This window comes from Anastrepha obliqua, chromosome 5 (genome assembly GCF_027943255.1).
Source record: "Anastrepha obliqua isolate idAnaObli1 chromosome 5, idAnaObli1_1.0, whole genome shotgun sequence".
NCBI lineage: Eukaryota > Metazoa > Arthropoda > Insecta > Diptera > Tephritidae > Anastrepha > Anastrepha obliqua.
The window spans coordinates 43,086,278-43,158,366 of NC_072896.1; the positions used below are offsets into that span (position 1 = coordinate 43,086,278).

At 37.0% G+C, this 72,089-nt stretch overlaps 4 protein-coding genes and 1 pseudogene across 7 annotated transcripts in view; 4 read left to right on the forward strand and 1 right to left on the reverse strand.

Annotated features, from left to right (window-relative positions):
* Positions 1–2,310: 2,310 nt before the first annotated feature.
* LOC129247218 (Krueppel homolog 2) lies at positions 2,311–16,758 on the reverse strand. Of its 3 annotated transcripts, none has more exons than XM_054886248.1 (5): positions 16,632–16,758; positions 5,296–5,505; positions 4,988–5,237; positions 4,793–4,926; positions 2,311–3,199 (listed from the first exon to the last, which is right to left on the reverse strand). In XM_054886248.1, the coding sequence occupies exons 2-5, from the start codon at positions 5,493–5,495 to the stop codon at positions 2,968–2,970; spliced, it is 816 nt and encodes a 271-aa protein (XP_054742223.1). In that variant the 5' UTR covers positions 5,496–5,505; positions 16,632–16,758; the 3' UTR covers positions 2,311–2,967. The 3 variants fall into 3 exon arrangements, with proteins under 3 accessions (XP_054742223.1, XP_054742224.1, XP_054742222.1); XM_054886249.1 differs by having other exon boundaries at positions 16,649–16,749; XM_054886247.1 differs by having other exon boundaries at positions 16,585–16,749.
* A 2,432-nt stretch (positions 16,759–19,190) lies between these two features.
* On the forward strand, positions 19,191–21,209 carry LOC129247220 (RNA-splicing ligase RtcB homolog). The gene is made up of 5 exons (XM_054886250.1): positions 19,191–19,568; positions 19,626–19,677; positions 19,739–20,533; positions 20,598–20,762; positions 20,822–21,209. The coding sequence occupies exons 1-5, from the start codon at positions 19,288–19,290 to the stop codon at positions 21,047–21,049; spliced, it is 1,521 nt and encodes a 506-aa protein (XP_054742225.1). The 5' UTR covers positions 19,191–19,287; the 3' UTR covers positions 21,050–21,209.
* Positions 21,210–24,416: 3,207 nt separating this feature from the next.
* On the forward strand, positions 24,417–38,338 carry LOC129247369 (uncharacterized). 2 transcript variants are annotated; one of them, XM_054886483.1, is made up of 7 exons: positions 24,417–24,647; positions 24,704–25,154; positions 28,666–30,253; positions 32,506–34,145; positions 36,631–36,829; positions 36,926–37,122; positions 37,193–38,338. In XM_054886483.1, the coding sequence occupies exons 1-7, from the start codon at positions 24,594–24,596 to the stop codon at positions 37,741–37,743; spliced, it is 4,680 nt and encodes a 1,559-aa protein (XP_054742458.1). In that variant the 5' UTR covers positions 24,417–24,593; the 3' UTR covers positions 37,744–38,338. The 2 variants fall into 2 exon arrangements, with proteins under 2 accessions (XP_054742458.1, XP_054742459.1); XM_054886484.1 differs by having other exon boundaries at positions 24,707–25,154.
* A 4,831-nt stretch (positions 38,339–43,169) lies between these two features.
* LOC129248710 (histone H1-like) lies at positions 43,170–43,732 on the forward strand (annotated as a pseudogene).
* A 9,119-nt stretch (positions 43,733–52,851) lies between these two features.
* LOC129249292 (neurotrimin) overlaps positions 52,852–72,089 on the forward strand; it is a 34,068-nt gene continuing 14,830 nt past the window's right edge. Inside the window, exon 1 of the mRNA XM_054889012.1 lies at positions 52,852–53,049. Coding sequence (XP_054744987.1) covers positions 52,971–53,049 — 79 coding nt within the window. The 5' untranslated portion in view covers positions 52,852–52,970. The remainder of the gene's footprint in view (positions 53,050–72,089) is intronic.

Consider the following 72,089-nt stretch of genomic DNA (forward strand, 5'->3'; position numbering starts at 1 on the left):
ATGCGTTTTCATAGTTCCCTACACATTTTCAATGGAGTCGGCGTCTGGGGACTGAGAAGGCCAGTCCAATTCTGTGACGCCATTTTCTTGTTTTGCTGTTTCTCAATGTGTTTTTCTGAGAACAGTGGTTTTGACGGTAGGATATGTTCGTCTCCTTCAGTCGTCGTTCGATGGAGTTGATATTGACATCTATTCCCTTTTTAGCAAGAACTGATCGTGCGTGGCGTAGTCACAATGAAGAGTCCCGCTTAAAGAGTTGGACGATCACTTTATCCTCCTTTTTTGTCGTCACTCGCTTCAAGCTGCACTCGGAAAAGTCTTCAACATTTTTGTACACCTTATACCGCTGATTCCACATGACAACAAACTTTTTTGATTTTTTAATTACTTTTGCAGCCGCGGCGTATTATAATTTCGGCCCTTTCGAATGCATGCCTAAAAATACCGCCTCAAAACGCTTCGCGAACTTCTCACTCATTTTTGTTTAGTTGCGTTTACCGGAAAGTTTCGAACGACACTAACCTGAGTTAGCACTGACGTCGCAGCCCTTGAGTGGGCCTATTATGCAGCAAAAAGCGAAAACGAAATATATCTTAAAGTTACAAGAAAAATCCGTTTATTTCCTTCTGACACAGACTGTACATTGAATGAGTTCATTTGGCTATTTGGCGTGTAATTGCAAGAGCTTTCGTGTCACATACCAGCCATACTGCCTTTGTTTCTAGACTCCACCGTCGGCAACACACCATAAATCCAAAGCTCTCCATCTGGATAGGCCTGTATTGTGCTGAGTTCCGGACATCAAGGGCCTTATTCTTGGGATCATTTTCTTCATAGTACTGGAAATTGTCATAATTCCCAACTTTTCTACAATTTGGACCAAATTTTCTTTCATAATTGTTGGGTATTGCTTGTGGCCGATGTAGCTGGCCTGCATTGCTCTGGTGCATGGTTATCGATCCTCTGCTCACCACCTTAAACGACTCGAGAGTCTACGCACAAGCATATGCGGACGACGTTGCCTGTTTGGTTACAAGCCCTTCGCTTATGAACATCTACAGGAAAGTGCAGAAAACTCTGGATATGATTAACACTTGGGGCTGTGCGAATGGGCATTCGGCAAATCCTACCAAGACTGGCATTGTCCTCTTCACGAGAAGGAGGATGCTTGATGGACTCGTTCTGCCTAAGCTAAAAGGAGTCACAATCCAGCTATCCAAGGAAATTAAATATCTTGGAGTAATCCTCGATAGTAAACTCCTCTGGAAATCACACTTTGAAACAAAGACATCCAAAGCACTGATAGCCTTCTGGCAGTACAATGGAGTTTTTGAAAAAACATGGGGTCTTTCTCCTTGCAAGGTCCTATGGATCTACACGGCTATGACAAGACCTGTTATCACCTATACATCAGTGGTCTGGATGAGGGAGTCTACTCGTGGGGTCTGCGTGAAATCAAGCAGGAAAAAACTGCACTTTGCGGTGAACTTTGTTGTGGAAAACAGATGGAGAGGCAGATCTATATGTGTCTGCAGCGACAGCCAAGCTGCGCTCATGGCCTCAGACAGCCCCCCAAGCACTTCAAGGGTAGTCGACTGAACTATGTCGGTAGATATAATAGTCTGATGCTAAAATGAGTCCCGGGACACGTAGGTATCGTGGGTAATGAGATCTCTGACTCTTTCGCTAGAATAGGCTCTGAAGCCAACTTCCTTGGCCCGGAGACCGTTCTGCCACTCCCTTCGGCAGCCATCAAAGTCACGGTTAGCAAACGGGTTACTCTGACCCACGAGCGAGCTTGGCAGGCTGAGAGAGGCTGCAGATGGACAAAACTGATGTTACCTGTCATGTCCGACCGACTGTCACAGTTCCTCCTATCACTAAGCAGAGGGGCTGTAGGAGGCTGGTTGGACTGATGACGGGCCACTTTCTATGGGCAAAGCACTCGGCCCAGCATGTGGAGAGGAGGATGAGACGGCGGACCACTTTCGTCTGCCTCGCATTCGCTCGAAACAGGCTTGAGGTCTTTGGCACTGATATGTTACAAAGCGACCACCTTGGCTCCTTGGGACCACAAGATCTACTCAGATTTCTTCGGAGGTCGAGTAGATTTAAAGAAAATTAAAAAGGGAATCCGAGTGCAGTACAATGGAATTGATTGTGTCTGAGTGCTGTACTTGCTAGTCTGTCCCGACAAAAAATAAAGGCTGGCAAATGCATTTACGATTTTCGAATTAGTAAAGAATGCAATGCTAACACTTTTTTATAAAACACAACTTCTCTTGACGGTTTACTAAATAAATAAATAAGTTTTATTGTTCCCACGACACAAAATTGTTTAATAATTTATTCAAATTAATTTCTGTAAATAGCTGCCACATAATTGCACATTAACACCAGTGCTTACACAAAAAAATTCAAAATAAGAGTTTCAAGAAAAAAAAAACTTGAACTTCAAATACCTGTTACGTAATACCTTACAATATGATACAATGTCATACAATTGAAAACTGAAGGTCATATTTAAATTTTCATTCTAAGTTTTCATATTATCAAGGCACATTGAGCTAAGTAGTATCAGTTGAGCAGCTGATTTAATTTTTCTATTTATTTGCTTTCTAAACTGCTAATCTTTGTTTATAAATTTTGGTCATTTTAGGGACCAGAAAACAAAACAAAACACATTGTTGACTTTGTGTTTGTTGTCTTCTGCTGCTACCTGTTCAATGAGCCTTGCATTTTATAGAATTCTTGTTTGTTGTTATTCATATAACCCTTAAAGGCAAAAATATTGACGTCGTAATTTTCAGACGCTTTTACTTCTTAAAGTACTTAACGTAGAATCGATTATTTTTTTTTTAAGATTAAAATATTACCGTCTTTTTTATATTGAAATAGGCAACAAAATATTGAAGTATCATTAAAAAGAAAACTATTTGGAAACAAGACCTTGACAAATCATAAGGCTTATTGGGCTGCTGCTGGCTGTTCCGGTTGCTGCTGCGGCGCTAAACGGTTCACAAAAGCTATTATACTGTGTATGACTTTTCCTACAATGGCAGGTGATGCAGCTGCCAATGCATCCGCCTTTACACGCAGCTCTGTGAAAGCGTTTCGGGTGTAGGGGTTGCGCCTGGAGCTATAACGCATGACCAAGAAATGGTAGTAAACAATTGGAGTCATAAGACCGGCTTTTCCTCTGAAAGTATGACACAAAAAATGCAAATATGTATATAATCAGCGAAATTTGGAGTAAAAATATGTAGGAAATAAATTTGTTTTTTCAAAGTTGCATAATACAAAGTTCTTCTATGTCGGCATATAACCCCCCAGGAGCCATGACAAAAACTAAACAAGAACTTCAACTGTTTCTTTGATGCTGTTATTGTTGTTGTAGCAGCATAAACATTCCCCATACATATATGGGGAATGCTGCTGAAGTGACAGTCATTTGCCGGATATAATTCCAGGTCATTCCGGTAACGTAGAACCGACTGTCGTGGTAACGTTTTTGTCTTGCCCAGTGCTGGTGGTTAGCGATTTGAGAAATTTTTTTCTGATTCTGTTCTTCGGTTACGATTGTGGTTTTTTGCGATGAGAAAGATAGCAGACTGTCAAAAGTAAATATGTATATAATTGGCATTTCACTCTTTTAATGAGTGTTTGGCTGAGCTCTTTCTTCTATTTGTGGTGTGCATCTTGATATTAGTCCACAATTGAGGGGGCCTATTTGTCTTATGCCGCCTCCGAATAGGCAGACCTTTTTTATTAGAGTTTCTCATGTCAGAAATGCACTCGGAGGTTTTTCATTGCCTTAGAAAAAATTTGTTTGATGTGTCATGACCACAATGGGTTTCGAACTCTGGCAATAGAGAAACTCTGGCAGTAGAAATATACTTTGAAGCACAAGCCATCAGTGTCATTGCCATTTATCAGAACAGCCATCGAGATCAAAAGATCCATCTGATAGTTGAAAGATGGAAGCTAAGAAATAGTGGCTAGAGGACATCGTTCTGCAGCCTCTCTGGTTTTCAAGTTTGGTCTCTAAATGATAAGTTTCCTATTTGTCTAGGCTTAGCAAAAGCGATTTATCAGAGTGCTTATGGCGTTAAGCGCTGCGTGCGGTGAAAGGCGGGAGTAACAAGACCAAGCAGCGCTATAGCACGGAGGAACTTGAGACATCTTGGCCAACTACAGCCAGAAGAATTGAATAAGGGAACTGGGTCTGTATGAGATACTGTGATGAGTAGAGGCCTTCGGTCGAAGTGCAAACATCATAAAGTATAGACCTCAAATGTCTTCACGACGGGAGTAATAAGAAATATTAAGTTGTTGTTGTTGTTGTAGCAGTAAAAGAAGCCCCGTCAGTGTAGAGTATATCGTCGGTCGTCTTCGTCGGGCTCATCTAAAGGTAGGCCCAGGAAACATGCTGTTTCGACAGGTTGGGTCCAGAGGGAGAGGGGTGTTACATGAGTGGATTTTAAAGGGCATGTGAGGAGGTGGTTAGTGTCGTGCGGAGTGCCTTCACATGCCGGACATAAGTTTGGTATGTCAGGGTCAATTCTGGATAAGTAGGAGTTTAACCTGCTACAGTATCCAGAACGTAATTGTGCCAGTGTTACGCGGGTCTCACGGGGAAGCTGAAGATCTTCATCTGCAATGGGTGGTGGTTGGACTCCGATAACGACATTTGGCGTCTGGAGTTTAGGAATGTCGTTAATGTCCGGCCAAACACTGGCGGTCACGCTTCTATTAAACGGACTGTATATGTTAGAGACCATATTTTACTTACCTGAAAGTGAAAACTACAGCCAAAGGCATTATGAAAATCTCCGCGAAGGCCGCTGCTTTCAAAATATTACTCGCTTGAAACTCAACCAGCGAAATCAAAAACCTTGCTCCCCACCAGGAATTTTGGCCAATGATCTATTAAAAGAAATATTAACCAAGTTACCTCATCCGAAAATATAAATTCCTTTTTACTCACGTCCAGTAATTTCAATGAATAACTAGATGCATGCAACACAGCGAATAAAACAATTGGAATGAGAATTAGAAGTGTAGGTTGGACATTGAAGAATATTAGCGAAAACATAAGGTAGTGGCAAGAATCTTCAATAAAAAGACGTGCCAAAAATTCTCTCGTAAATGCGAACGAAGGCAAACGTTGATGTAGACGTAGAGCCGACGTTGCTGCATTTGAAAGCAATACTTTATTGAATGAGCTTTGTTGATTACTGCAAATAGAATTAATTATAATAAATACTACTCGGACAATGAATTATTATTTTTTACCTTATTATCGGTACCACGTAGCTTATTGTGAAAAGAACTGTAAGCATGCGAGTAGCCCACATAGCTACGTCGACTTTATTAGTTCGAACATGTTGTTGCATCTTCTCCAGTATATTGCCATTGCTATCCTGTTGCGGAGGTGGTGTAGATGTGGAGGTTGAACCGTTACTTTGTTGATTATCACTTGCGTCGTCACTCATTTTATTTGATCTGCAAAATAGTCAACTAAATGTAAAAAGTACATCCACATGCATACATATACAGCAGTTATATTATATATATATAATTGGCATGTACACTCTCTTTTGGGTGTTTGGCCCAGCTCCTATTTGTGGTGTGCGTGTTGATGTTGTTCCACAAATGGAGGGGCCTACAGTTTCAAGCCGACTCCGTACGGCAGATATTTTTTATGAGGAATATTTTCATGGTAGAAAAACACTCGGAGGTTTGTCATTGCCTGCCGAGCGGCGACCGCTATTAGAAAAATGTTTTTCTTCGTTTTGGTGTTTTACCGAGATTCGAACCTACGTTCTCTCTGAATTCCGAATGGTAGTCACCCACTAACCCATTCGGCTACGGCGGCTGTCAGACAGACAACAGATTCCACATACAAAATGTACCTTCTGCTAATTATACATTTTACTAAAAAATGGGGAATCGCGAATTACTGCCTGTCAGTCAACCATTATTGTACGAAGTAAAATAAAATCAATAGTTTGTAAAAAACATTATGTTCAGTTTATCAAGTAAACAAAGGAAAAAATTAAATATTTCAAGCTTCTGTTGAAATGCAATCCTGTGTGCAACGTACATACAAGGTGAAGTCCAAAATAAACAAGACTGGCGTATAAAAATGTTTTTGATGGCGACATCTTTTTAATGAATTGGTGCGTTGGAAGTTACATCCCTAGCTGACTTCCAGTGAAAGCTTGGTGACATTCGGTTCAGGGGAAGCGAAGTTATTGCGTCTAAAGCGTCAGTGTGTTTGTGTCATCGGTACAAAAATGAGTGTCGAACAAGAAGCTAATATCAAATTTTGTTTTAAAATCGGTAAATCACCGAAAACTTCATCGAAATCATTCGTAAATTTATCAAAAATGAACCAAATCATCGGTGAAATTCATGGAATCAGAGTTGAATATCTCCAAAACATCGATTTATCGCATTTTAACTGATCATTTGGGCTTACAAAAGGTCTGTGCACGTTTTATTCCGCACAAGTTAAATGAGGACCGAAAATTGCACAGAATTCAACACTCCAAAGGCCTCATTAAAGAGGCGAGAACAGACTAGAACTTCCTTTACAACATTTAACTGGTCATGAAACGTGGTGTTTCCAACATGAACCTGTAACTAAGCGTCAAAGTACCGAATAGAAAGTCTCAGACAAGCCACCACCCAAAAAATCGCGTTCGGAGAACTCAAAAATTAAGTCGATGCTCATTTGATTTTACGATTCCAAGGGAATTGTCCACAAGAAGTTCGTACCAATGGGCCAAAACGTCAATGCAAATTTCTATCTTGGCGTTTTGAAGTGTTTGTTGCATCACATTCGTCGAATTCGCCCTGAATACCGCGGACGAGGAAGCTGGCGCTTATTGCATGATAATGCACCATCTCATCGATCCACTCTTGTGACTGATTTTTTGACTAGAAATCGCATTTAAACCATCAATCCCGTATTCGCCTGATATGGCTCCCTGTGACTTCTACCTATTCGGAAAATTGCATTTGGCCATGAAAGGAAAACATTTTACGTCCGTAGAGGCCATCCAAAAGGCTTGTACCCACATCCTGAAGGACATTCCGGATCAGAAGGACCAGACACACCCCTTTGAAAAGCTTTTAGATCACGCAAAACAGTGTATCAAGGGTAGAGGGCACTATTTGAATAAATTAACTCAAAGTTATCAGAACAAAGCTCCTGTCGTTTCTATTTTAGCTCAGTCTTGTTTATTTTTGACTTCACCTTGTATTTACGCAACTCTGTTCTTTCGCTATGCTGCTTTAGCTAGCCCCTTAAGGTGTTCCTCACTTTTCTTACTTTTAAACTGAGCTTTTATTAGCCATCAATATACGAGTAAAATACATTCTGTCAAAACAATATCGGGAATTGTTCATTTAAAAAGCGCGCGTTACACATATATCTACATTTTTTTTGCTGGAATGTGGGTACAACTGTCCTCTATAATGTCAGTTTGAGGGTGAGCTGTCAATTAGCTTGTTTTTGGCATTTAATTATATCAGTCAACCGCAGGTGTGCTCTGCGATTTTCACTATGGATAAAAATATCGAACAAAAAATGTCTTAAATTCTGTGTTTTGAACGGGATTTCGTGTGCCAAATCGTTGAAAATGTTGCAGGAAGCCTATGGCGAGTGTGAAATATCAAAACACGGGTCTACGAGTGATATAAGGATTTTGCAGATGGCCGAGAAGTCGTGGAAGATTTACCCCAATCTGGTCGCACATCAACGGATGAAAACGGTGACTTAGTCAAGGAAATGGGATGGAAAACCATCAAACCATCATTTACGTTTGACGGAGGTAGCTCGTGACCTTAGCGTGTCTCACGAATCAATTCGCAACATTTTACACCATCAATTAGGCATGAGACGCATGGCTGCTCGATTCGTTCCAAGAGAGTTGAACTTCTTTCAAACCTTCATCGGAATAAGGTGACTGAATACATTCTTGAGCAAGTGAATTCGGACCCAACGTTTATCCAGCGCATCATAACAGATAATGAGACGTGGGTAACTGAGTTTGACATTCAAACCAGCCAACAGACGGCTGATGTGGCTGAATGGCATTGCCAACATGAGCCGAAACCCAAAAAACCAAAGTCGGTCAAAAATTAAAGTCATGCTACTCGTTTTCTTTGATTGTCATGGTGTTCTACACTCGGAAAACGTTCCAAATGGTTCTGCGGTAAATAAAGAATATTTTTTGGAAGTTATGCGACGTTTGAGAGAGAATGTGCGTAGGAAACGGCCCAATTTGTGGAAAGAAAACTCATAGATCTTGCACCATGATAACGCACCGTCTCACAGGGCTCATATTGTGAATACTTTTTTGACCAAAAACTCGACAAATACCATCGAACAACCACCGGGTTCACCGGATTTAGTCCCCTGTGACTTTTTCCTTTCCCCAAAACTTAAATTGCCACTCCGCGGACACCGCTTTAAGTCGATAGAGGGCTTAAGGAGAATTCGCTAAAAGAGCTGAAGAAGATCTCTTCAAACGCGTTTAAAAGGTGCTTGATGACTGGACTAATGGTTGGCATATGTTTATTGCTTCAAATCGAAGACTATTTTGAAGGCGACAAAAAAATGTTGATGATTAAACAATTATTTTGCGTTTTATTGAACAATTACCGGTACTTTTTGGACAGAATGTAAGTAGATCGAATTAATCGTTTTGGAGGTACCCACTTTTGAGGGGCAAAATGCTTTGAAAATTGGTCCAAGGGAATGAAGGGGAAAATATTTTAAAGACCAATAAAGTCATTTTCATTACTATTTTACTGTGTAAGTAAATAAACACTTGCCTTTACTTTTGTAGTAATATCCACTTAAAGTTGTTTTGTTATTTTTATGCATATTTTCTTTACACTGATTCTAAAAAATTAGACTTTTTTAGTTTGCTTTAAGAAGGAACTGTCAACTTTTTGTTACAATAATTTAAACCAAATAAAAATAATTTAAACCAAAACATAAAGAAAAATTTACTCTTCAATCGAAAATTGTACATTTTTGTTAAAATTTTTAAGTGGCAAGCATAAACGTAAACGTAATTGCTACCATAGCTACTGTCATACTTGCAATTGAGAGAGTATAGGATATTTAATTTTGAGGGGAAGGTGATAGCTTCCAGCACTGATTTGACGTCACTTATCGAAAACCGCTGCGATATGGACCAGCGAACTTCAAAAATGGTCAAATTTCGAAATCTTATCGGATCGACTCGGCTAATTGAGAACCTGAAGTCATATTTTATAATTTCAAAATAGCGAACCCAATATGGTAGACAATATTTTGAAAATCCTTCAAGTTGTCGTAGAACTCGTTACTAGGATGTTTTCGAGATCGCTGGTTAAGAATTTGAAACCACATTTCAAAAATTCAAAATGGGAGACCCAATATGGAGGACAATATTTTAAAAAAATTTCAAATTGGCATAAAACTTGGTTGTTGTTGTTGTAGCAGTACCTGAAACTTGGTGTTGAAGGTTGTTTTTAATACGTATTCGCAATTTTAAATTTAATTTTTTGACAGAAATCTGTCCATTTTTCTGCTTGCAGTATTAAATTTATTTTTCGCCTTTTGCTTTGCTATATCAATTTCATTTATGATTTTATGTAACTTTTCTAATATATTAAAGAGCAACGACTTTAATAGTAAGTCAATAATCTCTTTTAAATTTCATTCCCGAAACACAAAGACAAAATTAAATAAGCAATTCAATTTTTCTAATCTTTCTAATTATTCTCAAAACGATAGAGTTAAGCTTTCCACATGCAACACTAAATGATTCGTAATAAATAAGTATACAGGCGCCCCTCGAATAACACGGTTAATTCGTACCGTGCTATATCGAAACCATGTTATACGAAACAAAGTATACCGTGTAGTATAGAGACCTTGTCTTGTGTTATATCGAAACCGTGTTATACGTAGCCTTGAAATAATATAAATGAAGGCAATGTGTACCGTGTTATGTCGAAACCAAATCTTAAGGTGTAAAATTTTGTGATAGCTGAAATTTCGTTCCAAATACTAGGGGAGAATGGGGTTTTGTGAGACGGGTTTTGTTTTTGGACCCGTATTACTCAAAATCTTAATATTCTGCATATGTCAACGATGGAATCTTTAGTCAATGAATACTGAAAGCTATTGGTATGGCCTATTTAACAAAACTACAATTTTCCTTAAAATTAAAATTGTATATAATAATATAAAATATAATACAAAATACAAAAATGTGGGGAGTTGTGAGACACCATGGTTTAAATCAATAAAAATGACTTATTTTAATAGTTGTTAGTTCTTTATTAAGATGAAAAATAAAAAAGAAAAGACAATTGTTATAAAAAAGTGTAAAAAAAATGAAATGCCATCAATCTGATGATTCGCAGTGAGAACATGTATAATAACCAGTTCGTAAATTGGCACACTTTAGGTGCACAGCTCGATCGCATACATTGCAATGAATGGAGTTGTTTCTGCTTAACTTTTTCGGCATTGCACCTTTGCTGATGATGCAAAAATCTTCTTCTTCTTCAAATTCTGATGAACTTGAATGAACAATGCATGAATATTGCGAGGTACTTATGAAATATGCATTAAAACGTCGAAAAAACGGTGTCTCACAACTCCCCACATTTGTTGTCTTACAACTCCCAAATCGTTTTTTTATAAATAGCCGCTTAGTCATAAACACATCGAACGTTCATGCCCAAGTGAATGTGTAAATTCAAAGCTAATAGGACAATTAATAATTTGTATATATTAACATTTGCAATTTGCTTCAACAACTGATCGAATGTATCGCAAAACAAATGATGAAAAAAACTTACCGAGAAATTCCAAAACACAGTAACTGGAGAGACGCGTCGAATGCATGTAAATATGACCAATGCTAGCTGAAAAGTGAGATCGCATCGAGAACACTTGTTGACACTTAAAATCGAATGTAAACAAATGAATAATGCCGAAAGGTAACAATGTCTCACAACTCCCCATTTTCCCCTACATAAATGAAAAAGGAAGTTACCTTGAAGTTTTTATTAAGAAAAATAAATTAAATTTTATGATGAAAACAAAAACACTAAAAAATACAAAAAAAAATATATTCAAAGACTAATAATAATAATTACATAGGGGGTATTCCCCTTATTGAACGGAAAAAAAGTTCAAATTTAAAATGCATATTTTTCAAAATCGTGTTATATTAATATCAATTCTTGTACCGTGTTTTGCAAGTACCGTTTTATACGAGGGACGCCTGTATAAGTATAAATAACTGTATTTCGTAAAACAAAGGTTGGGCCTTGTATCGGTGAGCGCTGATAGTTATCCGCGCTCTCTCTCTGAAAGAGTTAATCGTACCAAACAATTTTTAAACAAAATTAGTAGAAAATTTAATGCTTTAGATTTTTTATACGGGAGTAAAATATCAAATAAAAAATAGTTTAAAAAAACTAAAAAACACGCTTTTATTGCCAATCGAACTAAAAAGTATAAAATAAATTTTAATGACAAAGATACCTATAATGAAGTAATAGCAAATCGAACGATCAGTCATAGTCAACTACCTCAGAACAGAATTATAACAAAAATTAAGATACAAATAGAATAATTCAAATTAGAGTTAAAAGCGTGGGATGCTTGATATAGTAAATATTACAATCATTCTATTGGCAACTACCTATGTACAGAAGGTTATGAAAGTGAAGCAAAATGCAGTTTTTTAGTTTTTTTTTTAACTATTTTTTATTATGAATGAAAATTGTTGTTATCATTGCAGTCAGTGAATTAATGATTCGATATATTCGTGTTATATTTAATTTCTTTCTTATCGACTGTGAGTCTAAAGCTATGCAGTTATCGGCCGTGATAAAGAAGAAGATGAAGATCTTATTTCGTAGAGGGAGACTGAGAAACGGCTACCCCACTCCATTGGCCAGTTTTTTTCGATTTTCGTGGTGTAGTGCACTATGAATTCCTTCCACCTGGCCAAACTGTTAATAAGGGATATTATTTGAGCGTTATGTGTCGTTTACGTGAAGCAATTCATCTAAAAAAACCAGAATTATGGGCCAACAACTCTTGGTTTTTGCATCACGATAATGCACCGTCTCACACTGCACTCGTTCTTCGTGACCATTTCGCCAAAAATTCCACGCATATCGTTCCGCAACCACCGTATTCGCCTGATTTGGCTCCGTGTGACTTCTGGCTATTTCCAAAACTCAAGAGACCACTCCGGGGAACGCGTTTCGAGTCGATTGAGGAGATAATAGCTGAATCGAAGAATGTGCTGATGGCTATACCGGAAATGGACTATTTGGCATGTTTCGGGGATTGGAAAAATCGTTGGCATAAGTGTATTTCATCGAGAGGGGATTGTTTTGAAGGGGATGAAACTGATTTACAAGAATAAATAAAGATTTTTCATTTTACAACCAAATTCACCTTACTTTTTGCCCACAGGTAAAAAAAGAAAATATTAATCCTGGCAATCCTAATAAGGATACTGGAAAACTTTTATCAAATTATTGCATTGTCATCGGTCCTTGATAGGTGTGCAAAATTTCAAGTCGATCAGATTTTTAGAAGCCAGTGAAAATTAAGCTCAAAGATTCCGTTACATACATACATACATACATACAACTCGACCTAATAAAAGTGTGTTAAAAAGCCATAGTAAGCAAGATATTTGCAGAGAACTGGTTTTCATGACCTTTAACTTTTAATTGGCGCGAACAAAAGAAAGGTTTATGCAAAATTAGAAGGTCAAAATAAAGGCGACATGTCAACTTTTCATATATTATATTTCATTCCGAGGCAATACCATTTATATGGTATAATAGTAGACATTGTTTTCGAACACAAAAACAATTTATTTTGGGTTAAAATTAAAATGTGCAAAAAAGCGCATATTGAATTACAGACTTAAATTACAAACTTCAAGGAGTAATTTGATTTACTATTTTTTTATAGGGGAAGGTTGGAGAAGGTTTAATTTGAACATAATCATCTTTGAAATTATATCTATACTCTTATACTATCTTTATTAGGTGTAACGTTGAACGTTATAGAAACTAAGGCTTTATTTAACACAAGAAAAAATTATCATAAATTCAAAGACGGATTTCACTTCTACTTGACGAAGTAATGCCGTCATCTTCCGTCTTATCAGATTAAAAGTAATATTCGTCAGAACTGTCACTATCTAACGTATCATCTCTACATCGCTTAGCCATCGTGCGTGAGATAAAATATAAAATATTTAAAAATCCTGCTGGTTCCTCTGGCAGTGAAATTCGTTCTGACTCTACCGTCGTCTCACATCAGAAGCTTACATTATAAGGAAGATCACCGCTAATGGCCCCTAATGTCTTTGAATGAAAACGTGACCATTTTACTATACCTACATATGTGTATCTTATCGCTCAGAACGAGACGTCGCTATGCTATCATAAAAAAAAAATTTGGATAACAAAGGAACGGTAGAAAATTCGAAATTATATATAACATTAGAGAAGTCCCAGAATTGCTCTCAATGAATATTATACAGAACTATTCCAGTAATTTGTGTACAAAAGCTTATAGAATCATAAAACATAAACCTCATTAAACGAAAAACCAATGTTTAAAAGCGCTTTTGTCCAAAATCTTAAGATTCTGGGCCATTGTGCGATGGGTAAAATTGTATTTATGACTGGAAAAAGTAAATATAAAGAGTTTAGATATGAAAGAAGTAAATCTACTGGCGGCCACCTAAGGCGGATGTTTTGGTGAGTGACTACCAGTCGTGAGCCCCCGGGATCAAATTTCCAATCGTAAAACAGCTAATGAAAGAAAACCTTTTTTTTTCAAATAGTGGTCATCCCTCTTCAGGCAATGGCAAACCTCCGAGTATATTTCTGCCATGAAAAAGCACCTCATAAAAAATCATCCGCCGCTCGGAGGTGGCATAAATCTGCCAATACCTCCATTTCTGGAAAAGTATCAAAACGCACACCACAAATAGGAGGAGGAGCTCGGCCAAACACCAAATAATGGGTGTAAGCGCCAATTATATATAGAACACACTACATCCATCTTTTTTGAATTTTATATTGGAGTGAAATAGCTGTTGCAGTGGGTTTCCTGCAAGGCGATAAAGGATAGATTATATTACAATTTTAACAGGCATGAGCGTTTTTAAATTTTTTTTCGTGTATTTTTTTTTATTTGGTTTTTTAAATGAAGAACCTTTCAAGAATATTCTGTGAAAATTTTAGATGAATCGGAGCAAAACTTACAAAGATACAGCCATGTAAGTGTTGCTACCTACCTGGCTCAACCGCGCGCCATTTGTACTTTAAAGCGTTGTTCCCAAAACTTACGTTTTCAAAGTCGGTGCCCCTCATAACTTTCAAACTACTGCACCAATCCTTTTGAAATTTTGAACACTTTTTCTGTAGATGTTTTACAAGGTAACGCCGAAGAGTTTTTTTCGAATTTGTTGATACTTTTGTTTTTACGTTAACTATATTAATTCACCGATTTTTTACGCGAAAATCGTGTTTTTGACTTTAACGTGTTCCCAAAAATCGAAAAATTTTTAATTTCAAAAAACCCTCTCGGCGTTACCCGGAGAAAACGATTATCTAACGAAATAACTTTGGTTTTTTGATTTCAGATGATTTAACACCGAGTTATGAGGGCCACCGCAAAACTACTTTTTTTTGAGATGCGTCCGAATAATTTCTGCCATTGCCGTGTTTTTAAATATTTTTGGATGAAAATTTCACAAAATATACTTCAAATGCTATAGTTTTATGTAGTAAAACATTTGACGAATAAATTTTAACTGTGTCATCAAAAAAAAATCATAAAAATGTGCCTTTTTTTCCATGAATTAACGTTACCCCCCCCTTAAGTGATAGTGGGCGACTTTAAATAAATCTAATTAGGATAACAATGCTCCGATCGCGCGAACTCTGAGAAAATTTAATGAATTCAAAAGCATCATGCCCATTGTTGACATGAAAGCCCAATGATAGAAAAGGTTTAGCTGTCGCCCCTCGGCATACAATGGCAAACCTACGAGTGAATTTCTGTAATGAAAAAGCTCCTCATAAAAAACCATCTGATGTTAAGTGGTGGCATAAAGCTTTATGTGCTACCATTTGTGGAACATCAAGATGCACATCTCGAATGGGAGGAGGTGCTTGTACACCTCTGAAACTGGAGTATTTCTGCAAAGTCATTTCAAAAACAAGTTTTTTTTGCCGAACTTGTATATATTATATATATTTAGCATTATACCCTCGCGAGATCCTCCTACTATTTGTGATGGTATTTTGTGGTTGTTCCGCAAATGGATTTGCAGAGCATTTGCAGAACTTAGAGATCAATTTTTAACTTTTTCGTTTCAATCGTCATTTATAGCTAATCTAAAAGTATTATAATATATCGATGTTTGTGTCAATTTTTCTGTTTTTTCTGTTCGACAATTTTTTGGCCTTAAACACCCTGCAGCACTCCCTGCTTTTACTAACGAGTGCCGACCACACAGGTAATTTGCGAACCACCTCTTCTGTACTGGGAAGGGAGTGGTTCAACTAGTAGCTTTCAATCTTCCTCTCCCCTACTAGTTGTTTGGGTAAAAGACCGTCATAAGGCATACTTTTGGATACAGAAAAAAAAGTGAACTAATAATATTAAGTGAAATTAAGCAAGTTATTTTGCAAATGTTTTATGTAAATTACTATTAAGCACTTGAATACTCGGCGGTCGACGTAGTCGAAAAGCTGTGTTCGTAACTACTATTCGGTTAGCGCGGGACCCACTGTATAAGACTCCAAATGAAATAGTTATTTCTAATAGCGGCCAACCCTCGGCAGACGATGGCAAATCTCCGAGCATATTTCTACAATGAAAAGGCTCTTGATAAAAAAACCATTACCATTTGGAGACGGCACAAAATTGTAGTCTCTCCTTTTGTGGAACCAAAAGACGCACACCGTAAATTGCAGGAGTTCGGTCAAACACCTAATATAATATGTAAATTAATTATCTTAATTATATTCACACTTCAAAAAACATCTATGGGACTGTCTTCGACATTAATAAGTTTTGAGTAACTTTCCATAAACTACATATGTATATATACCACTGTCTTTTATACGATTTTTCGAAAGCGAGTTCAACAAAATGTTGTGGAAATCTTTGTCTCAAAAACCAAAATAACTTTAACCAACGTAAAATAAAGAATTCATTTTACTGAATTCATATGAAACGTTTTAATTAAGCTTGACAAATTTTTCCCTTCCCTACTTTAGTTGCTGTCAAGGCTCCACATTTTACACCACTCAATTAATTTAAAATAGGTTTTTATGGATGTATATGCATTTAATAAATTTATTACCCCTGTTAGGCAGACTATTGGAATGCAACAATAAATAAATTTTAAAAATTATGGAATTAAATGCAGTACCTGCTCCATCTGCAATTTCAGCATTTATAAATTTCAAATAAGTGAAGCATTGACAGCATATCCTCTTGGAACTTACCCAATATCGTCATACCAAAAACACCAAATATCCAATTAAGTTAATACCTTTGAACTTTACTCACACCTTTCGACAATCTTTCCTTAATACTTTCTTTTCAGTAATTTATTTAACCTGATTACTTTTGTAATAAAATAATTTGTGTCCTATCGTCGTCTCTTTCTTCATGTATATGGCAGTTCACTCGCTTACACTTCCAAATTTCGCCGGCTCACTTAAAAAGGTGACGTTGGTCAGTGCTAACAACTTGCTAAACGAAAATCTTCTTGTTGAGTGCTGCCGGGTGTCTGAACAATGAATGATAATTGAATAGGAATGGCATAATTTAAAAATAATGGAACGTAGTCATAGAAAAGTTAAAAGATTTTTTAAGCTTTAAAACCTGTTTATGATTTATAATAAATACAAATTTTACTCTGTCAGAGTCAATTTACGATGCATTTTTTCCCAAAAATAGGGTTTTAACTTTAAAATGAGGAGAACGTGATTTTAAAATGGTAAAATAAGGTTCTAAGTTGATGTTTTGATGTCAAAGTTGTAAAAAAATTAAAGTAATTGACACGATCGCATTAAATTGAAATACAAGTGATTTAATTTTTAATGAGACAATATTATATCACAAGGTTTAATGATTTTGAATTACATTACTGACTAAATGAGTGAAATCATACAAGAAGCGCTGCATACATATGTACTTGCTGCACTGCATGCATATATCCACAAATATGTAGCTCACACAAGGTGAACTAATTAAAGTATTTCTTTATATTACCGATTAAATTTCCCCTTCTCATATGGATGGCGCTGTAGTTTTAGCTAACTCCATAGTTTTAGCTAGAAACTAGTTATATCGCATATCTATGATTGACAAAATTAAAAAATAAAAAAAAAATTATTTAAGTAAGAATTTGGTTATGATTAAAATGTGTTTACCTGGCATAAGTGCAGAATAGCGGCTCCTCTCTCCGGAAGGAACAAAATGGAATAGAGAACGTGGTTCACCTTTCTGTCTGATATAAGGATGTATAAAATTGCTTATGCAAATAAAGCTGCTGTGGGGGTAGGAAAGTTAAAAATTTTAAAACTAGTATTTTTCATAAAATATATAAATAATTAGTGTTTACATCCATTTTGGGTGTTTTGCCAAGCTCCTCCTCCTATTCGTAGTGTGCGCCTTGATGTTGTTCCATAAATGGGTGGACCTACAGTTCAAAGCAAACTCCGAACGGCAGATATTTTTCCTAACTAACTTTTTCATGGCAAAAATACACTCGGAGGCTTGCCATTACCTACCGAGGGGTGACCGCTATTAGAAAAAACTTTTTCTATCATTTTGGTGTTTCATGCAAGGTAGTCTGCAGTACCTGATTCCAACATAAACAAATACGCCCAGCTACGTGGCTGCCTCTTATTCGAAAAACGCGAAACCAGATCGATCATATTAGGATAGATGGAAGACACGCTTCTAGAGTTTTAATGTACGTACGATCCGAAGACCCAACATCGATTCTAATCATTACCTCAGAGTACTGTCCAAGAATCCGACACGAACAAGCAATGGAGCAACATTTCTCGTTCTTTACGTACCGCTGCCGAAGAAGAAATCGGATTTCGGTGAAGCCGAAAATTGATGCGACGACGAATGTCATGCTACCGTGAAAATAAAGGATGCTGCCTATAGAGCCACGCGAGGATCGGGCGCAACGCGAGCTATGTGGGATCGTTACCACATGCTAAAAAAAAAAGAGAGACGTATTATCAGAATGAAGAAACGAGAGGTCGAAATACGTGCGTGCAAGGAGCTTGAGGGGCGTTTTCCTGTAAGAACAAAGACGGTGATCTGATGACTGACGTCCAGAGGTGCTTAAATTATAGAGTTAACTTTTCTCGAACTTGACCATGACGAGATGAGAATAGCGATAACATGGCTAAAGAACAACAAAGCCGCGAGAGCCCAACAGCTGGTCCACTGATATCACGTTTAAAACATATGGCTTGGATGGTTTTTCAGATTTGTTTAAATTTTTATACAGAATTGCATTCTATATTCCATTAATAGTTTCTTAAAATTCAAATTTATATGAATATTTTGGCAGCACACTATTAGCTTCTCCATGTACATTCGCATATAGAAAATACGAGAGAAATCAGCGAAAAATTTAATTTTCAACAATTTTGAGCAAGAAGAATTATCAAAAATAAACCAGTACACCTAACATAAATTTTTGCTCTGAAAAATAAAGCTTGCATTATAATTTAAAAACTTATTGCGAAACTCAGATGATATATTTAGAGCGAGATAGAGTTCTACTTACATAGCCTTTAATGAATGAATAATAATGAAAAACATTAACAATAGCCTCTTGTTATTACATTATAGTTCAACACCGATTATATCAACTCAAGTAGATTATTTATAGTTATTGTCCATTATTATTATTATTATTACCCGTGTAGTTTGCTAAATTTTCTATTGTTATTTTGCGGGTCGGATATAAGTGACTACAGTTCATTCAAAAGCAACTCGTTTACTCGCAACGATTAACCGGTTACCCTTATTATACAAATTGACAATGTAGACTTACTATTGGTCTAGATGGATTTCTTTTCACGGCGTTTAATTTTAAGCAACGTCCGCTCATAATAGAATTTTTTTAGCTTGAAGTATTTCATTCTCGTTCTTATTGGATATCTAAAAGCAAAATGGTTGTGCGACCTTATAATGAAGAATTAAAATATCTTGAGAAGATCAGCGACTGCTGCTGGCGAATAAAAAAGGAGTTTCAGCCGAATATGAAAGTAGAAGGCTGCTTCTATGTAAACAGCCGGCTAGAACGGCTCATGTTAGAAGAGCTAAAAAATTCATGTAGACCTGGAGCCGTTGGCGGCTTTCTGCCGGGTGTAAAGCAAATAGCAAATGTCGCAGCGTTGCCGGGTATTGTGGGGCGTTCCATAGGACTCCCGGATATTCATTCTGGTTATGGGTTTGTAGCTTAAATCCTTATTTTTAACGTATATAAATCCACTTTAATAAATTTCAGATTTGCTATCGGAAATATGGCTGCATTCGACATGAACGATCCTACATCAATTGTAAGTAGAAGAATTATATACAATGTTTAAAATATAAAGTTTTTAAACCTTATCCTTTAAGGTAAGTCCGGGAGGAGTCGGCTTTGATATTAACTGCGGTGTACGATTACTGCGGACAAATCTTTTCGAAAAAGATGTTCAACCAGTTAAAGAACAATTAGCGCAATCTCTTTTCGATCATATTCCTGTTGGTGTTGGTTCTAAGGGTATTATTCCCATGAATGCCCATGATATGGAGGAGGCTCTAGAAATGGGGATGGATTGGTCTCTTCGTGAAGGATATGTTTGGGCAGAAGATAAAGAGCATTGCGAAGAATATGGGCGAATGCTAAATGCAGATCCATCCAAGGTTAGTTTACGTGCAAAGAAACGTGGACTACCTCAATTGGGAACGTTAGGTGCTGGCAACCATTATGCAGAGATTCAAATTGTTGACGAAATATATGATAAATGGAGTGCTAGTAAAATGGGTATTGAGGAAAAAGGTCAGGTATGCGTTATGATACACTCGGGTAGTAGAGGATTTGGTCACCAAGTAGCAACAGACGCCTTGGTTCAGATGGAAAAAGCAATGAAACGTGACCAGATTGAGACAAATGATCGGCAATTAGCATGTGCTCGAATAAATTCACAGGAGGGCCAAGATTATTTGAAAGCGATGGCAGCTGCGGCCAATTTTGCTTGGGTTAATCGCAGTTCAATGACTTTCCTCACTCGACAGGCTTTCGCAAAAATGTTCCATACAACTCCAGACGACCTTGATATGCACGTCATTTACGATGTTTCTCATAATATTGCAAAAGTGGAGAATCATATCGTCGATGGAAAAGAGAAGCAATTACTCGTTCATAGGAAGGTAAGTAGTAAATGATTTATGTGTGTTTGTGTATGCTTTTTGATTCCTACTATAATTGCCTTAGGGATCCACACGGGCTTTCCCACCACATCACCCACTTATTCCGGTGGACTATCAACTCACCGGCCAACCTGTATTAGTGGGCGGCACAATGGGCACTTGCAGCTACGTGCTAACTGGTACCGAGAGAGGAATGCATGAAACATTTGGATCTACTTGCCATGGTGCGGTACGTTAAAATTGATATAAATTTAATTTCCATATATGAAACTCTTTGTAATTCCCCAGGGGCGTGCATTGTCACGTGCTAAATCCCGACGGAATCTAGACTATAAAGATGTACTTGAAAAGTTAGAAGAAATGGGAATCGCTATACGTGTAGCTTCTCCCAAGCTTGTTATGGAAGAGGCTCCAGAATCCTATAAAGATGTGACTGATGTCGTTGATACATGTCATATTGCTGGTATAAGCAAAAAATGTATAAAATTACGTCCAATTGCTGTCATTAAAGGTTAGATGGAAAGGTTAATGGTATAAGGTATATTTATTTGATAATGAAGAAATTTCGTAAAAAAACTTTACAAATTCCTTTAAAACACTTATAATGATGTTTTGCAGTAAATATAAACAGAGTTTATTCGAACTTAATAATAAAACGACACCTAAAAACTATAAACTTAATCAACATTTTTCAAGGGGGGGCTGTTGTTGTAGCAGCATGAAGATTCTCCATACTTACATACGGGGAATCCTGCTGGAGTGACAGTCCTTGGCCGGATATAAATCCGGGTCGTTTCGGTACCGTAGAACCGACTGTCGTGGAAAAGGGGGAGCCTCTTATCAGTGGCTTCTCGCACAGCTTCTCGTTGCGCACTAGTAAAACGGCGTGTAAGATTGCGGTCGTAGTTTTTACCTGAAACAAAAGAAAAATATTGTCTTATTCAGAAGGATTTCCCGCACATAATAGACTACTCTTGTATAAAAATATGAAAAAATGGAACACACAATTAATTATTCAAAAAAAAAAGTGCTTTTTTTCGTTTCTTTTTTTCTAAAAAGGTGTTAAATAACGTTAAAAATTATTTTTTTTGGAATTTTGTTAGTTAATTAGTTGCGCATTTTAATTATCTTTATATAGATTATCGGTTTGAAACTATAACTGGTTTTGAGAAAACGTGTTTCAAAGTTTTTAGAAAGTAGACAGTATACTCACAGCTACATACTGTTACTCAGCTGTACCCTCCCCGTAGAGTATTCCCTCAGCTTCCTTGAAAAAGTGGTTTTGGGCCACTTCCTCCCTAAGCGCGTACGAGCCTCTTTAGTTGCCGCAGTAGCGCGCTTGGCCGCGCGCGCCAGTCGATCGTTATCCATCGAGTAGGCTAACATCTTGCACTGCTGGTCTATTGTCACGTTGAGCGAGTCCATCATCATCAATATGGCAGAGTTGCCTTCGTTATAAACCCCAGCAGCAATATACGTTGCATTGTCCAGGGTTTTCTTTCCAGAATTCAGTTGTTTTGGTGCCATACGCCACACCGTGTCGTTGAAGGATTCGTTGGCATTTTGATGACACACACACTCGCTTTTCACAAGAGGAAAATCCTTGCCATATGGATTAGTTTTTAAAATTGATGAGTACGTTGCAGAATCCCCGTCCCCAATGTAATTTAAATATTTGACTCCAAATTTATGTTCTGACCTTTGAAACATATCGAAGCACTATTCCTGAAAAATTTGCGTTTTGGCGGCCGCGAGGCGCGTTTCGTTGATAATTTACTTCCTTTGATCGTGTTCATGATAGGGATGCTCGATGAACATCGATGTTCGAAAATTTTTCATTCTATACAAAGGCCTTCAATGACAAAAAAATGTACAATGAGCACAAAAGAGGCTTGCTACCTGCTCTAGCCGTATGGAGTGAGCGGCCCGACTCGAGCTCGCTTGACGAGGGACGGTACACAAGCCTGTAACCCCGAAATCACTTTGAATTCCGCTATAAAATTTTAGGGCATATTCTCCTATAATATACATATCTATCGATTGCATTAAAAAAAATCGATTTTTTGAAGCCGACTGATAAGAGGCCCCCTTAAGTGAAATAAATTATAAAAGCGTTGCTCATTTGTGAAATTAAATTTAAAAAAACTTGTTTAAGAATTAGTTTAGTCGGAGACAACTACGGAAAAGTATATTTTTGCTATTCAAAATTGGAACATCGTTATGAGCACTCAATACTAACCTCAGTAGTGGTATGTGAACTGAAAATTCCCAATTTTTATTTAAAAAATATCCAATTAATGGAAAAAGAAGTTTCACGCCTAGTAGTTATCCATGATGTTAAAGCCATCAAAGCAAGGAAGTAACATGGGCAATGGCTGCGTTGATTTTATTAATATATGACCACTACAATCTCAGATTTTCCTACCTCTGTTGCAAACAAACCGCTGGCATATCCCTTATTACGTTATCAAAACGGCTGATCCGTCACCCACGACAGTCAGTTCTACGAAATCGGAACGACCCGGACTTATATCCGGCCAAGGACTGTCACTTAGAAGCATTTTCCGTATATGATTTGACAGTGAAATTCGTTGTCTCCACCTATCATTTCTGTTAACAGACCTTTTTTAGCATTATCTAGAGAAGGTGTAGATGTGGGGTCAAAATTCGTTGGAAACCAATCAACGGTTTGATGTTGATCACACCAAGGATGATAGATAATCAGGTTTGGCAATCAGCTAAAAAAACATAGACTGCAACGAAGCAATATAAGAAGACATGTTGATTTTTTCGTATATCACCAACATAATCTCAGTTTTTTCGCAAACAAACCCTTGTCATGACACCGGTTACGTCAGCTGATTCTTTCAAATTTGCTGAGATCCGGTTGACGGTCTAACCCTACCTCCTGATTTTTTTTACCATGGGCTATACGTAACTTGTGTGTTCCAGCTGTAATAATTGTGGTAGTGTTACTTTTTATGAGATAACATCACATTCTGCACAATGGTAGCGTCAGGCGTTCTGTCAGTAAAATATTGACAATTTTAAGCTCAGAACAAGCTAACCAATCCGTAATTAAAGAACGAGATTTCCCATACACCCATACGCCAAAATCTGAGATTATAAAATAATCTTAGATAATACCATACTTTTTGAGATACAACCCTGTGTTATCGATAACTTTTATTACGAATGTAAGGAGAAACATCAAAATAAGAACTAAATGATATAGACCCCGGCAAAGAAAACAGGTCTGTAAACATAATTCTAATAAAATTTTTGTTAAATATTATGAATTATGGATTCAGTTTACAGAAAAAAGCGTGTGTCCATAAAGGTATTGTCTTCTTATTACTTATTATAAAATGTTATATAAAATTTTTCAACCGCAGTAAACGTCGCTTACGAATTTCTTGTTTATTATTATCAGCCAATTGCCCAATTAAATAAGTTATTTCATTTCTTTGTCTTTTCTTCATATCGTTAATAATAACTAAACAAACCAAAAATACCGAGGTATACCTCCAAAATAATTTCTATGAAGAAAAGCCCTTCGCAGCAGTATTGACAGCGAATTGACAATTTTGCAGGTAATCTGCCATATGTGAACGGGTAGATTAAAATAAATAAATAATTGGTGCGTACACTTCTGTTAGGTGTTTGGCCGAGCTCCTCCTCCTATTTGTTGTGTGCGTCTTGATGTTGTTCCACAAATGGGTAGATTAATTTAGATTTATTGGTAATTAATGCCTATGTGAACGTACTTTTATGTAGCTTATTTATGTTAGACCTTTAGGCGTACAAATAACAACTCTGTCTTTAATTGCATTGGAAAGTGAAGTATAAAATAAAATGTCAATTTTTTCTCGATGCTAAATTCTTTGGTATTGTGAAAATCGTTGTGTGATAAGGAGTGAAATTAAATAAAAACTAAATTATAGCAAAAATAGTTGAGTAAATTGTAAAACTTTAGCAAAGTTATAATGCCTGATGTGCTTGTTACCAAAAAGACAAAGCTTATCAATAGGATTTGAACTCTTATGTATATCACATAAATATGAATGGAAAAGGCAACAAAACAGAAATCCAAAATTATATACAACAGTCTAAGGTGAGAATTGTTAAGTTCGCAGCTCCCAACAGTACCTTATTAAAATGGTCTTTTAGCAGGATGTGCCGGAATCAAGAATTGCTAGTGGTTTGCAACCAGAAAGACGCAGTTCCCGTGTTATACATAAGACTGCGACGCTAAATGAAGAGCAGACACTTCGGAAGAGTATAAATACTTGTGCAGTAACTGACAATGGTGATCTCAAAAATATGCAATTTAGTGACACAGAAAGTGACTTCGCAGGATTTGCTTCGGTATCTAGCTCGATTGGTAATAGATCAGAACGCCATTGCGTATTAAAGAAAAGCGTAAGAAAGTTTCTAGAAAGTAATGGCACCATTGAGTTGGAAAGTTTAAACATGAATAATAGTAAATCTTCACAAGACGGACCAAAAGGAGAGCTTTTCGGAGATTGCAAGCGAGTAAGACTGTCAAATAAAGTAGAAGCTGAACTGCACCCAGCTATGAAAAAGGAGAGGAAAAATTTGAGTGATCCAAAAGAGATTGGTAAGTTATATTCAACAAGCCTATATCTTCTTTATTAGTAAAACTATATATAGTTAAACATGAGAGTGTAACGAGTAACTCTACGTTAGCAACTCCCAATTACGTTGTTGTTGCTCTAACTGCAAACACATTCCCCATATGTTGTTGTGTGAATGCTGTTGGAGGGATAGTGCTGATGTGGGAAGATTGTTGAAGCCTTCCAAAACCCTGTGTAGCCCTACTGTGTACTGAGTGGCGATGTAACTCACAATGGGTTTTGTTGAGATCAAGAAAGCAAGCCGTTTTGCCCCAGAATGATTAGTAGGTTTGGCCCGAGCAGCTTTGTTCTCGTTAAACGTCTATGGGCGCAGAATCGAAGAGCCTTTTCATAGGGTTCATTAGCGGACTGGAGGCAATATATTATGTTACGAACCAAAAATCGCAAGAAAGTGTAAGTCAAAACTAAGAGGTATAATAAACAATATTGTGCTTATATTGGCATATGCCCCAACAGAAGATGCAAATGATGCAGTCAGGAACGATTTACATGTAACTGTAGGAGTTACGTAACAATAAAGCAAGCTACGAAATATCGATCGTAATGAAGGAACTCAATTATAAGATGGGTAACAATAATTTTATGAGATGCGCGGCTGCAGTGACTTCACCAAATAGACACCGACATGGCAAAAGCAACCTCTTTTTGAGTCGCGAGCACAATGTTACCACATAAGAAAATACATTACGATACGTTGGCAAAATACAAATAATTAAATTGATCATGTACTAGTAAACATCAGACGATGATCATCCATACTGTACGTACCCTCAAGCAACCGTGTTGCCGACAGTGATCATTTTCTTGTCTAAGACACAGACTACCTCATATATGAAAAATTACCGGGCTCTGCCATCTCCCACCATTAGGCTACAACACAATAACAGCGGCATGCAGGATCTACGTAGATACGTTTCCACGACAGTCGGTTCTACGTTACCGAAATGACCCGGATTTATATCCGGTCAAGGACTGTCACTTCAGCAGCATTCCCCGTATGTAAGTATGGGGAATGTTTATGCTGCTACAGCAACAACAAGATCTACGCAGATAATCTCGCGACTCTTCTTCGAAGGAATAAGTTCTTACAATTCAACGGGCCCCGCCAGGATAGTGAGTAACTGCATTAGCTTGCCTGGCCTAACAATTTCTAACCTGGAGATTTATGCTATATCTTGCATCAGACTATTTACCCTTTATTATCTCTATTGAAAGAACTACTGAATTTGTTTCCGCGAATCACCGCTCCTACATTAACTTCAACAAAGCGAGGACACCTTCCACGCTCTTCTCACCCCTGCTAATGTGCGCGTAGGCGGATGCCCAACCCGCAGGTCGATGCGAGGGGAAGCTGGAAAGGATCCGGGACATACGCCCCAATTTCCGAGCGGTACCACCTATGCCAGGCCGATCTCGGGATCCTCGAATAAAGGATCTCAGTTTGGAGATTCGGCAACTGGACATCCAACACAAGCAGACTAAATGGGATTGACACCTGAATACCTGCAACTTCACTTCTGGTGTGAGTAAGCTCTGGCCCACCGTAAGGTCCTTATCGATCCCGACGAAGCACAATGACAGCACCCGAAGAGATGCGCGAACATTTTTAGCCGGCAATTTATTTTGCATCCTCCAATCGATAGGTCCAAGCGTTGTATCATCAGACGGATCCACAAACTGCCAAATAATTGTGTACTTGAGGACTCTCAAGCTGTCTTTGGTCAGTCTCATAATTCCCGACAAGTGGAAATCAGGGAGGGTGGAAACCTGGGAAACCTGCAACCAAGCGTGGTCTTATCGTCTGATAACTCTCCCTTCCCCAATAGTGAATAAATTGAAATTGGGGCCCTCCTACTCCCATTATTAAGGAAACACCTGACCCCAGGTAGACGTCAACATTCTTTCCATAAACTGCACAAAACCACCACAGCACTCACCGCCATAAACATACAGATTAATCGCGGGTGATTTAGGTACATGGCGGAAAACTGCGGTAAAACCTCTATGGTATTTTAAAGAATCTGTTTATGTCAAAAGTTTTAAGTTCTACAATATAAACACATCTCTAATGATTTCTAAGTCTAAATTTTGATATTCGTTCATCCAGTGTCAATTGTGAAGGATTTAGTTATAAGTATCCGTTTCTGAGATTGCATTGAAGACTGAGATTCTCAGTCAGTTTCACCTTTGGACCTACAGTTCCAATCTTGAAAATTTGCCATTTTTCTACTACAGCTCATTTTACACTTTTCTGTAATTTAACTTTCATAGAAGAAATCATTTCCTTAAATCCTTCACAATTGACAATCGGTCAACAAATATCAAAACCGCCGCTTTGTCCCGCAAGCGCATAAATGTAAGAATATTTGTGTAGCTACTCGTAACAAACTCTAAATTTTTTATAGATAGGAGGTTGTTGTTGTTGTTGTTGAGGTGGTTGAACATTTCTTAGCTGAAATGCTCCTAATTAGTGACCAGCACCGTTTTAATACCACTATCTCGTGAAATGATGATGATTTTTTTTTTTTTTTTTTTTTTTTTTTTTTTTTTTTTTTTTTTTTTTTTTTTGTTTCCAAGTCAGATCCATTTAGTGAGGTCCAAGAATAGGAGCAAATCCTTTATCTCGATGACTGAGATCTCCTCAATTTGCTGTAGGAAAGGCTTACCGAAGGATCGGAGTCGTGCCCTGGCTAGTCCCGGACATTCACATAAATAGTGGAACAGACTTTCCTTCGCCCCTTCCGCTTGACAGCTTCTACAGATAGGATTGAAGGGTAGATTGAGTCTAGCTGCATGATCCCCTACTTTCCAATGTCCTGTAAGGGTTGCAGTGATCCGTGAAATGTTTGGCCGAGAGCATCCTAACAGGTCATTCGTCCTTTGGATTTTATATGACGGCCATGTGTTTTTTGTTGTAATACATGTAGGTATTTGCTTCCATCTTCTTTCGGCTAAAGCATGATAGTGTGAAGCAATAGATGCTTTTAGTGTGTTCAGTGGGGTGGAAACTGCCACCGCCTCTGTTATGTCTAGTGTTGAGCCCTTTCTTGCTAGCTCATCCGCTATCTCATTGCCTTGTATGTTCCTATGACCGGGAACCCATATCAGGGTAATTTCGAGCCAATGGCTGAGCAGTTTCAGCTCCTCTCTACACTGTAGGACCAATTTGGATGAAATGTAGTTGGAGTCTAAGGCCTTAATAGCTGCTTGACTGTCTGAGAAGATAGCTACTCTTGCACCAACTACCTTGTAGAGTTCTAGGGATTTGCATGCTTCTCTGATCGCTAAAAGTTCTGCCTGGAACACGGTGGCATAATCAGGAAGACGAATTGATTGGGATAGGTTGAGTGGCTCCGAATGGAAGCCAGCTCCCACACCACAGTTCATCTTAGAACCATCTGTATAGATTTCGATAGGAGGTAGTTTGTTCTTTGGATTATAATATTTTACGGTTTGTATAAATATTTCTTCCAGATCATCCTGTCCCCACACCAATGGATCAAATTGTTGAAGTCAACTCGAAGTCTACAACTAGTTCAGAGGCGTATAAAAGGCAAAAAATCAACTCAAAACTCCAACTGCGTTTGCTTTTAAATCAACAAGCACTGCGTAGTAATAGCCATAATAATAAGTGCTCCACAGAAACCACCAGTGACTTTCCAGTCAGTTCCCCTTCAAATCCCCATAATTGGCCTATTCTTCACAAAAATACATTACCTGCCGATATTTTTGAACGAAATCTAGCATTACTAACAGAGCAAAACCCACAAATGTCGCTGGAAGAAAAAATTAATGCTTGGAAATGTGATTTAGATCTCAGTGATGTGGAGGATGTGGGAAGTTTTGATGATCTTTTCAAAGAGCACGAGGAGTTGAAGCAAAAAGTTGTACATGGTAAAAGAAATATGGATGGAAAACCAATTGAGCACCAATATGATTTCACCGTATTTCGTAATGAAGTTTTACCAAGGATCAGTGCTGCAACTACCTTTAAAGAAAAAACGGAAAAGTTGTCAATATCTGGCGCTGCCACTTTAACAGCTCAAAGACGTATGCGGGCGGCTCTAGAATTTGAATGTAAAAAACGTCAACAGCTGGATCTGTTAAGAGAAAAGGGTGCTACAACACCGACGTTTACATCTTCCTCGGAAAATGATGTGCTTTTCAATTCCGTCTCTAAACAAATATTTAACGCAGCCCCAAAAAAATTACGTTGTAAAGGTTCCGATAAAGCTAATAATGTTTCGAATGGACAATCTTTTTGTGACATTTCGATACCAGATGAACCAATACGTCGACATTCTCATTCTGCAATAGAAAACCATCAGACGAATACATCTAAACGACCCCGACCATTACCTGACGAGGAGTCGCTTTTTAAATTATGCCGCCTCAATAAAGAAATAGACAAAATCAATCAAAGAAGTGAAACAAATACGCGGGGACTTATTCAGATGCGTTTTGATTTTGCAATACAAAACAAAAGTCAACACCTGCACGAGAAAAGAAGTCAATTGTTTAAAACACCTACAGTACCATCAAAATACCTTCCGATGCCTGAGCCAATCGCTCTAAAAGTACCCGCGCCCAAGTCAAAGAAAAACATTAGCTTTAGTGGTAATACTAAAAGTGAAAATGCAAAAATTCTATGCCGTCTATCCGACGAGAATGAGATGCCAATGCAAATATCTTGCGCATCGCCACCTGAAGCTGATCGGTCTGACTCTGAATGTTCTCCAAGTCCCAAAACCATTGCATCTGCCGCTACTTGTCATCAACAGCATGAGTTTTGCAATTATTTGGGGTTGACCGGAATGTCCACTGCAAATGCAGTAGCAAATGCTGTGGCCGAGCTAGCAAAGTGTAATTTAACTAGACGCTCTTTGCGTGTCCGTCATTTGAAACACCAAGAGAAGAAAGGAAAGAGTCAAAAGGTAACAAAAAACTGTTCGGACGGAAATGGGTTAGTGCAAACATTAGCGCACGAAATGACAACAACAGATCGCAGCCATGAACAAAGGGAGTTATTGTCGAACCACACAGAAATGTCAGTAGATTTGAGGTGAGTAAAACTTACTGTAAATTGTCATAGTTGTTACCGTACAAAGGAATACTTTATACTTATCATGCTAGCGCTTTTTTATTTACTTGTAAATAATAATAATTACGTGTATTATGGAATATGCAAATCTTGAACTTGCTTTCAGATTTTTTTTATAACCTAGCAATGGCTGCGATTTTTTACGTGCGCTTAAAGTTTGTTTGCAGCAATGAGTGCAGAGTTTTATAAGAAATCAAATCCATTAGAGCATATTTCTAAAGTCAGCATCGAGCCCCACAGATTTGAAAAGAATTGACCTTTTTTCTTATAATTTTATGTAGAATCTGAATATGCTAGGAACAATGTCGAAAAAACCGTTCCATGCAAGTTGATCCGCCGTGATTAGAGCGTACATCCGTTGTCAGATGGTTTGTAGAGCTCCTCCTCCAATTTGTGGTGTACGGCTTAATGTTATTTCACAAATGGGGGGACCTCCGAACGGCAGATGGTTTTTTATGAGAACTTTTTTTATAGCAGAAATATACTCGGATGTTTGTCATTGCTTGCCAGGAGCGACCGAAAAAACCGTTCATTTGGTGGTCCATACCCTCAGTGGGATTTGAACCCGGGTCCTCCCGAATGGTACTCACTGGCAACCATTCGGCTATGGCGGCTACGCTTATGGTTGGGTACAAAGTCTACTTTTTTTTGTCTGTTATGGGAAATTGCCGATAAGTGTGTTTTCTTAGTTTAAGCGCATATATGTACATATGTATGCGTGTAAAAAACAACTAATATAACCGACTTCAAAGGGTATACAAGAGCTTCCAGTGCGAGAGGGGTGTTAGATGAGTGGGTTTAGTGGGGCACGTGAAAAGGTGGTTAGTATCGTGCGGGGTCCCTTCACATGCAGGACCTATGTTTAGTATGTCGGGGCCAATTCTGGATAAGCAGGAGTTTAACCTGCTACAGTATCCAGAAAGTAATTGTGCCATTCCCATGGCAGTCGGTTCTACGTTACCGGAATGACTCGGGGTTTTCCCGACCAAGGGCTGCCGCTCCAGTAAACTAGCTCTGTCTAATGAACCGTTTATCATATACAAATCATCAGCAGTATTGCTTCTGAAGTAATGAATTAACCGATTTGAAGAGTTCGAAAATGTTAATGTTAATAAAGAGCCAGGCAAGGAAGGCAGAAGGTGGTCATTCCAAAAAAACTCAGACAGGCCGATAGTCCAGCTGCTTGGTACTATTCAAGGGCATTAAAATGCCGAATGCCATTATCCAGAGCAGATTGGATTCGGGTATCTATGATATTAGGGAAGCAAAATCGTGGAAGCACCCACGTGCCTGCTATTGAAGGAATGGCACGTAGAAATCCGTTTAAAAGGGACTAAAGAGAATTTGGAGCAACGTAATCTTCACAGATGAATCAACTTTTTTAGGTTTGGCTGTTACAATAGAGCTTGATAAAAAAAACTGCATGTTCCTTCAACGAACAGTAAAACGTCGCAATGTAAGAAGGTCCATGTGTATAACTTTAATGCCGCAAATATGTTAAAAAAAAATAATGAATCACAAAATAATATTATAATTGGATCCAAAGCGCTTTAAAAGTCATTGAGCTGACAACTTTTTTGAAGAAGAAAAAGCCAATCACACCAAAAAATCTGAAAGAACATCAAATCAAGATTTTCGACAGGTTTTCAGGTAATTTGGTGCGATGAGACCAAAAATAAATCGGCTTCAATCTGATGGGCGATCATGGTATCGGGCAAAGGAAACGAGATCCCACAAACCCATGCCAACTATACGGTGCCAACTCCCACACACCTTAACTCTACCGCCGGCAAACTTCCAAGTGGGCTTAACGTGCCGTGACTCGAAGGAGTTTCCTGGTTTTCGCCAAGTGCACTCCCTTCTATCTGACCACAATTAATTTTTATTTCGTTCGAAAACATGATTTTCCAGTCCTCCAAGGTTCAATTTGAATGGGCCCTAACTAGATCTAGCCGCAGCTTCTGGCGGGACCAAGGACCACTTCATCGGATATTGTCGCCGTCCAAGTTTGTACGCCAACAGCACGGGCTGAGGTACTTATAAAGATCACCGTCTTTGTTCTTACAGGAATTTTATTAGTAGTACTTCATGTTGAAAGACACTTTAACACAGAATTTTTCTACGACATGGTTTTTTGCTTGGTTAAAATTTTGCAGCAAAGCTATGACTATGTTTATACATTTTTTAATACTTTTCTTTTGGTTTTATTTCAGCGAAAGCAAGTGGCAACTCATAACCGAAGAGAGAACTAAAAATCTCACGCCCATTGCTGGTGAAGTTGCCATTGGAAAGGAACCAGAAATAAAAATCGTTTGCAAAATTTCTTCCAATGTCGACAAGGAAGAAGCCAATTGCGCCGAATCGGTTGCAACACCCATACGTCAAACACTGTTGCGCCATTTGAAGCAAAAAGCAGTAAATTCAAATGATACCTCAACCTGCCCACGTTCATCGATTAGTGATGTTTTTGATGGCGATGAAATAAGCAGCAATCCAACACCAAATATATTACAAAAAAATGATAAGAATATGCAATCTAAATATCGGCTTTCACCAACACAAATCAGTACATGCTCATCGTTAAAAAATACCACGACTTCTAAAAGTGCAGAAGATCATGATTGTATCAAATTGCAACTACATGATAAGTTTAAAAAATACTTAGAAGCATCACGTAAAATTAAACCCAGCATTTACATTGTTCAAGCTCTGCATAATCCCGAACCTGGACAATGCTCACAACGTGAAAATAATTGCTTTGTAGATGTAAAAGTTGAAGGGTCATTGGAAGAAAAAAAAATGTTGAGTATTCAATCAGTAAATAATCTAAAAGCCGCGAGCATACCAAAACATAGCGAAAAACTGCAAAGTAAAGGGGAAAATGACAATAATGCTGAAATGAAAGAAAGAGAACTGTTACGATCAAAAACACTTTCAAAAAAGAAGAAAAAAGAGCACTTGCGCAAATTGTTGGCTGTGGCTACACCTTGGCATAAAATAAAAAATCATCGCCAACTTCGGAGCCGTAAAATTTTACTGGTAAAAAGAATAAGATCAACATCAAACACAATCAAAAAATCTGTGAAAAAAACAATTAAAGTCGGCCAATTGGAGCCCTGTAGTGTAGTTTCATCTTCAAAAAGTGAAATATCTAATATAAGTAGTTCAAAATTAAGAAAAGAAAAGTCTCAGGGACATAAAAACAGATATACACGACTTCATAGAAGTAGTATAAAATCTAGGGGCACAATATTGCCTGCTGATGATCCACGAACTTCAAAAAATGGTCTTACATCGCCGGTACGAAAGCTGCACGCAAAGCCCCAAATAGTTTTGCCAGCGAACGCGTCAAATAATGTAAAATTAGATTCCCAAGTATCAAACCATGAATGTGAAACTGTTGTTGTATCTTCGACAACCAATAGTTATGATGAGGCGATGTTATTCAAATTAAATAACAGCCCTAGTCAAATATCTCGCGAGCACAAAGCAGTTCAAAATAATGCATCTTATGCTACTTTAACCAAAGATCGTAGTACCCAAAGTGCGCCCCCATTGGGTATACATTTTCTAAGTACACCAAGCAAACAACTTCCGAATCCTGTAAAAGCTATTAATGGTGAAGTCGACTATATTTACTATGAAATGGATGTGCTTATTGTTGTTCAAGAAAAGTTGGTGAGCTTTTGGAAATATTTTAAGCTTATTAATGCATTAGTTGGAACGCAGGATTGCGAAAACTGTTCGCATCGGCAAATTGGCAATGGGGACTTATACCTGCCTTCGTATCCTTCTACGGGTGATGTAGCACCCCAATGGCTACCGTTAGGGGAGTGTCGTCGCCTTGTCGCCGGTGAGTTTAAATATATGAACAGTTATATAAAATTTATATTTATATGACTATGAACTTAAAACTTGAAATTTTAATCAATTTAAGGGATAGGGGTAGTCAAAGGCCGGGAAAAATGATGATTTTCAATAATTTTTTTTTTACTAGTCAATTGCTTTATTTTACAAAAATAAAAACATAGCATTAATACATCATGTTTCGACTTGACTTTAGCAAAATTTCAAAAATACAAAATTAATAATTGCAATTAAAAGTTATCGCTGTTTGTGTGAAACCTGTTTTTCCAGAAGTCCCTTGTGGTGATCAGCACAAGTCCATGGAAATTCATCTAAAATCAATCAGACAAGAGAAATTAGTTTTATTAATAGGTCTATGAATAAGTTCGTGCGGTTTTTTTGAAATTTGAATTTCGGATCATTCCCATGGCTTTTAAACGTTTGGAAATGGTTGATTGATCAACTCCCAAAGTTTTTGCAACCTCTTCTTGCGTTTGAGCCGGATCTTGATCGAGCAATTCCTCCAATTCGGTATCCATGAACTTTGGCGGCGCACCCTCGCGTTCTTCGTCTTCCAAGCCAAAATCACCACTTTTAAAGCGTGCAAACCACTTCTGGCACGTTCGCTCAGCTAGAGCATGCTCACCATAAACTTCCACCAAGATACGATGACTTTCGGCTGCTTTTTTCTTCATATTAAAGAATTCCCCGCAAAAACACATTATTTGGCACGAAATTCGACATTTTCAAGTGTGGTAAAAATATTGTTGTTTACGCTTCAAATAAAAAACTTATACTGACGTTTGTGCCTTACGACAGTAGCTCTCCAATGAATGTTTGGAAATGTGGATCGATGGAATAATAATCAAGTTACGCCATCTGTTGTAAAACCGCACGAACTTATCCATAGACCATTAATAGATAATCTTGTGCTTCGGTCCGTTTTTTTTTTTCAAAACTAACAATTTGGTGGCCTCAGGAAATATTTTTCAGAGAAAAAAAAACGGCAATTAATTGTTTAAAAAAGTCGACATTTTTGAGAAAAAAAACATCCCAGTAACCTTGCTCGCCAGGCAAATATATAATCGTATCTACCAATCCCATACACATACCGCGTGGCATTATTAAATGCCACATTAAGTTTATGGCAGGATGTGGAGTCAAGTTTGCTGAATACCAACGGATAAACGTTGGGTCCGAATTCACTTACTCAATCACCTTCATGTCTTCAGCCACCTTCTTCCGATGAAGTTCTTTAAAGCAATTCAACTCTCTTGCAACGAGTCGAACAGCCACGCGTCTCATGCCCAATTGATGGTATAAAATATTGCGAATTGATTCGTGACACACGCTAAGGTCACAAGCTATCTCCCTCAAACTTAAATTATGGTTTTCCAGCACCATTTCCTTGACTTTGTCGACGTTTTCATCCGTCGAAGACGTTGATGGGCGACCAGATCGGGGCAAATCTTCCACGACTTCTCGGCTCTCTGCAGAAGCCTTATACCACTTGTACACCCGTGTTTTTGATAAAGCACACTCGCCATAGGCTTTCCGCAACATTTTTAACGATTTGGCACACGTAATCCCGTTAAAAACACAAAATTTAAGACAAATTCTTTGTACGATATTTTAATCCATAATGAAAATCGCAGAGCACACCTGCGGTTGACTGATACTCGTATAATTAAATGCCAAAAACAAGCTAATTGACAGATCACGCTCAAACTCTGCGACACTATAGAGGACAGTTGTACCAACATTCCAGCAAAAAAAATTAGATATGTAACACGCGCTTTTTAACCGGACATTTTTTTGACTGAATGTATATTAATTTTTCAAATCAAACTTTTATTCCTCATGATACAACAAAGAGCATTTTGCAATTTTTTGGCATAAACTTGACTTTGACACTTTTCGTAAATTGATCAAGTAGCACTTGCCACATCATAAAAATATTATTGCTTTGAAAATTTCAAGGCGCATTCATTAAAGGTGGGGGCACTACACGAACAACAATGTTTTGTTCATTTGGTTGTCACGTCACCTATAGTTTATTATGCAAGTTAAGGTGCTCCCTTCAGGGAGCACCAAAAAATTAAAGTTGGGGGCCAACCACTTGGGCCCCTTTTTCATACTTACTCCTATTTTCCAATCCAGAGCAAGTAAAAATCTGTTGTGGTTACCTTCAGCCCAGAACTTGAAGTGCCTTGACAATTTATTATTATACTTAAGCTAAGCCTAATTCTTAATCTAACATAATGCTGACATAGCGGTTCACACGGTGCAGCGGCGGTTATATACTAACGCTGCTGCGCATATGTCATCGGATACGCATTGCTAGCGTATTGCAGTCAGGTAGCTGCCTTAACTTGCACTTAAATATGTACAAACAAACAAACAGATACAAACAAGTAAATTCTGATTTGAATAGTTTCTTAATACATGATCTTCTTAGTATAATATTCTAAAATGCTTATATCTTATTATAGATATGGAAATTTCAACTTCATACGCTAATCGAATTTGCATACACAACTCCATACCGATTTACGTCGAAATGCGCTGCTGCGAGCTATCACATGAGCGACGGGATTGTAACCTCCTCTCAATATATATTAATATATACTATTTTAATGACGAAGATATGGTCGCTAAGATGCATTCAATACAACTTGATGCGGTGCAGTGGTAAGGCAAATGCTTCAATTTGAAAAATTACCAAAAATACCATATGTTACATATTTACAAATATATATTTTACAATAAAAAATATATTTTTTTTAGTTTGCCCTCTGATGTCGTCTACACCACAATAACTGAGTCACGATACTTTGTTATGTCTTGGCCACAGGAAAATATATTGGGTAAACCTCGCTCAGGTCTCTGCAAGTATTCTTTAACCCCCAATTTGGATACTTTAGCGAGTATACGGGACTTCAAGCACATGAGACATTGCATTCGCTATCTCGAGTGTACCGCAGGTATCTATATTCGAATCTTTAATTCTTTTCTAGTTTTTTGTTCTAAAAGAGTGTTCTGCTCCTGAAACAGATGACAAACTGATCGGCTTTGGGGAATCACAACTAACCATATGGGACCATCGTAGCGGCGATGTGTTGATGAACTATGATTTCAATATGAAGCTGGGCCAGAACTTGGGTTCCATATATTACCCAAGCTTAGAAATTGGGCAAAATAGTATGCTGGTATTATTTCAATATATAAAAAAAGTAGAAGAATCCGAATTAGCTGAAGTGTTTGCTATCGCTTGTAGTGTGTCACACACAACCCCGTCACATCGTATTCTGAAGCGTCTTAAAACGCCTAGTTTAGCTTTTAAGTCAATACAAAGCGCGATAAACACCGGTGATAATATAGTAATAACTGCGAAAAATGATGAAGAAATGTGGATAAATTGCGCGGACGCAACCACCATAACAAGAGTGCCACCTCAATATACCAGACGTTTCTATGCGCGAGGAAGATCGCAAATTATTGAATTGACCTGTAAAACCCTTACAGTCGACTCGTTCGCAAATCACGTATTAAGATTGGCCGCAAATCCATCGTTTAAAGATGATAAAGTGAAGTGTGATGTGTAAGCGTGCAATGACGACAGATTTGAAAGGCGTCGACAAATGCGACAAGTAGAGAATTTTAGATTTTACATTTAGCTCCATAAAAATATTCTTGGATATGAAACTTTCAAAATGCGAATATGTAAATTTTACGAAAAAATTATAATTTTATAACCCGAATAAGTGTAAAAAAGTGGATAACTTTTTTTGGTTGCTTGTTTGTTCAAAAATTAGTTCACCCATATCTCTACGGGCGATCGTTCGTATTTTGATATTCAAATCAAGATTGCCTATTAGAAATAAATGTCAAATATAGATGTGTGGAAAAGAGTTACCCAACACTGTTTTATTAATTAAGTGAATTTCACGTGTTTCCGTTTTTCCCCTTCTTCAAAAAGTTATTTTAATATCTTTTAATTATTTTTTAACGTTATTTGGCACAATTTTACGTATCAAAAATTGAAATTGTTTGGGGCGATTTCTTTTGATGAAACGAAATGACAGTTAATCGGTAATGAATAATTTTCTGTGCAGACATTGGGTAATGAAGCAATTAATGAAATTGATATTCCCGTCCACAATATCTGGATTATAGTGAATATAAATTTGAAATATAATATAATATAAAATGTAAAATGCCTGACTCTGAACTGAATATGGGGCATAAAAATATTTGCTAAATACATTTATTAGATCTAAACTTCAAAAGCAACATTTATTACGAAAAACAGTGCCGATCACAAAAGCAACAGTGCTGAGCGTATTTGTTAGTAAAATTTTGCCCAATGCGTAAATAATAAATGCACAGTCATTTATTAAAACTTTATAGTATTTACTATACATCTTTTTAAAAATTTTGGCATCCTTGTTAGAATTTCCATTTAGCTTTTTAAAAATAAGCCTTTAATTAAATATGTTAAGAACATCCACCATAACAATGTATATTTTACATATTAGCTTTTTTTTTGTTAACTTAGCTGTTACATATCTCGTATCAACAAATGTTCAATGAATTTGAAATATTTATACATGTTACAAATACATTTCCAAAATGTAGATGGTTTTATTTATTTAGTGGGAAAATGTTTGAGGGAAAATGATATAGCCTGGAATGGGGTTAAACCACTTAAACAGTCCTACGTTCATCATACCAGCAATAAGCCTTATTATGCCAGTAATAAATTCGAAGATAACAACAAGCACCCAAATGTATTTCCGTCATCAAAAAGCTTCCTAAACTGACGCTCACGGGCCGCGTAACAGTTTAGACCTCTGTAACACATCCGGAGAAAAATATAAATGTACACTAATTTACCCAAAGATTATAAACAACGTTCAGCGTCTACTTCTTTATTGACGAATTAATCACATAAGTGAAGCGTAGTTTTACTCGGCATTCTTAAGGGGGGAGCCTGCTTTAGAGGCTTCAAAAAAACGATTTTTTTGTGGATTTTTTTAGGAAGGAAAGAAATATTCGATTGAAACGAAACTTTCTGGTTTTATTGTTATATATTTCAGCAGTCTTCTCAAATTTTTTCATTAAAATATATGTCATATTATGCCTGGTACAAGCATTTTGCCGAGGCGCCTCGGGTGTGCATGTGTCGTGCGGCGGGGAAGATGCAGGTCGCAATTTTCATCTGAAACCGAAAACCCAAAAAGTTTTTATTTTGGTATAGTACGAGTATAGCTGCTAGTTACACCAAGAAAATTAAACAAAAAGTGAGAAAGTCAACAATTTTTCAATAAATAAAAAAAAATTAATTTTTTTGGAAAAACAGATTCACTTTAGATTGTTTAAAAAGTGGGTTAATCATAACTTTCTTAAGGTTTTTTAGGTTCAAGTAGAAGAGAATTTAATTCCGAATACAATCAATGTTATCTCGTTTCAATAGGACGTTTAACTTTATCCCTATCTTTCCCGCCATTTAGAGAAAATCGCAAAAATAAAAAACCGAGAAATCGCACTTCGAGCGATCCGGCCGGACGTACTCGACGCTTGCTCACAATTTCTTCTGTAACTCCGAAAATATTTTGAATTTGCTTCTGAAATTTCGAAGACGCATTCTTGGATAGTTTGAGAAGACATTTATGCAAAAAAAAAATCGATTTTTTGAAGCCTCTAAAGCAGGCTCCCCCCTTAAGACAATCGGGATTATCACCTTGATCAAAGAGTTCCCGAAACAACCGCCAGGAGACGTTCAACGTCTACCTCTGCTCGTTTTTCCGATTTTTTATAGTTTTAAAAATGGATTTGAATTTACAACAACGTTAAAATTTTACGTTAAAATGGATTCAATGGTGCGAAAACCTTAGAAATGTTGGGAAACTGTTTCGGTAATGACACTATAAAGAAAACAACCGTTGACGAGTGGCATGAACGCTTCCATCGTTCCCATCGAGCATCACGAACGTAGTGGCAGGCTGTCGACATCGAAAACTGTTGAAAACGTCAATAAAGTGAAAGAAAAGTTAATCAATATCGGCAAATTGATCATCCGAGAGCTGGCAGAGGATTTGAACATTGCTTATGGAGGCGTTCAGGACATTGTTCTCAATGATATGGGTTTGCGCCGCATTGCTGCAAGGTTGGTCCCAAAGGGCCTGAATTTCATGCAAACAATGGGATCGCGTTGATATCGCCAAAGACGTGATTTCCAAGGCCGAATCCCAGCCAACATTCATCAGACGCATCATTACTGGAGACGAGTTTATGTATGAGCCAAGACCAAATGAACCAAGACAAAAAAAGAAAACACGTCGTTTTCAGTCAAAAAAGGAAGCGATTCTTATGGTTTTTATGTAAGTTATGTGGTATTGTACACCACGAATTCTTGTCAGAAGATCAGACAGCTATGGGCTATGAGATATTGGGCGTTATGAGACGCAATTCGCCAAAAAATAAAGGATTTGTGGGAAAACAACTAGAGGATTTTGCACCATGATAACGCACCGTTGCACAGTGCCATCATTATCCGTGAATTTTCGACCGAGAGCTGGACCAAACGCTGGCATAATAGCGTTGCAGTTGAAGGGGAGTACTTTGAGGGCGATAATAATACTTTTGAGGAGTAGACTAATATTTTGATTTTTCCGCATTGACTCGCTCAACTACAACGAAATAAAAACCATTTTGATTTGCCATTTTGATGGTTCGCGAAATAGGTATTTCCGCACACTATTAAGTACGAAATCTAGACAAAGTAATCGTAGCCGAATGGTTGGTTCGAATCCCCGTGCATGAAACATCAAAATGATAGAAACAGTTTTTTTCTAATAGCTGTTGCCCTTAGGGAGGCAAACTTCCGAGTGTATTTTTGCCATGAAAAATCCCGTCATAAAAATATCTACCGTTCGGAGTCGGCTTGAAACTGTAGGACACTCCATTTGCGGAACCACATCAAGAGAATCCACAAATAGGAGGAGGAGCTCGGCCAAACACCGAAAAAGGGTGTAAGCTCCAATAATATATTATATTATTATTTTTGTGTAAAATTTTTGCACAAATGGTTTAAATAAAATTGTCTTACGTACGATCTTTAGCTTCTTGGCGATACTACGACCACTATCATGCCCGTCAACTTCGATTATTTCTGTGATTTTATTTAAACGGAACCGACGAAACCGAAATTGCACCTAATTAGCTGTTACAGTATCGGCAAGCGGATAAGGTGATCGGGCCGCCTGCAAAAGTAAAGCTCAAGGCGGGAACAACACCAATTTTTGCGCAAGCACGCGAAATACCAGTGGTGCTAAAATAAGTGTATGCCAAGGAAATGGAGCAAAAAATTCAATCTGGGTTTTACAAGAGCGTGTAGCATTCAGAATAGACTTCAACAACACATGTAATTGTGAAAAATGGAGATATTCGCATAACCGAGCCCGGAGTTTTCAGAGGTGTCCGGACTCGAGAGTAAAACCGAATTATATGAACTAGACATAATTGGAAAGGGCCCGCATTTGCAATTTTCCCCCGGGGCCCGGATATGCTTCTACGGCCCTGATGTACATACATATTTATTATACAAGGAAATAGATTATGACTATTTTAACACTCAGCCCTCTAACCTGATTTATTTAATTGATAAATAAAATTCTTTTGCTACGTAAATACAACTTTTTATAAATATATATGTAGTTAAAATTATATTTGTATATATAAATTTATTTCTTTAACTTTGGAATGCAATCAAATTCCTACCACCTTTGCCTTTGCCATGCATACAAATTGTATATGTGTATGTAAGCACATGTGAATTTTGTATACCTTGCATTGACATGTATTACAGTATTTTAAAAGAAAAAGTTAAACATATTTTTTTATTAAAATAATAATTAATTAATTGAATAACAAGTTGTATATGCATACATATGTGTATACATATATATTTAAAACGTGTTTGATTAGAATATTTGCATTAATATCAAAAAATTAAGTATTATATAAAAATAAAGTTTATATATTGTAATTCACATTAGTGAAAATTAATTTATTTCATTATCATCATTCATTTCAACCAAAATTAAAGTTTTCGATATTTATCAAAATATTAGATTATTTCATGCATCCAACTAGAAGAACTAGAACTGAGAACAACTCTGGCGATACCATTGAAATATTAAAATTTTTTTTTTCAAACTTATTAGTTTAAATAAAATAGAAAACAAAATGATATGATGATTGATAATTTGATATATTTTAACTTTTCAATAGCAATAATTGATTTATATTAAGAAGATTTAAGAAAATCGACTAAAACTAGCGAAAATTTAATATTTTGAGTACAAAGTTTCGACTAAAACACTCGCCGCAAGAAAAATTTTGATTTTATTCCAATTTAAGTATATAGATATGAGTGGCACATGCAGGCTATCGAATTGCATATAAATTTATTGAATTAAAAAATTTAATGAATTTTACGGCGGCCGCCGTAGCCGAATGGGTTCGTGCGTGACTACCATTCACAATTCACAGAGAGAACGTTGGTTCGAATCTCGGTGAAGCACCAAAATTAAGAAAAACATTTTTCTAATAGCGGTCGCCCCTCGGCAGGCAATGGCAAACCTCCGAGTGTATTTCTGCCATGAAAAAGCTCCTCATAAAAATATTTTGCCGTTCGGAGTCGGCTTGAAACTGTAGGTCCCTCCATTTGTGGAACAACATCAAGACGCACACCACAAATAGGAGGAGGAGCTCGGCCAAACACACAAAAAGGGTGTACGCGCCAATTATATATATATATAAATAAATCTTAAAGTTTGTCATATAGAAGCAGTAAATAGCATTGGAACGTGAACATTTGCCAACCATCTTTTCGCTCTGCTTCTCAAATTTTAAAGGGAGTTAAACTACATATCGGATTCTAGAAAATTGTCTTAATTTACCAGTGGTTAAAGGGTATAACACACACGAGGAATTTAAATTGAGGTTTTAATTTATCGAAATAAAGATGTCTGATACAGTTGCTATTGTGAACGTTAGCTCCCCTGTAGCTACTGCTGCTACTGTTGCTGAGAAGAAAGTTGTTGCCAAAAAAGTTAAGGGATCTAAGCCCAAAAAGCCATCGGTTACCCCTACCCATCCACCAACACAACAAATGGTCGACGCATCAATTAAGAATTTAAAGTAACCTGGCGGTTCTTCACTTTTGGCGATTAAGAAATATATTAGTGTGACATACAAATGTAATGCCCAAAAATTGGTAGCATTCATTAAACGTTATTTGAAATCGGCTGTTACTAGTGGAAAATTAATTCACACCGAAGGTAAAGGTGCGTCCGGTTCATTCAAACTAAAAAAAGGCAGCAGATAGTGGTGTATCAAAGGAAAAGTTGTTGAGTAAAGTCAAAAAGGCGGCAAGTGGTGAGAAAAAAGCTGTTGCCAGTAAGAAAACAGCTGTAAAGAAGAAAAGTGAAAAGGCCGAAGGACGCAAAAAAGGGTGGTGCATTAAAAGTGAAATCAACTAAAGCCAAATCTGCAACTACTTACAAAGGGAACATACTCGTAAAATAACAATAAGCCCTTTTCAGGGCTACAAAATCTATTAACAAAAAGATCAAAAGTGAATTTATTCTTTATATACAATATATGTATATAATTGGCGCGTACACCCTTTTTGTGTGTTGGGCCGAGCTCCTCCTCCTATTTGTGGTGTGCGTCTTGATGTTGTTCAACAAATGGAGGGACCTACAGTTTAAAGCCGACTCCGAACGGCAGATATTTTTATGAGGAGCTTTTTCATGGCAGAAATACACTCGGAGTTTTGCCATTGCCCGCCGAGGGGTGACCGCTATTAGAAAAATGTTTTTCTTAATTTTGGTGTTTCACCGAGATTCGAACCAATGTTCTCTCTGTGAATTCCGAATGGTAATCACGCACCAACCCACTCGGCTACGGCGGCCTTTATAGTATCCTGAAAACATTAAAAAAATAAAAGTCAATTAGTTGAAAAAATGTAAATACATATTTGTTTAATAGACCAATGGCACCATATAAATAAACATAAATATTTAAAGAATCGATACCGCCATTTAATTTGTAGGCTCACGCTTTAGGATCTTCATGTCCCAAAGCAAAGTGTTTTTCTAATGATATATTGCCAGTAAATTCCTTGGCTGGCGCTACAGAAACTTTATGTTGCACATAATAACTTTCTGCTTTTATATCTTGAGTCTTTGGAAACTTTTGGTTCAAAAGGATTTGTATTTTTTGTATTGTCGGTAAGAATATCGGCGGATACCTTGGAAGCATTTTTTTTAAAAGCGATTTTCTCTTTTTGCATGAATATTAATATTCATGCAAGAAGTATCCATCTTTCATTTAAAAACAAAATTCTCAATGCGTACGTCGATACGCGATCGCACTTTTTTCAGCAAATTATACTCCAAAAGGAAAATCGATTTCCAAATTTTCTATTTCGTACAAACCTTGTTTGACTCCCAAAATAGTTATCAAGTGGTAGTATTTTTATTATAGAAAACCAGTTCACTATATTCACTTTTTTGTACATTGATAATTCATTTATATTTCCGTACTCCCCTTGCCTTAAAAAGCAAGAGGTCCCTACTGTGTTAATAAGGGCTTTCAAATTCCTTTTTATTTTTGCGTCGCGTGAAGCCAAGTCACTTCATGTGGATTTTACAAACAAAAAAATTCAATATAATCCTGTATATATTTCTGGCACGAAAATTCCTTACTCCAATACGGCGAAGTACTTAGGGATGACGCTTGATGCCAAACTGGCTTACTGGAAGGAGGTCTCCTCTTTCCATACAAAATAAACTTTTAATTTATAAACAAGTATTTAAACCTGTGTGGACATATGGTATACAGCTATGGGGCTGTGCCAAACAAACTCATATCGAAAAAATACAACGATTTCAAAACAAGTTCTTAAAGAACGCAGTAAACGCGTCATGGTATGTGAGGAACACTGATTTACATCGTGACCTAAAGATGTCATTAGTATCAGAAGTTGTCAAACATTACGCTGTAGCTCATGCCGAAAGACTCGAAAAACATACTAACCCGGAGGCTCGGCGACTTGCCAATTTAGATGACCAATGCCGGAGACTTAAACGAAAAAAACCAAATGATCTTGTTCCAGAAATTTTGATGACTGACAAATATATGTAAATTCTGTCAGCTGTCTTCCATTTATATACGTATTTCCTGTAAATACTGTTGAATTTAATAAAATAATATTACTTGATAGTTGTGAACTAGGTGTAATAGAATGAAATGTATTTAAATATTTATAACGTTTCAATAAAAAAAAAAAAAAAAAAAAATTTTTTGCGTCGCACAGATTCATGTAGGGGAGTTCATCTCCTCTTCCGCTATAAAATAATTCTCATTCAGGTTATTTATCCTTTGAGACTTATTATTGCTTTCTCTTTGCCGCTGTATACCATATGTGAATAGGGATGCTATCACTAATTTTTGTTGCGGCTTATTGGCTGGAGCACTTGTCCTATTTACATTAAAATTTTGATTTATGAAGGCACTACTCTATTACGGCTTCTTATAGAAATGTTTCCTAATCTTTGATGTGGGTGAAGACACATCCAAAGTTTTGAGCAAATGCTCTCTGAGTGTTAATTTCGAGCTCCTGTGCTTTTTCCAAAGCATCAGACACGTTCTGAGCATTTAAAGAAAATATGATGCCCCTCAACGGAGCATTAAGTTTCCTTCTTCTTTAACTCTTTAGTTTACTCCGATTTGCAATTGTGGGTCATAATCGTTTTATTAATTAATAAGGTCAAATTCCTGTTAACCAAATTATAGTGTTCAACCATTGACATTGAACCTTGTCGCAATACGCTCAATTCTTGTTCGATTAGATGTATAAATTGGAAGTTTGTCTGAATACGCGAAGTCTAAGCGAGCGGCTATCACATGGAAATTAAGAACGTTGCCGTCGTTTGTTCCTCAGAATAGTTAAAGCTACGAAATATCTCCTACTGTCTCTCATGTACATAGAAGCTAATTGAATTGTGAGCTGCTTCACTCCACTGCACAAAAGCGTGACTTTTTCATGAAAACTCGGGTAGTGATTTTATTGCTCTTGGCATATGACACCTTCATTTATTGTTTCTGGCTCAAAACTTGTTGCCTTACAAGTTCCTAACTCGACTTGCGACTTTAATCTTTCTACTTCTTGCCTAAGGCCTACCTTAGCGATTAATCGCAATCATTCAAAAAAGTTGTATTATTTACATATTTGTGATCCCTTCTTGTGAAAGAAGCTCTTCTATTCTGCAGGGTCTGGAGCTCAAAATCGCAGAATTGAGCTAAGCCATAAAAAAGTTATTTTTGTTATTGGCTGTACAAGCCTTCAGTTATGTTGTGTTTTATATTTATTTTTTTGTTTCGGATCCTTTTTTATAAAATGGCCATTGCCACAGTAATCACATACACATCACATAATAATTTCATATCTATATACATAAATTGGAACAAAATCAACATTTTTCCTGTAGCGAGTATTTTAGTCGAAAATTTCATTCACATACATATACATACATACATATGTACATATGGCGTCTTTTCACTGAGGGCAAGCGAATGGTTATTTTTTTATGGTATCTGTCAAGTGTGTGCAGAAGCCTACATTCTGTAGAATGTATGTATGTGCGTTTAGCTTTCTAGATCGATATTAGAATGATTTTTTCTCAGCAGTAAAGTTTAAAACACCTTAAAACATGAAAATGAAGAACTAGTTGTTTTTAATAGCGGTCGCCCCTCGGCAGGCAATGGCAATCATCAGAGTGTATTTCTGCCTTGAAAAAGCTCCTCATAAAAAATATCTGCCGTTCGAAGTCGACTTAAAACTGTAGGCCCCACTCATTTTTGTTTGGTTGCGTTTACGGGAAAGTTTCGAACGACACTAACCTGAGTTAGCACTGGCGTCGTAGCCCTTGAGTGGGACTATTATGCAGCAAAAAGCAGAACGAGATATAGCTTGAAGTTACAAGAAAAAAACCTGTTCTTTTCTTCCGACACAGACTGTATATACAAGTGTATAAAGTGTAAATTAGACTGAAGAGATGAAATACATGAATATATACATACATGCAATGCCTTTAAGGTTGATTTACACATAAATGAGTTCATATTCAGTATGAATTATTATAAGTAGAAAATAAATTTCTAAATACCAGATATAAAAAAATCTAAACACACTATTTTAAATCAATTCTAATTAAAGTAAACTTAAAAATTTTACCGAACTTTTTTGGCTTGGAATGTTAGCATAAAGTAAAAAGAAAATATGACACCGCAGAACTTGAACCTGCATCAAATATGCCATAAATCCGAATGAGTTATCTTCTCGTCTTTAATGCCTGCGCCATAGATTAATTTTGCGCTGGCTTTCTAAATCGCCAGTTCTTTCGATTCGCGCCTGTGAAAAAAAACTCAATCGTCTAAAAATGCTTAATGTTTGCGTTCTCAAAGCTTTCTACTTTTCAAGTAAAAGCTTTATTGGCATTCTGTGGCAACCTTGATAAATTAAAAAACTCTGTAATTTCACCATGAGGTCAACAGTTGATATTTGTCAAATTTTAAAAAGATGAAAAAGTGTAAATTTACAAATTGTATTTAATTGTTAATAAAAAAAAGTAATACTATTCTTACGAAAGGTAAATACGACCGTGCAATTCTCGAGGAACACCAGTATTATCTGGTATTATATTCTTAACACTTTGCGTGGACCAACCAGAGCCAGTACAAAATGGAAGGAGCTAATGTAATTGTGCATATTATGACGAAAATTCGTATACAGTGTAAAACTAAATTACAAATAATAAAGCTTTAGGTACAGAGGCCTTCAGTTATTAGTTATTTCTTTATGTCTTGCAAAACCCCTTCAAGGTGGAAAAATTGCAAAGTTTTCAGTACGCGCACAGCACATGCAAGAAAATATATCCAATACATATTTCCATATTTCCTTGGAACGGAGAGTAGGAAAACAAATGATACTCTCTAATAGCTGTATATTCTACGAAGGAGTACTTTGGTACTTTTGCCAATTTAGTATAGGAGAGAGCAGCGGCTTTATTAGCCTCAAAAATTCCTTCGAGCGTCCCCGATCTATCCGTGCTTGTTTAGTTGTGGCTATCTCAGCTTGTAAAACGATCCGGTAGCCTAAATTTGAGTTTAATGGGAGCTCCTCGTAGAATACTCCCCCCACCAAAAATGTTGTGCACTGCCCGCTTGGGCCCAGGGAAGGCGTACCTTGATGCACTCTAAGTTTCTAAGAATACTAGAGTGCCTGCAGCTTAAGTGTAGCCTGTGACGCGAACTCCTCAATCGCATTGCAGCGCGTGCAGCAGCAGTTCTATTACCCTAATGGAGTTAAACCTCTACTCGTATGTAGATATGACTTTTTTGACAGCTACGTATGCCTTAAATGTCTGAGCCGTTGTCTTGTTATTATTTTCCTTGTAATTTCTGGGTTGTTTGCATTGATACCTTTGGATAACTTTGAAGGCTTCTCGAATTGAGTTTTTCTTTGGACTAATTTTCTTATACCAATTTGTGGTGTTCTCGAAAAGTATGTTCTGTTTTTCTTTAACAAATTTTAAATGTAGTTGTCTAGGACACTGGTTGAAAAATTGAGAAACATTATATGAGGCTATTGACACGTTTTTTGCTGTAAAGTCTGCCAACTTGGATGAAAGTTTTGCGCCTGACAAATTACACCAGTTATTTATTCCGTTGTGAATGTTATCAAGGTTTATTGTCGTGTTTTTTTTCTTCTCAACTTCTGTCAACTAAATTTTCTCCAAAATTGAATTATTATCTTCCTGCTCTTTCCTTGTTCCTAAAGAAAACTACCCTGGTCTTGAAATCTGCTGTGTGTCACTGAACTTTTTAATACAATTTCCGGATGCTTTTCTTGTCTACCAGTATCTAAAGCTCTTTTCATCACGTATTTTGGTCTTCAGCGTCTTTTATCTAATAATCAGCTAATCAAATTATAATCAATATGTTTTCTTATGGAACAGTGCGGCGTACTTTGTCCCACCAATAATTTCTGGATCGCTTAAAATTAGCGGGAGACTGTAGGCAGTCTATGTTTCCTTGTAGTGAGAATTAGTTTAGTTTTATCGGGACTTATTGCCAGTCCCCTACTCTCTGTCCGGTTACTAAGCGTGGCCATGTTAAAGCGCAGAATATCCATGAGCGTGTTGGGATACTTGCTTTTACCCACGATTGCCAAATCGGCAGCATAAGCTGTGACGTGGATACCCCGTCTCTCAAGGGTCAGAAACAAGGAGTTTACTGCCAAAATCCAGAAAAAAGGGGAGAGGACCCCTCCCTGAGTAGTGCCTCGGCATACCTGTCTGCTTATTATTGTGTTGCCTAATGTAGCAGTTACCTTTCTCCTTACAAGTATAGTCTCGATCAGAGTAGCAACATTAGATTTCACTCCAAAATCTTCTAGAGCACCCGTTATGGCGCTTGTATTAATATTGTTAAAGGCTCCTTCAATGTCTGCAAAAGCTACCAAAGTATCACACATTGTCCATAGTCTTAGTACACTGATTTTCATTCTAACGAAGGACTGTCTAATAGGCAGACATGCCCAGAGGATGGGCACTTGACTTCTGCAGAAGCTATCTAGATGAGGAAGAGTCGATATTGCACCTTTTGTGCCCCTGTTCTGCTCTATCCGGATGCAGATTTATCATTTTAAGTAGACAATTTTTCAATGAGTTGGGCGAATTCAGCTCGGTGTAAATCAAGGACTTTCTAAAGTTTATGAATAGTTTACATTCATTTTAGAAGAGATAAGGACAAATTTTGCGGCCGCCGTAGCCGAATGGGTTGGTGCGTGACTACTATTTGGAATTCACAGAGAGAACGTAGGTTCGAATCTCGGTGAAACACCAAAATTAAGAAAAACCTTTTTCTAATAGCGGTCGCCTCGGCAGACAATGGCAAACCTCCGAGTGTATTTCTGCCATGCAAAAGCTTCTTATAAAAATATCTGCCGTTCGGTGTCGGCTTGAAACTGTAGGTCCCACCATTTGTGAAACAACATCAAGACGCACATCACAAATAGGAGGAGGAGCTCGGCCAAACAACCAAAAACGGTGTACGCGCCAATTATATATATATATATAAGGGTACATAATGTACCAAAATTTGTTTAGTACTTTGCTGGTTCATGGTTTGATAATCGGCACCTCGTACGACACCGCCCTGTTGAAAGTACCACTTGCTAACATGAAAAAGAAATCCATTATTTTTGCGCAAATGACTTAGAATTGTTTTATGGCTGATCTTTAGCTCCTCAGCGATGCTACGGCTACTAACATGCCGCTCAACTTCGATTATTTCTGTGATTTTATAGATATTTTCGGTATTATCGACATTTTCTTTAACACCAAAAATGCCTGAACGGAAATAGGAAAAATTGCATGTATCGGCACCATAAACATCATTCACAATTTCAGCGGCCAGGCTTTCATTTTCGCCCTTATTAAAGTAAAATTGTAAAATGTACCGAATTTTCTCTTTGTTGACTTCCATTAACATGACTTTCATAACACCCTGTAACTCACAACTGAATGGAACTGAATTTTGTTTAGTGTGAAATGTTACCTTGACAACGAGCATAAAATTTAAATTTTTTCATCGTTACTTTACGAGATATTGATAATTACAACCATCTACCGAGAAAATAATGGATTTCTTTTTCTCCAAACTATAATCTTCTATACTATAAAGGTGAATATCTGTACGTTGTCCGCGCATCACTACGAAACGACAACACCAAATGACGTAAAAATGTGTATACCACCCTTCACCCAATGAAAGTTATAGGCATGTTTTTATGATGGAACTCCCTTCCCACAGCCCCCAGGCCGCGCCACCACACTCATTCGTCACTAATAATCGAATATTTGCTTAAATTTAATCTAAAAAATCTTAGTTTTTCCTATTTCCCACTATTTATGCCACACTCTAGACTTCATAATCCGCATAAGCTGTTCAACTATGACCCAAATGCAAAGTTCGAAAACGGTTTGAGATAGAAAATTAATAAAAATGATTTTGCTTGATATTTTTCTGATTGGCTGTTTTGATTTTATTCAACGAGGCATAGCAACGGATGCCGGGTATTGTAATATTATGGTTATTAATAAAAAATTATTTTCAATGAAATTATTGTTTGTAATTCTTTTATATACATATCCTAAATCCCTCAAAACTACTCCTACGCGAGCTGGGCCGCGGGTTAAAGCTAGTAATATGTTAAACAAAAGCATATATCTTAAATTTAAATATTATTTTTAAATGTTTTGTAAAAGTTATTAATAAATAAAATTAGAATAAATGAAAAACTTTTTTACTGGGTAAAACCTTCAATAAAGGACAAAAATAAGTATGATATAGAGTTAAATGAGTACTGCAATTAAGTAATTTACAATCCTTGTATTGATAGCAGCATGTACAGAAATTAGTAAAAAACTCAAGTATATACTTTTATACTTCAAATAATGAGAAATATATCTTTGCTTAAAGCACAATTGATATTTAAATTAAATTCATTCTTACTTGATCTCGATTTATCCAGTTTAAGTAAATAAAATCCTTTGTTTTAGGACAGTTACGCTTGAGTAGAATTTAATTCCTTTTTTGTCCTTAAGTTTGCATGGCACTTCCTAATATTTAGGGAATTTTTTTAAGGTGTAGCTGTTTGTATGTTACGAGTATACCTCAGGCATATGAAAAAATAATTCCTACCTCAGCAACCAATTCTTGAAATTTCTTGCAAATGCAGCAAAGCAAACAAATGTATGTAGATATTATATACTCGTATTTGAATTGTGGACCAATTAGTCGATTACACACCAAAACTTCGCGCCAAAGTTTGCATATGTGTGCACTTTATTCTTAAGCTTCGAAATGCCAATTCAGCAGATTTACTTTATTATTCATATGAGTTGGTAGATAAAAGGCTGCTGATAACAAGTAAGTGCTGATTTCCATAACATTCAACATAAATTACGCGAAATTGTTAATTAAGAAGCAAGCAAAAAAGTTATAGGAAGAAGGTAAGCTTACATAAAGAAAACCAACGCAAAGATATTTCGCAGAGGATGAGGCAGTTTTTAAATGCAATCATTGCTTTGTTAATACGGCATAATTGAAGTACAAAAACAAATACATTTCATTTTCTCTATATAAACCAATCAACAGCCATATAACACGTGATCAAAATTTATGAATGAAATTCCTTACATACGATGTACCGGTTCTTTTCCAAATTTGTTGCACTACTACGAACAAAGATGCGATTGTGTCTGTAACGTGCATTCGTACATACTACCACTACTACTACTACTACTCGTACTACTACTACTGCCATCCTGTCTAAGAAGCATGCGCGCTGTTTTTACGATTACCACTAACAAAGCATTCGACTTCGTTTTGGCGCCCTCACCATATTTATACATATGTACATACATTCATTCCTCTGCAAAGGTGTTGAAAGTATTGTAGGTATGTAGCTTACAAGTACATTTGAATCTTGAATTCTAACGTACGCTTCATGGCACTTGATGTCCATTGAAGTCCACAGTCTTACGAGGACTTCATACGCTGCCGGTCGTACTTTGAAATCGCGTACGCATTACTCAGTTGCAAGCAATCAAGAAATAAAGTTTCTTATTACCGCGGATTTTTAATGTACTACAATAGTTAATGATATTTTATCTTGTTCCCTTTCCGTAATATGAAAATGTGGGTTGTGTTAATCGTGTTCAATCAATTCATTTATTTGTCATTATCAACAATATCGGAATTAAATAATTGTAAGTGTTGTATTCAATGTCTAAACAAAGGTGAATACTTAAAAAAAAAATTTAAGCTAATTTTCACTGAATTATCTATGGTACCTATTATATAATAAAACTATAATAAGTCAGGTCTATTCGTGAAATATTTATTTATTTTTACAAGAGTTACAATTATAAATAACTGTCACATGTAAGTAGTAAGCGCTGGCTGTCAGGGCCTTCGGCGTATGATAATATAAACTTAAGTATCTATATTCGTGAAATATATTAAAAAGTGATAATGTGGGCAGTGTTCTAAAATATTTTTGACGGGACTTCAACTGATTGGTGGGACTTTCACTGAGCCGAATATAGGCTACTTTTTGGCCAAATGACGTTGGCCTCGACCTATTTAAAAAAATTATTATTATATCAGTTCGGGGAAAAATAAATCCATTATTTCTGCGCAAATGGTTTAAAACTGCTTTATGGTCGATCTTTAGCTTCTGGGCGATGCCACGGCTACTAACATGTCGCTCAACTGCGATTATTTCTGTGATTTTATCGACAATTTCGCTTGTGCGAGGTGCATCTTTAACATCAAAAATGCCTGAAGGAATCGACGAAACCAAAATTTCACGCAATTAACTGTTACAGTATCGGCACCATAACCACCATTCACAATTTCAGCGGCCTGGCTTGTATTTTCGCCTTTCTCAAAGAAGAACTGTAAAATGTACCGAATTTTCTCTTTGTTGATTTCCATTAACATGACTTTCATAACACCCTGCAAATCACAACTGAATGGAACAAATAAAAAACAACAGCATTTTTTTAGTGTGAAATGTGACCTTGACAAAGAGCATAAAATTTGTTTGGTCGATACTTTACGAGATATCGATCATTACAGCCATCTACCGAGAAAATAATGGATTTATTTTTCCCCAAATTAATATTTATGGCCATATCGGTTGGGCAATAGGCGGGTAACTGTTGACCTTAAAAATATATATTTGGCTATATGAAAACAAATACCTTTCCAAAAACTTGGCACGCTAAGAGGTATTCTGGACAAGATCTTTCGGTAACTCGATTATGTGGTGAGTTTTTGTTAAATTTTAAAGTGTACTGACATAAGTCACCTAAATGGAAAATATGTATACTTCTGCAAAAATTTACCTGTTTGAGATGCTTGGGTCGAAGAGTTTAATTTTTTCAACCTGCTGTTGGGGACAGAACTTGCCGAATGAATGCTTGCCCATCATTTGGAATTTGAATGTGCTGTGCACGATTCATAAGAACAGTGAGCCCGCACATAAGGTTCTATGGAGCATATTATCATATGTGAAAGACTCAAGCCCAACGTCAGTAGACTCATTGGACCTTCTGACTTGGAAGATCAGCCCGCTATAAGATTTTAACAATACGCCAAGTCAGGGAAATTATCTGTGAAAGAAAAATTGACGCCCTTGTCGATTTTAAAGCAGCTTCCGATGGTGTTAACTCTACGCCGCAATATTTGAATTGTTATGCCGCGCCTAACGTCCGTTGGAATTTGTATAACAGAAAAGCAAATTAACATTTTGTTAAAGAAAATAATAAAATGACTAATGATATTGAATGATCCAGGTCATGTATATAAGTACATGTGTATCGTTTTTGATCGTGGGAAGCAGTAATTTATACCTGGGAAACAGTATATTTTGTATTCGCTAGTTGAGCTGTAGCCAGGTCAGTTTCGATTTATGGGGTTAGGGGTAGACAGAGGCCCGAAAAAATGATGATTTTCAATCATTTTTTTTGCTAGTCGATTGCTTTATTTTACAAAAATAAAAACATAGCTGATGTATTAATATCAGGCTTCGACTTGACTTTAGCAAAATTAAAATAATAATTGTGAAAGTTGTCGCTGTTTGTGTGGAGCCCGTTTCTCCAGAAGTCCCTTGAGGTGATCAGCACAAGTCCTTGGAGATTCACCTCAAATCAATCGGACAAGAGAAATAAGTTTTATTAAAAGGTAATCTTGTTCCTGATCCAAGCTGTTTTTTTTTTTGACATTAACAATATGGCGGCCTTAAGAAATATTTTCCAGATTTTCGAGAAAAAACCAACAATTAATTGTTAAAAAAAAATCTAAATTTTTGAGAAAAAAAATCCTTCGATCAGGCATGAGTTTTTTATTTTTTTCAAAAACAGTCTAAATTTTATTGAAATCTGGTTTTTTAAGGGGGTAGTATGGTTTTTTTTTTCATTTTTTTTTTTTTTTTTTTTTAATTATTTTATAACATCTTAAGATTATTGTGTGAAAGTTTGAAGTGCATTAGAGTAAAATTGACAAAGACACAAAGGATTAAGTATCTACCTCTCCAACCGGATTTCACGCTGTAAAAATCTTCACAAATCTTTAAACGCGTTTTTCTCACACTTGCCTTTTTTACGGTCGGTGTCCACTGTAGATTCATATCTACTGCACCGATTCTTTTCAAATTTGGTTTTTTTGTTTCTTTACTTTATTCACGAGGTAATGACGTCGAGTTTTTTTTTTTTTTTTTAAATTTTGTCATATTTTAAAACAACAAAGTTTTCAAGTTTATTTTTATGAAAAATCGGTGTTTTGACTTCAAAGCGCTTTAAAAAATTAAAAAAAAAAAAAAAAAACAATTCGACGAAAATTCAATTTGGTTTTTTGATTTTAGTTGATCTAGTAATGAGTTCTGAGGGACACCGCAATAAAACTTTTTTATGAGACGTCCGCGAAGATTCGCTGCCACCAACTCATTTCTTCATAAAAATCAATGAAAATTTCACACAATATTCTTTAAATATGACTTTATAATGAAGTAATTTTAAAAGTTTGAATAAATCAACTATGTCGACAAAAAAAATTTCGAAAAATATGCTTGTTTTACACCGAATTAACCATACTACCCCCTTAAGTTGCAGTGATGACCAGTTCAAAAAACAAAGTTTTGAGAAAAACGCGTTTAAAGTTTTGGTATCGATTTATGTAGAGTTACACGAATTATTTAATTACTTACACTGTGCCATCTATTCCTGGGCCATATAACAGTTCTTCAGCCGTCATAGCAGCTTCCAAAATATTGATTTGCTGTTGCCTACGAAGCATTCTACTTTCTAGAGTGTTATCATTAGCGCGCTTATCTGCCACTTTAATACGTGCAGCATTATTTTTTTCAGTATACGAACGCTCCGGAGCGTCCGAGCGCCCTATGTTAATTGTTGAATAACTCGAAAAGTATTTGTCGGATTTACTTCAAATTCTCAGTCAATACTTTTAAGATATTATACTTTAAGAAGATGCAAAAAAATCAATTTTTTTTAATTCTGACTACCCCTAACCCCTTATATTTCTGTGAGTGAAAGTCGTTATAATAGTAAACCTAACGTGCGATTATGTCACAGTCTTCTAACATAAATTAGAAATTAAATGTATTTGAGAATTCTTCAAAATATTAAATGCAAACTGGCATGTGGCGGCTTCGCATGACTGCTGGGGGTTTTGCGAGGGCAGCATCGTGCACCCGCACATCTTCATTAGATAGAATAAAACTATTATTGCAGGTTGAAGCACATGAACTGGAATATCAGATGCCTTGAAATATATGCTGAATGAAGGAGGAACTCGCAGTATGTGGCATTGCCATGGCATTACCGTTTTGAAATTTAAGTTTAAGATTAAGTTTGCAATGAGCAAACTGCGGGACTAATACAGGGCGACGACTGACGATTCTCCAACGCTTCATCACGCATATAGCGGCGGGTAATATTTCGAAAACTACCGCATATCCAATGGAATTATGGAAAACCCATCTAGCAATAAGTAAGATCGGCCATTTTAGCGGTATTTTCAATGCTGCGAAGAAGAAATACTAAGAAGTTTTAAGCGTTTTTACATTCCGAATATGAGCGTAAGTGAAGCCTGGCTATCACCTATGAATTTGGGCGCCGGTTCAGTGGATTTAAAAAACTCCAAAAAAAAAAAAAAACAAAAGATTTTCAGAACATCACAGAAAGCACTGACAGATATTTTGTTAGGTTTATAAAATAAATGGTTTTAATGGGATACGCTAAACTGACATAAACTAAATATATTTATGTATACTTATATCTGTTTTTTTTTGTCGGGACAGACTGGCATAAACAGCACTTAGACACAATTAAGTCCATTGTACTACACTCGGATTCCCGTTTTAATTTTCTTTAAATCTACTCGACCTCCGAAGAAATCTGAGTAGATTTTGTGATGCCAAGGAGCCAAGGTGGTCGCTTCTTAAGGTGTTACATGGGTTTCGTGGGTTCAAAAAATCGATTTTTTTTTTGGCTTATTAATTTCTACAAAATTCCAAGAATGTTATCCTAAATTTTCAAGTCGATCCGAATAATAGTCTCGGAGATACAGCCTTTGGAAAGTGTGCGCTCCAAGCCACTTTTATTGTTACTCAAAACTTTAAACGCGTTTTTCTCGGAACCGTGATTTCAAAGTCGGTTGTCAAATGTTATCGAAAACTACTCAACCGATCTTGATGAAATTTTACACAGGTGTTCGAGATACAATTTAATCGTGCTTGGACGAGGGATTTTTTTTTTCAATTACAACTATTTAAAAAATACAAGATGTCAAGCAAATTTGACCGAAATTTTCATTTTTTTGGAAAATTTCTGCCAAAATTCCAATTTTTACTTTTTTTCTTTCCTTCGTTCAAGCACGAGTTTAGGGTCATAACTAAAACACTTATTTTTGTTTTTTCATTTTTGATGATCCTGTCAGGAGTTATGCTGACAACGCGGACGCACCTTTTTTTCAAGGGGTCACCGGAAATGCCGTCACAATGAAGGAGTTTTAATTTTTTTTTTTTTTTTGAAAATTTCAGAAATTATTCTTTATATACATATGTATCTATAAGACAGAAAAAAGTTTGAATTAAATAAACAATTTTTTACATAGAAGACAAAAATATTAAAAATAAGCCTTTTTTTACCCGACGAAACCCATGTAACCCCATAACATATCAGTGCCAAAGACCTCAAGCCTGATTCGAGCGAAGGCTGGGCAGACGCACAGAAAGTGATCCGCCGTCTCATCCTGCTCTCCACATGCTGGGCAGAGTGCATTGTCTCAGATGCCTACCATTTCCATGTGCTTTGCCCATAGAAAGTGGCCCGTCATCAGTCCAACCAGCCTCCTCCAGTCCCCTCTGCTTAGTTGGCCTCAGAGTCCATTCTGGCTAAAGAGTCAGAGATCTAGTTACCCGCGATACCGACGTGTCTCGGGACGCATGTTAGCATCAGGCTATTATGTCTACCGGCAAAGTTCAGCCTGGATTTACAGGACCCGACTATCCTTGAAGTGGTTGGGGGCTGTCTAAGGCTATGAGCGCTGCTTGGCTATCGATGCAGACACATATAGATCTGTCTCTCCATCTGTTTTCTACAAAAAAGTTCACCGCTTCTTGAACAGCATATACCTCCGCTTGAAACACAGACTTATATATGGATGTATACTATACTCACTCATATATACATATATACTCATGCCCATAGACATATCTATGTTAGTTTCGACTTAATAAAAATGCAGAAAAATATAACTGAAATACTTAAAGAGAGTGGAATCTGTAGAAAAATTAGAAATATTTTCTGAATATTTTTTCTGATGCCCTTTTCATTTTAAGATAAAATTTTACTCATGCAAATCTCGTAAAATATTAATTATGTTTGCGTTCGAATTGCATTTTTGGAAATAGGCTTCTCTTTTTTAAAACGGATTCTATTTTTATCAGCATAAAAAAATGCAGATAGTAATCAATCAAGAAAAAGAATCACTTCTGAACATAAAAAATCCAAACAAATGCCTTTCTTAAATATCATCAGCAGTACTATATATTTTTAAATGCTAATAAAACACTAAAAAATAATCCAGAAACCTTTTAAGTGGGTATGGGGTAACCAATTAAAGTCATTCAATTGGAAATCCTTCTTATTAGTTTAATGAAATGCATAATATTTGATTAAAAAAAATAGTAAGTCCAAAGGGCCAAAGAGTGCCACCATATCAAACCACAAATTAGTGGTATAAAATATGACCAACAGGCGGAAGTGTTGCCGCGGTGTTTCAAGCGGTAAATGGAAAACTTCCGTCAGTAACATTACAATTTTTTGCACAAAGAATTTTTTGTGTAAGAGTTTTTGTTCTTTTTGAAGCTTTTGCTCTTTTTTTGCATGCCTACAAATAACCCAAAAATGCAATTACCCACCTTCGCATGATAATTTTCAAATACTGGCATGCACATACATACGTACATATAACGTCACAATTTTTGAGAGGTGTAAAATAGTATTGCACATAGTTACACGCGTAGGTTTGTGCACAACATACACATTAGGGTGACCGACTTTTTGCTTTTGATTGTTGTTATTTTACAAAGTGTATCTGAAGTCATAAATCGATTGTAATAATTTAATGTAATTCTGATGGCGTGAACCTTTAATATCACTATAAAAGGTCAACTACGAAACAATTTGCTACGTGGAACATCCAAAATATTCTTCTCAATATATTGAGTGAAATTAAGATTGACATATCGTGTTAATTTTCATTTATAATTAAGTCAATAGACATGTTATAAAGTTTGCGTCGTCTTCTTAACTGACGCGGGCACCGCAGCCGAATGGGTTGGTTCGTGACTACCATTCGGAATTCAGAGAGAAAGTAGGTTCAAATCTCCGTGAAAACCCAAAATAAAGAAAACGTTTTTTCTAATAGCTGTCGCCCCTTGACAGGCTATGGCAAACCTCCGAGTGTATTTCTGCCATGAAAAAGCGTCTAATAAAAAAAAATATCTGCCGTTCGGAGGCGGCTTGAGACTGAAAGTCCCTCCATTTGTGGTGCAACATTAAGACGCGCATCATAAATAGGAGGAGGAGCTCGGCCAAACACCCAAAAAGGGTGTACACGCCAATTATATACATGTATATGCAACCGCTGGTTCCAGTTGGACACATCAAGTGAAGCCAAGTCCTTCTCCATCTAATCTTTCCACTGCAGAGGAGGGCTTCCGATGTATCCATTCGGATGACATGTCCCAGCCTACAAAACCGCTGGATCTTTATACACTGCACAATGTCTACGTCGCAGCCGCCGTAGCCGAATGGTAGTATAGAATTTTTTTTAAATATAATATTTGCGGCTGCTTAAATGTCACCTTTCTTTATTTTTGCGATCGGGTTTTCTTAGACAATGTATACCGTGCCGTCGTTTTGATTCCCTTACATCTTTTTCATTCGAATTTCTGCTTCATTCAAAATATTTTCAATATTCAATCGATGGAAAAAAAGAGTATAATAAAAATTGCGCTTGTCAACGCTAGATGTTAAGACTGACTCCACCTGTGAGCCTAAGGCGAGTTTGACTCTGAAGCTCCACCTATTGGTGCACAGCTATAACTAATTTATTCAACATAAAGTTGAGAGATAGAGCCAAAAAAAATATATATAAGTTTTCGCGAAGAAATCTGATGTCATACTTGCCGAATTACCTGCCGAGGGGCGACCGCTATTAGAACAAACTGTTTGTATTATTTGGTGTTTCATGGAGATTCGAACCAGGGCACTTCCGAATGGTAGTCGCGCACCAACGCATTCGGCTACGGCAGCAGTAGAATTATTAAATAACAGCTCATGTACATAAATTTTCTTTGATATTTATATTTGCTTCAGGTTTTGGGACCTGAGTGAACGCGCCCAGTCATCAAAGGACGAAAAATTTAATCGCATTAAACAATAAAAAATAGGGATTTGTTAAAAACATTAATTCATGTTGTCCAAAAACGATGTGGGATACTTTGAAAACTGAACGTTTACAAAAGATGAATTCACTTTAGCTAAATATTAGACCGGAGTGGATTAGCAACAAGAATGGAATGGAGAAAAAACTGTGTACCTGGTTAAGCTCTAAAATTAGTTCTAAGTCTTGCATTATGAGTCCGTTGATAACTAAATTTAACTCGACATTAGCGAAGTTTAGTTTATCATAGGCCGCCGTAGCCGAATGGGTTGGTGCGTGACTACCATTCGGAATTCAGAGAGAACGTAAGTTCGAATCTCTTAGTAATTCATGATCGACAGTTTGACGGATTTTACCTGTAGAGGGCTCATGGTGGACATTTAAATAATGTAATTTTTCACATATAATTGTTTTTTTTTTTTTTGTCGGGACAACTAGCAAGTGCAGCACTCAGACATTAATTGAGTCCATTGTACTACACTTGGATTCCCTTTTAATTTTCTTTAAATCTACCCGATCTCCGAAGAAATCTGAGTAGATCTTGTGGTGTTAAGGAGCCAAGGTGGTCGCTTTTTAACATATCAGTGCCAAAGACCTCAAGCCTGTTTCGAGCGAATGCGAGGCAGACGAAAGTGGTCCGCCGTCTCATCTTCCTCTCCATATGCTGGGCCGAGTGCACGGTCTGAGATGCCCATCTTTTCCATGTGCTTTGCCCATAGAAAGTGGCCCGTCATCAGTCCAACCAGCCTCCTACAGTCCCTCTGCTTAGTGATAGGAGGAACTGCGACAGTCGGTCGGACATGACAGGTAACATCAGTTTTGTCCATCTGCAGCCTCTCTCAGCCTGCCAAGCTCGCTTGTGGGTAGTAGTTACCCATTTGCTAACCGTGGCCGTGATAGCCGCGGAGGGGAATGGCAAAGCGGGCTCTGGGCCAAAGAAGTTGGTCTCAGAGCCCATCTTAGCTAAGGAGTCAGAGGTCTCGTTACCCGCGATACCCACGTGTCCCGGGACCCATGTTAGCATCAGGCTATTATGTCTGCCGACATAGTTCAGCCTGGATTTACAGGACTTCACTACCCCTGATGTGGTTTGAGGGCTGTCTAAGGCCATAAGCGCTGCTTGGCTGTCGCTGCAGACACATATGGATCTGCCTCTCCATCCTTTTTCCACAACAAAGTTCATCGCTTCTTGAACTGCATACACCTCCGCTTGAAACACAGATGCATGCATTCCCAGAGCAAAGTGCAGTTTTGTCCCGCTGGATTCCACGTAGACCCCACAGCCGGAGCCATGCTCGGTCCTGGAGCCATCCGTAAAAATGCGAAAACAGTGTTACTGAGTCTCCCCACAACTGAGCCTCTGGTAACACTACACTGTATCTCTTTTCAAATACGACCCTTGATGGCATGGAGTCAAGGGGCATGGAGAGAATCGTTGGATCGATGTCCATGCCTTCTCTGTGTTCCAATGCCGGACAAGGGCCGTACCAGTTCCCACTGTGTTTCAGTCTGCAGATGGCCTTCAAGGCCTCTCCTCGGATGAAAGCATCAAGTGGTGGTAAACCAATCAGAGCATCTAGTGCCGGGCCTGAAGTAATCGGAAAAGCTCCGGTGCAACAGATGGCCACAGTGCGTTGTAGTCTCGATAAGGTCCTCCTGACTCCCACTAGGGAAAGTCTGCTCATCCAGACCACTGATGCATAGGTGATAATGGGTCTTATCATAGCCGTGTAGATCCATAGGACCTTGCTAGGAGAGAGACCCCAAGTTTTCCCAAAGACGCCTTTGCACTGCCAGAAAGCTGTCAGCGCTTTGGATGCCTTTGTTTCAACGTGTGATTTCCATAGGAGCTTACTATCGAGGATTACTCCATCCATTTAATTGGCAGAAATACGATCCTTATCATATTTTACGTAGCTACTTCTCGAAATTCCGCGAAATCGGAACACGTGTACTGTGTTTGGTCGCAGTTTGTGTGGGGATTTTACACTATGTACCAGCTGTCTTCTCTTACAGCTCTACCCAAGTACGTCAGATCACCATAGCATCATCTAATTGCAAAGACATACGAGTAGGTAGATGAAATGGCTGAAGTACCACTCTGGCACTCCTCAAGTAGCACTAAGGAGCCGTTTTGATACCCTTATGAGACCTTCAATGGGCAGATATCTACAGCCAGGAGCTGTTGATGTAATGGAGAAGATTGATGGGAGAGAGGTGCTCAATAGTTCCCTTTTCTGAGAGGTCCCCACAGCTGCTGTAATGGGAATTGAATGGTGAAACTAGATTTTCCGTTGATCATTTCTATAGTGCGTGAAACAATTTCTACCAAAATTGTTAGTGCGCCTTTCTTTTTGACTCAAACAATTCCATTTTATGAATGTTAGTTTCTATCTGTACGCCACCAGAGTTAGTTACGAGTCTCATAATTGCTGCTACATCATCTCGCGCATCAGTCTGATCTGTTTTCCACACGTTGACGCGTAACACTATGGTAAACGGCACGGCAAGGGGTTAATGGTGTCTTAATAAAAAAAGTTTTTAAGGAAGAAATGCAGAAATAGCCACAAGTTATTCTTGCGCGCTGTGTAAAAAATCAGGGTGATATCTGTAAACAGTATCTCTTGAGATAATGAATTCGATTAAAATATGCCTTTTCATTTATTTAGGGAGGCATCCTAAATTGAAAACGTTGAAGATGTTTTTCTCAACATTTTGGTGTTTTGACTTATGGCAATGATGAATTAAACGAGTGATATGTGAGTACTCTAAGTGCATTCCATTCCAATATTTCAAAATTTAAGTTTTTCAAATTTTCCCTACCCTCCAAGAAGATCTTTTAAACAGACTGACAGATTATCGGACATTCATTTTCTGATTTGAGATTTAAAAAGAGATTGAAATTTATTATTGCAGAAAAAGATAATTTTTGAAATTAAACATATAATTAAAGATAACTGAAACTTGTATGGAATGTAAGGAATAAAAAAACGTTACTTTTGAAGATGGACGGAAGAAGGACTTGGCTTCACTTGGAGTGTCCAAGTGCCTGACTGGCGAGGGTTAGCACGAGAAAGAAACGACTGGCGCGCTTTGTTAAACTCGGCCAAAAACGCGTAATCGGTCATCGCGCTAATTAAGAAGAAGAACTTTTGAAGATTTCAAACTCTTAGGTTTTTTCATATTTCTTTCTGTTGCAACCGTGCACAGAGCATTATTTTGAAGTCTTCGAGGTCTATAACAAATACAATGACATTCCCCAAAAAAAAAAATGATTTTTATTTATTTATTTTTTAACTAAACAGTTTTATAAGGAAAAAATGCATATAGAGTGGAATGGGTAATATTCCAAGAGTAAAGCTTCAACAAAAGCAAATAAAAAACACCGCTGTTAAACCATTTTCCAAAATCAGGATTGATCACCTTAATGTATACAACGAAACGTGTACCCACTTAAGTGGCATAAAAAATGCAACGTAAATCAATGCGTTATTATGTGGCAAAGTGGCGAGAATTCCGTGGCCTGCCATTTTAAGCGATTGACTGTTAGACTGAATGAAGAACGATTGACCAACTAGGTGAGTGAATGCATCGTCTATAGATTGGCTAGCCGGCTCAGACATCTCACTGCCGTCTCACGATAGCGACCAAGCGGCCAGACAGCAAAAGCTTTACAAGGAGGGTTTGTTTTGTAGTTTTTTTTTTGCATTTGATTTTTAGAAAATTCCATGCGGGAAGCAGACAATTGAGACTTCCTTTCGCATCACAACCGCAGTGTTTAAGAATAAATGTTTTTCATTGAATCGCGATGAAGCAACAGTCGCAGCGGGAGCAACAGCTAGCAGACATTGCGTGTTGTAGGCCTTTTAAGAATATGTAAAACAAATAAAAGAAACCAGAAAAACACTTTTTATGCTGTTAAAGCATTAAGAGGATATATGGCAAATTTTTTCGTGAAAATATTAAATATAAAAATTACTTTGCTGATTTTGAACCAGCGCACATTAGTTTACTACGATATTATAACTGTACTCCAATGCTTCACTTGATCTATGGTACAAAGTTGTTTAATAAGTTTTGCGGTTCGATAAAAAAGGACACAATTTTATGGTTTGAAATGTACCTCATTATTCAGTATAGTCTCCCTGAACATCAATATACAATATTTGTGCCAGCGAGATTTGAATTTATGAATTCCATCACTGAGGTGAGAATCTGGAAGGGCTGCAAAATACGTTTCCACAGCTTTTATGACTTCATCATTTGATGAAAAACGCTTTCTAGGCATACATTTTTTTAGGTCTGCAAACAGATGGAAGTCGCTGGGGACCAAATCTGGTGAATACTGTGGAAGCTCCAACAATTCAATCTTTAAGAGGGCAGCTCCTCCAGACAACCAGTTTTTCAATCATTTTTTGCGATATTTATTATCTTTAAATAAATTACATATTAATAGTCAGGCTTAAATGAATATACAAACATTTTTTTGAAATAAAAAAATTACGGCGCTAGAGTTGCTCAAATGTGGCTCCTTTAATTTGCGACGTGGAATGTACAGCCTCTTGTAATCAAGTGAAATCAACCAAATAAAAATGTTTCAAAAAACAAAAAACGTATGTATTCCCCTTTGCACTTACCTATTTTTAACGAAAAAAAAGAAAAATGAAAATTTGAAGTGAAAAAGAAAAAAATTACACTTTTTTTTGAACAAATTGATGAAAACAATATTTTTAGCGATAATTAATAGAAAATTTAAAACATGCAAAGGCCACTATGTTAAAGAATATCCCTGTAAAATTTGAAGTTGATATCTTGATTATTTTTTTTAGTTTTATTCGACAGCGTGAAAAAAAGTATTTCGAGAAAAATACGAATAAAGTTTTCGGTCTTATTCATCTCACGCTCATCACTTAGTGACTTTATTAGGACTTCTTACACTTTATTTTAAGTTTAAAACATTGAAAAGATCTTCTTTAGATTTTAAGGGGTTACATACGTCCAGCAGCGCCAAAAATGCGCTAAAAGAAAAACTGTTTTTAGAAGGGATAACAATAGAAATAAATATAAAAAATTTGTATATTGTATATACTTTATTAGTACTTAAACTTTATAAAAAAATGTATTTTAATTTTTCTTTACAAAAATTAGTGTATAAAAAATCACGTGACCCAAAGTACAATGAAAAAAACGGTCTGCAACATTTCTCCTCGAAGTGTTGATGGATTTGTAAAAAGTAAAAAAATTCTTGTAAAATAAAGTTGTAGTTATAGTCTACCGAGCAGGATTTTTGAATTCGAAAAATTTTGCAATTTACGGCATTTTAAAAAAGTAATTATGTGTATCTTAATTATGTCTATAAATTTTTTTAATAAAAATATCAAAAATCCGGCTCGACAGACTGTAGAGAAAACACTTAAAAAAAAAAACAAAACCGCATTAAAAAATATTAAAAACTGTATGAGTTACTATGCAGACCGTGCCGGAAAAAGTAGTTTCGAGAAAAACGAGCTTAAACTTTCAAGCGCGCCTGAGCGCACCAAACTCTCGTCGAACAGTTACATTTTCTACCATAACTTTGTAGCTATGGGGAATTTTTACAATCGACTTTCATAGAAATACGCCTAAAACTATAAAGAATAATAATTTGTAAAAAAAAATCGATTTTTTGAAAATTCTGGACGTATGTAACCCCTTAAATGAATTTTTAAGGCAAAAAAAAAAAATGGAAAATTTGAAAGTGCTGGAGGAGCTGGATATTCATGGATTTCAGCCATTATCCAACTGGTCTTGAGAATAATAATTTTTTTCCTTTGCAAACTGGGTATTTTTTCACGAGTTATTTCTTTTAGCTTTTCTAAAAGGTACAGTAATATTCAGAATATATTGTTTTACCAAATTTCACAAACTAAATTCCTTCCGCATTCCATGAGCTCATTCGGAGCCGAAGAAGCAGGTTCACACCACTCTTTAGCCTCTTGAAAGTTTAATTGAAGAACCTAGTAGGTCCGTATTGAGAATAGACCGTCTGTATAAATATAATTTTCAGAATTAAAGAAAATGTATCAAATTTGTGATTGTTTGCTTTTGAAATATTTATTCTTCTCAAATAAAACCTTTACAAACTAAAAAAGGTTGGCAAGAAGCATCTCACATGTCACCAAACATGCGTAATTGGCGCGTACACCCTTTTTGGGTATTTGGAAGAGCTCCTCCTCTTATTTGTGGCATGCGTTTTGATGTTGTTCCACAAATGGAGGGACCTACAGTTTCAAGCCGACTCCGAACGGCAGATATTTTTATGAGGAGCTTTTTCATGGCAGAAATACACTCGGAATTTGCCATTGCCTGCCGAGGGGCGACCGCTATTAGAAAAAACTTTTTCTTAATTTTGGTGTTTCACCAAGATTCAAACTTACTTTCTCTCCGTGAATTCGGAATGGTAGCCACGCACCAACCCATTCGGCTACGGTGGCCGATATTACGTGTGTATACAATAATATTTCGTTTTGGTGGAATAAATTCGTTATAAGAAACATAAAATACTAGCTTTAACCTGCGGCCACGCTCGCGTAGGAGTAGGATTGAGGGATTTAGGATATGTATATAACAGAATGGCAAATAATACAATAATTTCGTAGAAAATAATTGCTATGCCTCGTTGAATAATCAGAAAAATATCAAGCAAAATTATTTTTATTAATTTTCTATCGCAAATCGTTTTTGAACTTTGCATTTGGGTCATAATTGAACAGCTTATGCGGATTATGCAGTCTAGAGTGTGCTATAAATAGTGGGAAAAAGGAAAAACTAAGATTTTTTAGGTTAAATTTAAGCAAATATTCGATTATTAGTGACGAATGAGAGTGGTGGCGCGGCCTGGGGGCTGTGGGAAGGGAGTTCCATCACAAAAACATGCCTATAACCTTCATTGGGTGAAAATATGAATGTATAAAAATTTTTACGTCATTTGGTGTTGTCGTTTTGTAGTGATGCGCGGACAACGTACAGACATTCACCTTTATAGTATAGATATTACGTTTTTACTACAATAATAGTTTCATATAATGGTTTTAGAAAATTCTTTCTTTTAGTTATATGGGTATGTATGATAGTCCATATAAACATAATTCAAAAATTGAAGTAAACAAGTACACCGTTATTACTCTTCATTAATACTGCAACTACTCTAAATTTGGCTTTGGTCGCTCAGGCGCCAATTTTATAGTTGTTCACCCCACTATTCACTTCAAGCATCGTAACCATAAAGCGTCGGAAGTCCTGCTGCTTTTACTGCAACATTCTTCAAACCATTTTCTACAATAACCTTTACAATGTCTGCATTTGGCAAAAGCACAAAAAATTCGTGGAAATATGCTTCATACAAACGAAAATTTTCGGTTTCATAATTTCTCAGCATTGCCTAAGAAAGTCAACAAAAAAAAACTATATTTAAATTGACCATATTTAAAGTACATGTATGAACACTAAGGAATACTCGCCTCTATGTACGTAACATTAACTCCATTTATTATGCTACGTAAAAGGCATGAAAGCAATGAAAAGGCGCTCACCATGACGTATGAGTAACCTATGATTTGCAATCATGTTCCATACTTCCTTGCTTGTGTTTTAATTTGATTATTGCATGGCAGGTCATTGTAGTGGTAATATATTTAAGAAATACTTATCCATACAAATTTTATATGTAGAGAACTGCCAACAAATACGTTTTCACTTGATCAGCACACGTTAGAGTACTGTCTATACTGCATTTAAAAGTATTATTTTTTCTTTTGTAATCCCTTCACATAAGTTGCATGTAAAACACGCCTAAGAATTTTATGCACGGTTAATGCCTCTAAATTGAAGGTTAATGATGGGGTACAGTTGGATACGAAAAAATTAGGGAAGAAATTGTTATTGTAAAGAGAAGTTGTATAGCAATATGCATACAGCATTAATTTAGGTGGAATTAACTTACATAGGTGGAAAATATTAAATTTATAAATGAAGGTTCCTTCATTTGTAAATGATTTGTACTTCGCACTAAAATCCTGAAATTACCTTTATGACAACCTAGTTTCTTATTTATTTGCGGAAAAGACCTCCTTATTTATTTACCTCTTCGGTATTATTAGCTCGGTATTTAGCCGTCTTTATTTTTATAGAGAAAAAAGTGTCTTATACAAATATTTAGCTAAGGGATCTTCAGGCAAGGTAAACAAAATCACCTATAATGAATGAGTTATTTTAAATATTTTAAACAAGTATTTGGTAATTCATTATTTGTCATATGCTGATTCATAGAACTATTGGAAAATGACTACGTTATAATATAAGTTGTGGTCTTTAGGCTCATTGAAATGGAAATTTGAAAAGGTCGAGCCAAGGAGCACCAAGAGATTTGGTGGCTCCTAAGCCACACAGGCTAAAAAGCCCACTGCACTCGTATTTAGAGCTCTGGAAAGAGGGTAGATAGTCAAGGAGGAAAGGAGAAAAGTATCAGAGAAAGAGATAGGAAATAATAGAGACAGGGACAAAGGTAGTTAGTCCTGTGAGAGTTTTCCAGTTTCTTTGTCAAATCTGTAAATATCCTCTAGTTTTAGAGAACCAATATGACTCATTCTTATGACATCGGTACTCAAAACTCGTAGTCTTGCTCTAGCAAAAGCAGGACACTGACAGAGAAAGTGCTCAGTGCTATCCGCCTCCTCCAAGCAAGACAGGCATATCGGGTCCTCAATAATTCCAATGGTGGTCATATGCTGACCCCATAGGTTGTGTCCTGTATTGACACCGACCATCAACTGAACGTCTTTCATTCCAAGTTTTAGTAGAAAGTTTGACGCTTTGCAGTTCTGCTGCGTTCTAGACCGGACCATCGCTCTTTATGTAGATTGCCTACATAATCGCTGATCCAATTCAAGATTCCTGCGGAACTGATTCCGATTATTGGTTCTGGCCCTTGGTGAGGAACTACTGATCCACTATTGGCCAATTCATCGACAATTTCGTTTCCTTGTACACCGGAGTATCCTGGAACCCATATAAGTACAAGCCTGTTCTGCCTTTCGACAGAATTAAGCTTCTTCTTACATTCTTGAACAATCTTTGAGGTTTGCTTCGCGTCTTCCACCGCCTTCAGTGCAACCTGACTGTCACTGAAAACTCCAATCTATTTCCCGCTCCATCTCCTCTCGATAATCCATTCGGCTACTTTCAGAATGGCAAAAATTTCCGTTTGGAAAACAGTTGCCGTATCCTCCATAGCATAGTGATACTTATTACTGTCGTTTAAGTACCATCCGGCTCCAGACTCTATTTCATTCTGACATCAAATTTCCTTCCAAATGAAACTATGGGTATCAGGATACTGCTCAGATAGCAACTTAAAGATTTCTCTGTGTCTTGAAGTTCCATCTTCGTGCCAGAAACCATATTTATGGAGTCTACATATTGCTTTTATTGCTTCTTGTTGTACCTTAAGATCCAAGCAAATCAAGCATAGCGTTTAGAGCATCGCCGGAGGTTGTATTCATGGCACCCGTAATGCATAAACATACATACCTATAAATCCTTAATGCGCGATTCACCTTCAGGGAAACGTGTGGCTCCCAAGCGAACTTCTTATCCAAGATTCCTTCTAGATATTTAACTTCGTCGGAAAGACCAATTGTCACACCTTTCAGTGTTGGAAAACTAAGTCCATCCAATTTCCGTTTTCTCGTGAACAAGACTATGATAGTTTTGTTCGGATTGACGGAAAGACCTTGTCTCATGCACCAGTCATCGATTTTGTGCAGAATCCTCTGCACTTTCGTGCAAATTCCCCTTAGGGTTTATCAGATGTTAGTGTACAGACATCGTCCGCATATGTTTGGGCATGAAAACCGAGTTCCTGCATCTCCGCTAGTAGAGAGTCTATGGCAAAGCACCACAACAGTGGAGAAAGAACACCACCTTGGGGACATCCTTGCTTGGCCCTGACGGTGATTAGTTCGTAACTGTTGTCACCAGCGGTTAACAGCCTCTCAGAGAGCATAGCATATATCCACTTTACAAGGGTTTGATTAACTCCATGTCGTATTGAGCCAAACTGATTGGTCTTAAACTTTTTGCTAGGGAATAGTCACCTTTTCCTGGTTTCGGAATAAATACTACTCTTACGCGTCGCCATTAGGATAGTATATGACCAAGTGCAATACAGGCTGTGAAGTTCTTTTTCAGGGCTTCAATGAGCCTGTCTTCTCCTTTCTTAAGCATTGCTAGATATATTTCGTCAGGTCCAGGGGACTTAAAGTTTTCGAAGGAAGGTAAGGAAAAGCTTATCGATTCTTTTGTCACTATCCGACTAGCAATATACCAGCTGTGTCTAGAGGTTCCACCGTCGCTATCGTTATTGTTCATGCCACTCTCTACTTCAGAGAGTGTACTACTACCCGGAAAATGGATTTCGAGTAAAGCATTAAGCGTTTCCGATTTAGAAATGGTGTATGAACCTTCAGGTTATCAAAAGGAATCCAGTCTTACTGAGCGGCCTACATGAAGGACCTTACAAAGTCTCGCTGTTTCCCTCATTTCTTCGACGTTACTGCAGAAATTTCATTCATAGTTTTTTTCATTCAGAAAATAATTATTTTTATGGTGTCAAGAATTTTTCACGGAGAACAAAAACCAAATTCTTTATAATCTTGTAATTTATAATACATATATAGGGGTTTTCAGTAAGAGCGCTTCAACTTTTGAACTTTTTTGAATAAAACACAAACGGTTTGACTTTTTTAACTAATTTTATTTTATTTTTAACGAGTTTGAACATATACATTTAAGTAGGAAATTCGATTTCTTTTGCATGACCACCGCGTGCACGTTTTACGAAGTCCAAACCTTGAACCCAATTTTCGACCACTCTTTTGCATAAATCGGCCGAAATTTCAGCAATTTCGCGTTCAATATTGGCTCTGAGCTCACAAATCGTCGCTGGCTTGTTACTGTAGACCAATGACTTCACATAACCCCAAAACGGGACGGCTTGTTAAATGGACCGTAAAATGGCCGTAATGCTCTTAAAGTAGCAGAAACAGAACGATTATTTTCATAAAAAACTTGCACGATTTGCAATCGTTGATCAAGTGTGTAACGTTCCATGATGAAATGTATACTAATGAAGTTTACAAATGACAAGCGAAAAATAAAAAATATTGCGTCGTTCGCCCTCCCTATCGGAAAAAAGTTGAAGCGCACCTATTGAACAACCCTATACATACACATA

Bases quoted from the DNA above. Each gene is read 5' to 3' on its own strand.
- LOC129247218 (XM_054886248.1), bottom strand. From the start codon at position 5,495: ATGAGTGACGACGCAAGTGATAATCAACAAAGTAACGGTTCAACCTCC. The intron at 5,238-5,295 runs GTAAAAAATAAT...TTCTATTTGCAG, and splicing joins TACGTGGTACCGATAATAAG to TAATCAACAAAGCTCATTCA. The intron at 3,200-4,792 runs GTAAGTAAAATA...TCATACTTTCAG, and splicing joins GCTGTAGTTTTCACTTTCAG to AGGAAAAGCCGGTCTTATGA.
- LOC129247220 (XM_054886250.1), top strand. From the start codon at position 19,288: ATGGTTGTGCGACCTTATAATGAAGAATTAAAATATCTTGAGAAGATC. The intron at 19,569-19,625 runs GTTTGTAGCTTA...AATAAATTTCAG, and splicing joins GATATTCATTCTGGTTATGG to ATTTGCTATCGGAAATATGG. The intron at 19,678-19,738 runs GTAAGTAGAAGA...TTATCCTTTAAG, and splicing joins TGAACGATCCTACATCAATT to GTAAGTCCGGGAGGAGTCGG.
- LOC129247369 (XM_054886483.1), top strand. From the start codon at position 24,594: ATGAATGGAAAAGGCAACAAAACAGAAATCCAAAATTATATACAACAG. The intron at 30,254-32,505 runs GTGAGTAAAACT...GTTTTATTTCAG, and splicing joins GAAATGTCAGTAGATTTGAG to CGAAAGCAAGTGGCAACTCA. The intron at 36,830-36,925 runs GTAAGGCAAATG...TATTTTTTTTAG, and splicing joins CAACTTGATGCGGTGCAGTG to TTTGCCCTCTGATGTCGTCT.